The following is a 71,762-nucleotide window of genomic DNA, read 5'->3' on the forward strand; positions in this document are numbered from 1 at the left end:
TGTACAGGCAGGCCCCTACAGTATACATGAAGCTCCCAACCCCCTCTCAGAGGAATGCCTAAAAAAGTATACAAGCAGCTCCTAACACCCCCCCCCCCCCAAAAGAGGCAGTCCCCAAAGGTGTACAAGCAGGCCCTCAAATCCCTTAGGTATACAAGCAGGCCCTTCAAATCCCTTAGCCCCTGCGCCAGCTTTATTGGCGAGCAGCGAGGCTGGGGGGGGAGGGGGGCAAGACAGCCTTAAATAAAATACAAATATAAAAAGTGTTATAAATGGCTGTTATAAATCCAAATAGGATTACAATCAAAGTTTACAATTTATTAAACGAATAGAGGCAAGCAAGCAGCGCTGGGTGTGCCGGGAGTCTCTGCTCCCCCAGGACGCACACCTGTTACGTAAGGCGGCTGGTTTTGATGCTCCCAGGCTAATACATATTCATTACTACTTCGAGAAGAGGCAGGGTTATTAGAATTGGTTTCCGGAATCCGAAACCCCTCCCAGGGGCGCCTGCGTATCAGTCTCTGGTGGTCTCTCGGGGCTTGCTCGGGCTGAATGCTGGTTGTCTTCCTCCCAGGCTTTTGTCCTTCAATTGTCCTTCATCCCCCCCTTCCTCCTCGTTTGGGAGCCTCTGCGCCGGATTTCAGAAACTCTAGCAACATCCCCTGCAGTAGTCAGCACTTTTCCCTAAAAACCCCTTTGTTCTCTTATCACCTAGACCCGGGCCTCGATGTTAACCCTTCAAATCCCTTAGTGACACGAATTGCTGGACCATTCCTTACAAAAGGAAGGATAAAATATGTAGAGGAGCAATGGCACACGCGAAAGCCCAGCGCCGCGGGCAGAGGCAGTGAAGGTTGACGGCAGAACAGTGCTCGGTTTGAACACGGAGAGGGAAAGCGAGGGGAAGGTGGCCGAAGCCGGCCGCAGTCTCTGAGCTCTCCTCCTCCTGATTGTTTTCTCTCAAAGACATTTCTGTCTGTGTGCGGGCACCCGGAGCCGGCAGAAGTCCCCGTGAAGTCCTTCGGCAGGAAGTAGGGCTGCGTGGGCTCCAGTGAGAGAGGGAGTTAGGAGAATCTTATCAAGTAGAGATAGAGCGCTGACGGCATTAAACTAGGATGCTACTAATTGTCTTTGCTAACTATGGTGCATTGTGCCAATTAACTAAAGCAAGAAGCCTTGGGCCCCTTACCCAGGTCAGTCTCCTAATAAGAGAGCGAGCCTATCTTAAGAAACTGGGAGAAACTGGTCCTGCAGGTGGACAAGAGCCAAGGAGCAACTGAGTCTGTGCAAAGACAAGAGGTCAACTAGCGGTGACGAGGAAGAGTCATCAATCTTCATGCCCACGACCTCCCGTGCTGCCCAGCGCTGAATAAACATACCTACTTTACAATCTCACTGATTGTGGAGTCCCTTTTCCGCAAGTCACCAGCAGCGGTTTCTTCCGCAGAGGTTTTCCCAGAGCCGCTTCAAAGCTTCCCTCGCGGAGCTGGGGCGTCGCAGGGGGTCGTCAAAGCACGCACGCGCACACACACACACACACACACACACAGGCGTTGTTGTCCAAACAGAAAGTATTTACAACAAATTCGACAAGCGGTTTTCCTCTGCCAGCAGCAAATGCCTGAGGGCCCCTACAGCTTCACAAATCATAGCACAAAGAGCCTAAAGTTCCTCTAAAATTTAGGGAAATAATTCAAAATAGATCTGCTAGGGGAAAACGATCACTGGCGGCAGGGTACACAATACACGCGAGCCTCAGCTCTCCTCCGCAGAGTCAGTGCCCACGCCCAAGTGCGACGCTGATGGCACCCGAACATTTGCTGTAGCAGGCAGCAGAGCCAGCAGCTCAGGGGAGCAATTTTAAAAACCAGGAGGCACTTAAACCAACCCTTAATTGACCCAGTTACTGCAGGAGAGTCCCGACTACTCGCCCTGGAGTCCTACTGTCACCAGCAAAAAGCACCAACCAAAGCTTGGGGGAACTTTGGTACAGCACAAGAGAAGGGAGTGGGGGTAGCGTAGCCGTATCGCAGAGCTGCTGCTTTTCACACCATTTTATCATCCCTGATAATTGAAAGTAAGGCCGGGTGGGCTGACCCCACCACCACCACTCCTGGCAGCATGTTTGGTCCACAACGCTAGAATAATTATTCTGCTCCCTCCCGCCCCTACAGCTTCATCATCTGAAAAGATTACAGTCAAAACAATGGCATACACAAATAAAAGTCAAGAGTTGACATAGTAACTCCGGGATTTGGGTATCAACTGTCCGAGAAATCAGAACACCCAGGCTTCACAATGTGCCCAACATCGAGCTGTGCCAAGGGGGGGCGGAAGGAAGAAGCTTTCCGTTTAAGCCTTCAGAGCATCGCTCCATCACTACGTCAATTCACAGCCACCACAGCGTGCCGATGGACATCTTTCTGTGCCAAAAGAAACAAGTGCTTTGTCCTCTTGATATCAAAGGTAGCCACCTATAGTTACGGAACCATGCACAAGACCTTAACTCTGACCAGCAGGAAAACTTAGGACAACTGAGTGCAGATCCTGCCAATTTCTACCAGTTCCAACTGTGCTTTAAGTCTCATTGCAAAGCCTCAGTTAGAAAAAGGATCACCTCGGGGTATCCAACAAGAAGAAGAGTTGTTTTTTTTTTGTTTTTTTTGTTTTTTTTTAATATACCATAGGACTATGCAGTTCAATCATCAATCATCTTGGAAAGCTCAAGGAGGAGGTCATCCTCATCCTTCCCTGGGTCCAAGTCGAGCTCGGCTTCCAGTATGCCGTCTGAGAGTTCCCAAAGTAGCGTCTCTAAATCCTCGTCTACAGATACGGGCGCGTTGCCTGTGGAACTCAGCCGGCGTGTCCTTGCTTCTTCTAGCTGGGAAGAAGCTGAAGTCGAGCTTGAGAACTCCATTGGCTCCACAGATTCTGCCTGGCTTCCAAGATGTGCTTCAGGTCTTGGCAGAGCAAGGAAGAGAACAATCAGTATATGCCATTTCTTAACGGGAAATCCCTTTTCTGCAAACCGGCTCTTAAAACCGTAGCCAACCCCTCCTGCACTTCAATCTTACCCAGGGATTGTTATTCAATTAACCCAGGGCGACATTTAGAGCCCAATATATTAGCAGGTACATTTTTCAGTTTGGGGGTTTCTCTGTGAAGCCAGAGCACCTGGAGTCTAGCAAAGATGGTTCAATTGTTGTAGCAAGAGGCACTTTGCCACCTTGCTTAATTTTCCTGTAAAAATGTTAAGAAGTCTCCATCTGCAAATATCTGTTTGCTAAGTTAGTCATTTTTCCCACGGCACACTCAGCAGAGTTTGCTCCCCACTACAGGAAGCTGATCTGCAGCCATCACTTCCCTCTGCTCTCCCTGCACTCTTGTCACCTTGTATGTTTGTTCGGGTGGCATTCTTGAGGACCAAAAGGCAGAGGACACTACTCATCATTTATCACCTCACGAGGAAGTAGGAGAACTTCACCTCATCCTCATTTAGGTATTCAGACAGAGCAAGAAGTCACTGGAAAGCTGTACCGACTTGCAGCATTTAAAGAAAGTAAGTCTAATTAAGCATTCCTGCTAGCTGCTAGAAAGTCATTTCACGTGACTTATTCCTCTGATGGATTTGGGCTTTAATTATCTCAGAACCCTCCTTTTTTCCCCACGTGTGACAGAACTTATGTTTCACTGGGGATATACACCGATTGAGAAAAAGAACAAGTTGTGGTCATCACCTGTTTTGGGGATTTTCTTCAAGTCTGGTGGCTGGGACGTGCTCCAGCGTGGCTGGAACAGCCTAGAAAGCAGCAAAACAGCATTTAGGACTCATGGGTAAAAGATTCCTTACTAGCTTTTTCCTCCATGCTGCTTCTCCTCTGGCATTGCGGAGCCTTAGCCAAAATACAAAACCAAGGTGCTCCTGAAGAAAGTTAATATTCACTTGGAGGTTACTAATGATCTTGTGTCTTTTAAGAACACAGCATTAATGGACAAAATCCTCCACACCAGAGAAATCACAGAATCACAGAGGACTAAGTAAATAGTGCCATTAATCTAATAAATATGGAAGGGTACTACAAGAATTCTGTAGGCAGCTACTGGATTTAAAAGGAAACAGAAAGCCTGTAGAACTTTTGAGTTTTCCATCTTTTCTCCTAGAGGAGGGTGTAAATTTTACAAGGGATCCATTTCTGCATTAGCCCCTGTCCTTACCATAGCTGCTTTTTTGGCTGGAGGTCCCATTGTGTCAGCGTCAGAGGCAGTCCGTGGCTTCACAGCTGCTACAGCAGAGGGAAAACTGCCAGGTGCCTTACGTTTCAGTGCCTTCTTCTTGGGGGAAGCGACTTTCCCATCCCAAGGCTTCGCAAACATGTTAAAGTTGGCTAGAGTAAAAGGAAGAGAGAACTGATACAGTCTTGCTCTGCCTCATGAAAAATCCACGTTCTCTTCCTCATTTCCACGGCCCGTCTACACAGTTAACTGTATTTGGCCAGCAGAATTACACTGCCATTGCCTGGATTCTCAGCAATATCTTCCACATAGTAAACTCCGTCTACCAACAATCCATACAAAGGAACAAAGGAACTGAATAGCTACAGTAAATCATAATCCAGGACGAGGGAAACTCAGACACAGAGCGATCCCAAGTGCAAGCAATACTCTAAGACGTTGTATGAAGTCTAGTAAGATTCACAAATGTTGACAGCTTTTGTATTTAAAGTCTTGCTCCCTCTAGGAAAGGAAAAGCAGCAGGTATAGTAAGACAAGAGAGTGTATGCAACTGTTGTACCAGCTTCCTCTCCCCTGCAGTGATGTCCCACAAAATCTATTAAGTTGTTCTACAAAATCCAAATTTGTAGAGTCATATTCTAGTCTCCCATTCCTGACCTAACATCTGGCTGGCAGGAGAAGAAACGAAAGAAAGCTCGGTACTTGTTTTCTTTGTGTGTTTATTTCCTCGTGTCCCATGAGACAGAGAGAAAGGCTACAATGTGCAGTGCATGCAGCCTTTAAGCCCTCCTTATCTCCCTCACACAATCTCATTTTACAAAGTTGATATAATCTTAACAACGAGGCCTTTGATCCTCTGTCATTTTTGACAGAAACTGGCCCCCCACATTAAGACGCTGAAGCATGCTTTACAAACACATACACGTGTCAAGTTAAGCAACACATGCCAAAGAGGAAGGTGAACTTGAACTCAACGCAGGGAGGACTTCATACCATAAACAGATGGCAGAAAAAAACAGAATACCAAAATTAGACTAAAAAGCCCCTCAATGTGTTAATTTTCTAGTGGGAAATACAGAATACCATCACGTAATTAACGAAAACAGACATGGTTGCATGTTCTGGCCCTTCTTTGCCTTTGAACTTTGCAGCCTTAAACTCTTTTATCCTCTGCATTGAAGGAAAAAACAAAGCAGATCCTGAGCAAACGGAACTTGCTCAATATGGGAAGCACCTCACCGGGGCAGGTATTAAAGCATCTTATTACCTGATAGCTTTGTGTTCCATAACGATTTCTGCCCGGCTGGGGCAGGTCCAGGTTGTGCTGGGGGAGCTGGCACATTTTCTCCACTCTGCTGCATCCGCAGAGCTTTCTCGCGCTTTATTTCTTCCAGGGTTTTAACACGCACTTCTCCTTCTGGCTTGGCTTTACCTGCCGGCTCCTTTGACTGCACTTTGCTGGGCCCGGAAAGAGTGAGCACGCTCTGCTTCTTGGGCTCACCCTCAATTTTTGCCCCTGCGCTGGGATCTTTGGTTTTACCATGCCATTCAGCCTGGGCTTTGGCTTGACATTCTCGTCTCTGAAGAGCTCTCTCACGACGGATTTCCTCCAGTGTTTTCACATGGACCTCTCCCTTTGGCTTAGCAGCCTTCCCTGTCATCATCAAGAAATGAGAAGCGCCAACATTTAAAGAGAGTCCAACAATAGTTGAAGTCTCCAAAATTTGTCACAGTACTAAGGAAAACTAAGCCTGAGTGTTCCCAATAACGCATCTTAGGACAATAGCCTAACATTCTCCTCCTCCTCTGAGCCACTTGTTGTATTTTGAAGACCAGCCCTATCCAGAGAGAGTTGCTACACAGAAATGCTAGTTTACTTGATTACTTTTTCAGACTGCATTTCAAATTCCTGCTCCTGGCAGTGGCTCTATTCTAATTGTATATGATGGTTCACAGAAGCAGCTTAAAACCTTGGCAAGGCACAAGCGGAAAATAAACACACACCTAGAGCCAGATTTCTGATAGTGGCTGTCAGAAGAGCTTCAGCACTCGAGCAAGAGGAATCAGTTCTTTGTTTTCATTTGAATTCCTTTTTAGGGCTGTATGAAAACGGTCTAAGTTCACGGAAAGGAAGAAGGAGAAAGTATATTTAATAGCCAGTTGTTACCTTTCGCAGTACTAGTCCGTTGAGAAGGTAATCCTAGCCTCTCCTTCACAGACTTGGGAACTTGAACTGCAAAACAGAAAAAGACCAAATTAGGGAGGCTGCATAAACGTCAACTTTGTGTTCACATTCAAAAACAAGGCAGGAAAGGTAACTTTGAATCCCGGTGATTAAGACCTCAGCCAACATGCAAAAAGAAACATCGCAGGAAAAGGACAAACAGAAAGCCTAACTACAAAACCCGTGAATCACATCCAGATGCCTGTTTAGTAGCTGTACCTCTCTTTGGTGCTTTGTCAGCATTTCCCGGAACCTCCACCTTCTTCCCCAGCCTTTCAGCAAGGCTGCGCTTCACCGGAAGGGCGCTTACATCAGCTTCAGACAGAGAAAACAAGGAATATTTTAAGAACATTTCTTTGCAGGAAGATTTGAGAACAGTCAACCACAAGCTTCTATTTTTCAAGCATATTTTCATAAAATTGCCTTTCAGCTGCTAAATGGTTTTTTTGCCATTTCTGCAGTCAACACAGATCTCCACTGCAATGCATTTTCCTCTCATACGTCAAAAATACTCTTCAATGCAGTCATATAGAGAAGGCGGCACCTAAATAACAGCTCATAAAAAGTTCTTACCCACGGAGGCTTTCCGTTTTCCTTGTTTCTCAGCAAGATCTAGTCGAACCACAGGTTCCTCCCCTAAAACAAAAGTAAAATTTTTCTATTTCATAGAAACCAGTAGCCAATAGAAATAGTATACTGTTAGCCCATGTCCAAAAAAAAACCAGCAAGGTACTGTTTTGACAGCTAAACCACACAAACTCATATTTCAACTATAATTAACTTAGAAAAAGTATCCATAGTCTCAGTGTTTGCCTCAAATTCCAGCTGAATGTAGTCGAGAATGAATCTGAGTCTGCTTGACAGCTATACTTTGTGCAGAACAGAGCTGCATAAGCAAGCAGAATATTATTAGGTACAAATGCTGAGAAATATTCCTTTCTAAGGTGAATGTCTATGGGTAGAAGTACTTCTTCACTTCTTTCCCTTTCAAAGGAATTTGCACAACTCTAAACAATATAATTTATACACAGACTCCTATCGCACTACTGTCCACACGTGCCACTGTCAGCCTCTTTAAAGCTTCAGAAATTGCTTCTTACATAGCACTGTCCTCTAGAGCTCTTTCTTCTCGTTACTCTCCTGTTTTTCAGTTATCCCCCTATTTGCATACTGACACATTTTTTTCTTTCTCCTGCTACTGCACTTAACCTGAGCACCAAAGCTTTCCAGTACAACCAGGGACTTTCAGCATAAAAGCATGTTTTGAACAGAAGGCGGCAGCACCAGGAGGCTAACAGGGGTGAATTGCCTTCCTTCTTGCTTAACCTTCCAGTTTAGGAGTAATGAAATCAAAACAAAAGCATGAATTATTACCTTCCTCTGTAGACAGTGTCACAGTTCTCACCACTGTCCGGACATTTTCCTTTTCCGGAGCAGGAAAAATCATAGAATCGACGGGAGGAAGAGAAGATCTTGAAGGACCTTCTGCTCAGAGCAAGCAAAACATAAGGAAGTTTACCAAACAGAAAAAACTATCACGAAGAACAAAAAACTTTAATTATTCATTACTGTCAAACATACAGTGACCAGAGCATGCAAATAAGAGAGGTGACTAGTTTGCCTCTGGTTGCCCTTGGAATTCCCATCTAGAATACCAGCTGGCTGAGAATCAGGTTGCTCGATGCCCCCAGCTAAACATGGAAGTCTATCCCTCAAGCAGCTCCCAGCCACCATCACCTGCCATTCTGAAGCCAATCAAATTTCACTTCTTTGGCAAAATAGTTGGATTCACCAAAGCATAGCCAGCTACCCGGTATTACTGGAAGAGGTTTTTTTTGAAAGAAAAATCATCACACAGGATGAAGGTGAACCGGGTAAGGAAGCAGGGAATATTAACTCACCACCGTGCCTCTTAGTTTTTTCCTTCATTTTCTGCAATTTGATTTCTTCAAGTGTTTTTATTCCAAAATTCAGACCGTCCTCTGAAAACAGAAAACAGTTAATGAGACTAAGGCTTAGAGGCACTCACTGAGGACCACAGATCCTCAGGCTTCTTAGTGCTCAGGAACTTTCAGAAGTATTTAGAATAAAGCCTGTCAACACTCCTCACAAGTGAAACAACCATAGAATCAATGGCATTTTGCCCCTCCTTTCACCCTTCAGGGTAAAAACTGTAGTTTTAATTTTAATCCATTTACGTGATATTAGATCCCTCTATCGTTAGATATGGCATTCAACAGTGGTTGCCAGGCTGCACGTGCAGCCATTTAAACTCCATGCTGTGACCCTGTTTTGTTCTCCAAAAGGAAAGAAAAGCAGTTCAACTTTCTGACCCAATGGGCACATGATGGTATCAGGGAGAAATGAGATCATGGAAATAACCGAGTCCATTCAGCACCCCTACATTCTGTTGTGTTTTTACGCCACATTGCTTTTGAGTTAATTGTCAAGTTATCCTGCCGATTTATCCTACTACAGGTGCTGGAATACCTTGTTTAGCAGTAGTAGCACTGGCTTTCCGAGTGGAAATCATCTGTAATCCATTTTGGCCTTCCTCAGCTGGTTGCTGGACGGGAGTTTTAGTTTCTTCTCCTTCCGCAGAAAGCTGGTCTGAAGGGGAAAAATCTATTCAGTTATGCATAGGCCAGATTGTTCGTGATTATGTAGCTCATGCAATGACACTTCAGTCCATGGTTCCTATAAAAAAGTTGGTTTTTTTTTGTTTTTTTTTTTTTTTTAATACAGCTACACTGACCTGATGAACTCGTAAGTAGACTACCCTAGGACAAAACATCTAGGACTCTAGATTCTCTCTGCAGCTTTAACTACTACACGACATATTACTCTTCAGACAAAAAAAAAGGAATTTCCTTCCTAGTTTCACATAGAGCTTTACACAACAGACCAGCTAAAGCCAAGAGTGGTTCTAAGCTTTCCTCCAACATTTCAGGTTCTGTCCACTGACTGCCAGACAAAGCCACCAGTGACCTGAGCGGACTGCCTGCCCTATCGCTAGTCAGACCTCAGGTCATCTGTGATTTATACATTCATTTACAGCACAAATTCCTTCCAAGAACCAAAGACTTACACAATCATTTACAGCACAAATTCCTTCCAGGAACCAAACCATGCTCACCATCATCATCTTCATCATCATCTGCAGCATTGATTACAACTGGAGGGTGTGTAGGGCTTGGGACATTTTCCGAGTTTTCCACTTTCATCACCCGCCTTAGCTATGGAGAGGGATTGGACTGGACAGAAAGTTTGTTTTGCTGCAGTGACATCTGAGCCACTTTCAAATCATCGTCCGCGGACTCAGGCGGACTTGGCAGTGTAGCTAGAGGAAGAGGAGGATCATCAGTAATATGGCAGTTTAAAACTTTGACCACAATGCACGAAGATGGTAGCTAAGGCAGATAACCTGCACAGGCAATGAATGCAGCATCTCCTTTTGCCCATCCCGCCACTGTTTACACCGTGAACAATGACTTGCCTTCAAACAACAACACATCTCCCTGCCACCCAGCAGAAGACGAAACAACAGAAAGCAAACTGCAAGGCAAATATCACACAAAGCAGAGAGAAGCTGAGCATGAAAGCAGAAAACAAATACCAGCAGTACAGCAGCAGTACACTCGGTTTAGCTGACCACCTAGGACTGCAGACCTTTTCCTGCACTCACAAATGAACGGTTACCTGATGTCTCCTACACTATTGGCACCCACTAAGTAATATGCAAAATTAATTCTTCAATACTTAAAGAAAAAGGACCTAAACTCACTCTTGCTTGGTGGTAAGAAGACGCCATCGATGTAACGTCCCTTTGCGTGATGAAAAGCACAGTTGGCTTTCTGACAGCCTACTGGCTGCTTCTCCCAGTAGCAGGGAATCTCAGCGCGCTTTTTCTGAAGACAGAAAGAAAGACAAGCTCATGATAACATGCACCTAAGGTTTGCAAAGAGATGCACAGTTCCAGGTCACGACAGCGATAGGGCTGTCACAATACAGTGCTGAAACATCATTCCAAAGGTCAGTTTATCACGGAAGTATAGTATTTCCGGGCATATTCACAAAGTTTGCAGAAGCTGTAACCACTATGCACGTTTAGCCTTGTCATCATTCAGTTTGAGAAGACAGGCACTCTCAGACATCAGTTTAGGGTGGGTTAAACTAATACACCCAGGATTATACTAGGATTATTCAGAGGGAAAAAGAACATCTTAAATTGCCTACGTTAACTCTATCCAGAACTACTTCTCGGAGACATCGTTCTTCTGCACCTTTAACTTTCCCCACTGCTTCCTAGCCCAGGCAGCTAGAACAGCATTATCTGAAGGACTCCGGGACACAAGAGACCTGATAGATCATTATCAAGCCTGCTCTCAGGAGGCTAGTACAGCCTGTTTATTACCCCCCTGCTCCAGCAGGTTTTAGCAGTCTAGTTAGCGGTTATTCTGCATCTGTTGAGAAAATACTGTCGGCGTCTAATAAAAGAAAATCTTGCTAAGACATACCTAAGGCATTGATTTTATTTCCCTCTCCTTCCTCCCACCCCCTCCCCTGCTAACAGAAACCAGTGTAATTCCAAAGCAAAGGACTCTGTCCTGCAAAAGCACAATCAGCACACCTACAGCACTGAAAAATGCTTTTGTTGATTTATTTTGAGAACACATCTTTAGGCACTCACATCGATTTCCATGTGTCTGAATCGGCAGACATTCCTGAAACAACGACCCTCCTGCCACAGCGTGCAGACTGTCTCGTTCCCCAGAGCAGCTTCACAGTGGCGGAAGGAACAGTTGTCTCCCTGTAACCAAAAGGAAACCAACAAGGAAAATATAGTACAGCCTCAAAAACGTCCATGCTACTGCCTCAGGTTGCTACGATTGAATTCAGAATCTATCTGGTTATCACGTTAACCAAAGACCAGTGTGCCTCCTCCTCCTACTCTACCCCTTCCTGAAAAAAAAGAAAAAAAAAAAAAAAAAACAACAACAAAAAAACAAAGCAAAGCAAAGCAAAAGAAACCCAGCCATACCTTGGTACAGGTAGAATAGAAATAGAAGTAGCAATCGTCTCCTTGTTTAGACATGCCGACAAGTTCTGATAACAAGCTCGGGTTCTCTCCACAGGGACTTCCTCTGCTCTTGGAGAGAGCTGTCTTCACCCTTGCTTGGGCTGAAAGTCTTCCACTGGCTTGTGATCAGTGAAATCTTCTTTTTAAAAGTAACCCTAAACAAAGTACCAACAAGTGAAAAATAATGAGTAACAAGCATTTTTCCAGCTTTCTTCTGTTCATCAAATTAGTCTCTTGAGGAGAGCAATGCCTTGAAATCAGCTGTTACGGGAACTAACACAATATTAAACTAAAGTTCTGTAAAGCTGCCAGGAGCTTTGTCAGCAAGTGTTCTCTTCCACGTCCTCAATAATATGCCTTGGAGCACATCCGGAAGCCTGAAAAGGGAGTCACTTCTTCAAAAACCACCTGATCATACATGCAAGGCAATGATCAACTATGGCTACGAGTAACTTCTACAGAACGCAGTATGACGCATTAAATAGCACGTTCCAGTCACTGTGGGTCTTCGAGTTCACCTACCTGGACAACCTCAGCAAAGTTATCGATCTTCAAAGACTTCCAGTTAACTTCTCCTGGAGGCCGAACCAACACTGAATCCGTGAATTAATGATAAAGGGGTAGGAAGAATTTGCCTCCTCACTTTGCCAAGGGAGCCTCTCATCCACAATTCAAACATAGGATGTGCTTTTAAACAGCTTATAACTAATGGAGGAAGCAAGTCCATCTGAACACTCTCTCAGACTGGAGACAGCCAGGGTTAGTTAGCTCTTCAAAAAATAAAAACCAAAAAAAAAAACACCACAAAACAAAACAAAAACAAAAAAACCCAGTGCATTTAGAGATGAACTCGTGATTCAAAGTGGCTGCAAAAATGAGGCTCCATCTTCCACAGCCAGAAAATTTGACTTTTTTTTTTTTTTTTTTAATTCAAAATTCAGTATGTTCCAATCTCTGGTCTTCAAGATTTCTTCACCTATTAAGAAAACACTAAAACCTTTCCCCGTCTTTATTACCTGTACAGCAAAAAACACACCAGTGCACAGAAATACACAAATGTGCATACGCATACACACATATGTGTTTAGACACACACACGAGGAGTGAGTGATAGAAAGTTAGCGAGAGCGACAGTGGAAATCAGAAGTTTTGCCTTTTTGACACAGAGAGCGCGTAAAAACTCTCTCATTTTGAGGGAACTAGAAAAAAATGGAGGATCTACCAAATATTTTGATGAGTATGCCTTCGAGGCCAATGCTTTATACCATGAGTGATCTGGGGGCCAGCACACAAATATGCATACATATGTATCACACAGTATCACGGATTTCTAGGTTGGAAGAGACCTCAAGATCATCGAGTCCAACCTCCGACCTAACACTAAGTACTCCACTAAACCATATCGCTAAGCTCTACATCTAAACGTCTTTTAAAGACCTCCAGGGATGGTGACTCCACCACCTCCCTGGGCAGCCCGTTCCAATGCTTAATAACCCTTTCGGTAAAGAAGTACTTCCTAACATCCAACCTAAAACTCCCCTGTCGCAACTTTCGCCCATTCCCCCTCGTCCTGTCACCAGGCACGTAGGAGAACAGACCAACCCCCACCTCTTTACAGCCTCCTTTAAGGTAACTGTAGAGAGCGATAAGGTCGCCCCTGAGCCTCCTCTTCTCCAGGCTGAACAAGCCCAGCTCCCTCAGCCGCTCCTCGTAAGACTTGTTCTCCAGACCCCTCACCAGCTTGGTCGCCCTTCTCTGGACTCGCTCGAGCACGTCCATGTCCTTCCTGTAGCGAGGGGCCCAAAACTGAACACAGTACTCAAGGTGCGGCCTCACCAGAGCCGAGTACAGGGGGACAATCACTTCCCTAGACCTGCTGGCCACACTGCTTCTTATACAGGCCAGGATGCTGTTGGCCTTCTTGGCCACCTGGGCACACTGCTGGCTCATATTCAGCCGACTGTCAACCAACACTCCCAGGTCCTTCTCGGCCAGGCAGCTTTCCAGCCACTCATCTCCCAGCCTGTAGCTCTGCTTGGGGTTGTTGCGCCCCAGGTGCAGGACCCGGCACTTGGCCTTGTTGATCTTCATACAGTTGACCTCAGCCCATCGCTCCAGCCTATCCAGATCAAATATGTACATGCATACAGGATAAACATATCTATACACACAAGCGTGCACAGTATATGTCGTATGGTATCCATATCGAGAACAACTCGTAGCCCTGATCAGACACGTAGAGTTGCAATCAATTAACAGCAGGAAGACAGCAGATCAAGGATACAGCAAGCTTTGAGAGGCAGGGCAATGCTCACTTTGCCAGTGGCATGGCTGCATGATACCAAGAATTTTGAATTAGTTTGATTTTTTGGAAGCAATTTGTTTTCTTTCTGCGCTGTAGCAAATACCACAGGTTTGCCATCACGTGCTGTTCCCTAATCCATATATCCATCATCATCCATTGCTGCAAGATCATGAAAGGTTAGAAAAGATGACTTAGGTCCAATTTAACAGCCAATGATTTTTCAATGACCAGAGCTGCAACAGATTTTATTTAGCCACAAGCAGGTTTTTTTTTTCTGATGTGAAGTCAGATATTTTGATTTTTTTTTAAGACACTAAATGTCATAAAACCTGCAACCAGACCAGATAAAGTTCAAATTAGAGTGATTCTGAAGCCTTTCATTAAAATGCTGCACATTTCTGTGCAAATTATTTCTGACTCTTCTGGACAAAAGCGGATGAAATAGTTCTTACAAATTAATAATAAAAGGTTGGAACCTTTTACTCACACAAACACTAGTGAATTTTCCAGGAAGTATTATTTTGGCAGGGAATTTTCCCAAATCTAAAGTAAAGAGGGGAAAAGTTGGGTTCCCGTATTAGTTGTTGGTTTTGACTGCTTGACAAAGGGAATAAAAACAGTAGTTAAGTGCAAGGTTTCCTTCTCTTCTTTAGTATTGAGAGGAATCGTCACTTCTGACCTTTAGCACCTTCAGAAACACACTTAGTGCCATGCAGATTCCTCTGCATCTACTTCTAAAAATTACTGGTGCTCCTTAGCATGGAAGTTGGACTTGAAATCTTTCCCAGACTGAGCTCTTTTGAATGCCCAAGGAGCTCATCATTTTGCTTGTTGCCTTCCATTTTCCTGAACAGACCCAGAACGCTGTTCAGGATATGAATGGATCTGGTCTAAGGAATGGGAAGAAAGCAAAAACCAAGGATACCTCACAGCCCTAAATGCCATAAAAAGCAGTCTCATTTTAAAAAAGATCTCCAAAGCTTTTTTTTTTTTTTTTTCTCCTTGTTGTGACCCTGCTTTTTAATCACCCAGCATCAGCCTTGCTGCAAAACAGTCTCCGCTGATTTACCTGCTTGTTAAAGCACCCCACAGGCTGCAAGTGTTGTGTGCTAGGTGTCAAATTATATTTAACGGTGCATAGGTAAACCATTCATCTTCCCATGGTCAAAGCACAGAAGAGCCTCCTGCTAACACAGCTCATCCTTGCTGTAACTGCTTTTAAACCTATTTGTTGGTAAGAAAAGAGCTCAGTACACCACCTTCACAGGGCAAAAATTCACATGGAAGAGCAGAAAAACCCAGAAGTGCTTCCTGAACTTCACGTTACCAACAGCACCATCGGATTTAGATCCTTGCCTGGCATCCAGGATGCACGGCCTGCAAGCACTGCTGCGATGTGGAAGTGCCAAGGCAGGTTTTTGGCCTGCCCTAAAACACTTTTTTTTTTTTTTCTTTTACAAACAATACAAAGAGTGTGCCAGGTATGCTGTAATGCCCGTGTGCCAGGTCAATAGGGGATATCCAAACAACAGAGGCGCTTCTCCTAATTTCTGGCGTGAAAACACTTTCACAGCATTCTTTTCACGAAGAAACCCCTCTCTATCTTCTCCAATGCTCCAGGACCTGCTGCAGCTGCAGCGGCTGCGCTGGTACCAGCCGCATCTTTGACAAATCTTTTCAACGGTTCTGCTTTACCTCGGCACAGTTGAGGTCACTCCTCTTCCTCTTCCAGCTGAGGAAGCAGCTTGCGGGCTCTGCCACACGGTCGGTGCAGAAGCGAAAGCTGGGAACACAGCAGTCAAACTCTCACTGCTAACGAAGCCACCAGGGCAGAGGGCTGACACAGACCCGCCAGAGGCGAACCGTACCCGCTCTCCCTCCCGGCTGCGAGGCTCGCCACAGCAGCCCCGACCCGAAGCGCTCACAATGCTTTGCTTGGTGATGTCACCGATGAGTCAGAGTCCCCAGATGAGCATCTGCCTTGCCACTCTTTAATGTTGGTGTTGTTTTTTGGTTGGTTGCTTGCTTGCTTTTGAAACTTATGTAGGTTATGGTAAACCTTCAGGTAAACCACAGATCAATGGGGAAGAAGTCCCACACGAGGGAAGGCCGTGCATTTCTTCCAGGCAATGGCGCATTCTTTAACATGCTGCATTCGACAAAGAAGCTCTCTCCATTTTGCGCAGTGGCAACAGGCACGACTGCAACACACACACGTGTAGGCAGCACCTGCAGGTCCCAAACCGTTAACCAATTTTTAGATAGCACCAATTTTTTATGTAGTTGCTTTCCCTTCATCCATAACCCCTTTTTTCCTTTCTTTATATCGGGTGGCTCTCCTCCATTGTTCTGTCATTTTACTCCCCAGTGTCTGAGCAGGCACTGGGAATCGTTTCCAGAGGAAGGGTACTGCTGAAGCTACAACATTTACTCTCAGGGAAAAGAGAGTATGTGAAAGAATACATACTTCCTTTCTTTTTCCTGTTGTTTTTTTTTTTAAATCTCTGAAATCAACACTGCGGCCTGGCAGCAAATAACTATGGGAGTAATGATGATTCCTCATCCTCACTGTAACGTTGTAGTTAATGTCATAAAGAAGCAATTTCCCCAGGCAGTGGCCATTTGAGATGGGAAGGGGCAGTAAGAGGAAGTTTTCCTTAGACTAGCTCTTCCCCCAGAACACCTCGCCATCCAGCAACAAATTCAATTCACCTGCTCCGCCTGATCAGTCAAACGCGCGTCCGACTCCAGCACACGTCACAGCGGTGGTTCTGACGTGGTTTGAGAATCACCTATCCGCAGAATATCTCGGGTTTGTACACTCAAATAACGCAGTCTTTTCCAAATAAGGCCCAGAGCTCACACTCCGAGTGCAGCCTAACAGCACCAGAGGGCCGGTAGGCTAAACATTCCCATCCTGGCAACTGGACTGACCCGGGCAACAGTAAGCATCCCTTCTGCACTTTCGTCGTGAACATCAACATAAGGAAACAGAGACCTCCTCGATCCAAGTTTGAAGAAACAAACACAAAGGTCACCCAAGCGGGTTGTTTTCAGCAAACTAACGGAGAAATTAAGGTGACAACCGCGTGCATCCAGAGTTAGTCAGATCCCGAAGGCAGTTCCTTTGGGAAACGCAGGAGCAGCGCGCCAGATGACGGCTACCTTACAGCGCACCCCTCAGAGGCACTGCTACGAAAGGAAGGCAGAAGGTTGGAACTCAAAATAACTCGCAAGGCGCCCGTTAAGGGGGAAGCTTTAATTTCCTGAGCAGAACCTCCCCCCTGAAGGCAGCCCAGGGACTCTTTGCTTCCCTAGGGAGACGGCAGGGACGGGGCAGGGCGGTGGGATGGAGGGACACAGGGCCAGATGGACGGCCAGACGGCCGGATGGATGGACAGACGGACGGCCAGACGGCCCAAAAGGCCTGAGCAAGGGCTGAGGAGCGGGAGGGAAGGGCAGGGCGAGGGGAAGGGGAAGGGCGGCCCTGGGCCTGACAGGGCACCTTGGGCCTAACCCCGGGCAGCAGCTCCCCATCTCACAGGGCCCACGGGGGGCTGCCTGTAACAGGAGATGCGGGCAGGTAAATTTTACAAGCACTGCATCACAAATACCCTGCAACACCTGAACTATTCACTGGGACAGCCTCCTTCCTCACCTCCTGAAAGCTCCAGCTGGCAAACCAAGGACAAAATGAAAGGCAGATGTGGAGGACCTCGTAAGATACTGTTTTGTTCCCTACGTGCCCACTGCTGGTGACACGTAATGCCTCCTGTTCCCAAACGACATCGGCACGTTACATCTTTACTACATGCTGAAAGGAACTCAGCAACTTGAACACAACTTAGAATTACCCATCTCGGCAGCAGGCTGTCCAGCTGAAGCTGCTTTAGCCAATCAAGTGTGTCACGCTGCCCCTCAAAGGTTTCTTCCTGGGAACGTCTGCTGTGACACTCCTGACGTATTACTTCTCGGAATGGCAGAACTGCGCTGGGTAGGCCCCACAGCAAGACTCGTATTTCTGTCCTTCCCTTTCAGGAAAGGATCTCCCACCTTGAATTTATTAATTTTCATGATGATGATACACAAATTGAAGTTTTGAAAAACTGAATGCTGATTAACAGATTTCTAGCACAGCCTGTGCATCAAAATTCATTTCTCTCCATTTAGGTAATCTTAGTTTCTGAGTTACAGTTACAGTCAAAATTTTTCTTCTTCGATTTTTTTCTTTTTCTTTTTTTTTTTTTTTTTTTTTTGTGATCAGAAAAACGAGGGGACTGGCTGTCCCAAGTCAGCCGGGGAACTTCTCTTTGGTCGATGCATCAAGCAACTCAGCTCTCTTGGGGAAACTTAAATAGAAAAGACAGATCTCCAAACGGATAAAAAAAATAAATCAAATGATAAAAACCCAACCGACACATCTGATACCCCAGCTTATTGAACAGCACAAGGGTTTAATCTACAGGCTCTGTCCAAAGCAGCAAGAAGTGACAGATTTAATCCAAACCAGTTGCCCGCTCTCACTCTCTGATCTGGAGACGTTATTGGACAAGCATGCATAGCAGTAACACTTGTAAACACTGGGTTACTGCACCACAGCCCCAAATCCCTCACGGGCCCACTAAGATACTTTTACTGACTGATCCACAATAAACACTCCCAAAAAGATTCTCAACAAGCTAAACCCTGTTTAGAAAGAATCTGAGGAACCTGTCACTGCAGCAACAAAGGGCTGCAATTGTATGCAAAATCTCCAACACCCTCCTTAGCACCCTGCTAGCTCAAGGACTGTGTGGGGCTTCCGTGCCCTGAACGAGTCCACCCTGGCCACATAACGCAGATGTAATGGTCAAGAAAGCACATAGCGTTATCGAAACTTATCAGATCCACAGCAAAAAGAAAAGCCCACGCTTCTATATTTCTCCTCCTTCTCCATTCACAGAAGGAAGAGACTGAAAACAGGCAGATTTGTGGTTTACATTTACAGTTAATGTGAAAAATGGCTATTTGTGAAATACATCACGTATTGTTTCAAGCTACAAACAACTCGCTCCCACAAAGGAAAGACTTTTGACCTCAGCATGCAACCCCAGTTACAAATAACTTCCTATCTACCAGTGGGCCGCGTTCCCCTGGCACTCAGTCACTCCGCAGCACGGCAGCCACCTTTGTTCTAAGGATGGCAAATTCTACTTAGAAACGCTCTGTAGAAGAGTGATGTTGTCCCCTTTTAACACGATCCAGCCTGCAGCAAAGAGAAGGGAAAGAGGGGATTAGAGAGAGCCCAGAACCTGAGAATAATCTCGTGTTTTCAGAAAGTGTTTTGTGTGGTTGAGCAGGGTTTTGCCCATCATGCAGAGTGCAGGCCGCCTGGTATTACACGTTTCAAAGACCAGAACTGGTCTCAGGCAGGGACAGATTCTCCTTCATCCAGCAAAATCAGCAGCTCAAAAATCATCAGGGACAGAGATGTAGCCAGGAATTGCTCACTGAACTTCAACAGCAAGGCTCGTCACACGGTTGGTACGTCTCAGTGCTGCTACCTAGAAGGCTCACCCGGGCAGGTTTCAGACCGCGCGTCACTCGGGTTGCACAGACACACGACACACCCAGCTGTTTCCTTGATTTTGCCTTGGAGTGAATCTCCTCTGCGTCGTCCAGCGCCAAATTCACGTACTCGTCAAAGCCCTAGAAATCGGCAACAGTGGCAATTAGTTCAGCAACAACACGAACCATCGTCAGCTGTGCTGACCCAGGCTGGACAACGAAGACTAATTGTTAGAGAAGCACGATTTCTTTTTTCCCTTGGGCTAGTTTTTCTTGACAAGAAAAAATAGGATTGTGAATGAGGGAAAACAAACTAACGATGTAACGTGGGGTCGTGCTGACACTCACGATGATGCAGCCTTCTATCCGCACGTTCACTTGCTCAGCCACACCTGGATCCTCGAGCTCTGCAGAACGAAGAAGGAGAGTAAATTGGAACACAAACACCGCGAGCAGTTTTGTTCTCTCTCGTGTGTTCAGAAATACCCGCTAACCATAGCCGCTAGAGCTCCCAAAAACTCCAAGGAGCAACTCTCAGGGGCAGTTTCAATTAACAGTCTGACATTTTAGAGTCTTATATGACTGGGTGAATACTACACGTTTGCTGAAGGACACGTTTCCAGTCACAAGGGAACACTCCTGCACGCCCGGCTGCACGATCCCACTCCCGTTAACACGAGGGGGAAACGCCGGGCTGCGCAGCAGCTCCTTGTACCCACCAGCACGCCGCACAGCTCTCCATTCCCCACAAACCTGCCCCGAGCAACGGGTGGGAGCCGAAAACTCAGCGAGGGAGATCCCCGGACCCTCCCCGCTCCCCCCACCCCCTCCAAATCCCCATCCCCATCCCCTCCCCGTCCTCTCCCCGCGCTACTCACGCTCTGCAGGTAGCGGAAGATGAGGTTCTGGGGCACTGCGTGAAGGGCTCAGCACGGGGACAAGAGCTCCAGGCCCGGGACAAGGCCTCAAGACAAGGCCTCAAACCCTGCAACGAGGCCCCAGGGCCCCGGGACAAGGCCTCAAGGTCCGGGCCGAGACCCCTGAGGCCCGGGCCGCCCCCCACCCGCTCCCCCGTCGCTCCCCGGCCGCAGGAAGGCTACGATGGGCTGCACCATCACCGTCTGCACCTTCTGGTCCTGCCCGCGGTACGCCATGGCTGCCGCCGCCTCGCTGCTCCCGCCGCCCCTGCTGGGCCGCCTCCGGAAGCCCCTGAGGCCGGGCGGGAGCGCACAAGGGACGCTGGGATGCTGGAGGAGCGTGGGGGGCCGCTCTAGCAGGCCGGGAGGACCGCGTCTCTATGGTCGCAGGCAGGAGTCCCTGCGCCAGCTTTATTGGTGAGCAGCGAGGCTGGGGGGGGGAGGGGGGCAAGACAGCCTTAAATAAAATACAAATATAAAAAGTGTTATAAATGGCTGTTATAAATCCAAATAGGATTACAATCAAAGTTTACAATTTATTAAACGAATAGAGGCAAGCAAGCAGCGCTGGGTGCGCCGGGAGTCTCTGCTCCCCCAGGACGCACACCTGTTACGTAAGGCGTCTGGTTTTGATGCTCCCAGGCTAATACATATTCATTACTACTTCGAGAAGAGGCAGGGTTATTAGAATTGGTTTCCGGAATCCGAAACCCCTCCCAGGGGCGCCTGCGTATCAGTCTCTGGTGGTCTCTCGGGGCTTGCTCGGGCTGAATGCTGGTTGTCTTCCTCCCAGGCTTTTGTCCTTCAATTGTCCTTCATATCCCCCTTCCTCCTCGTTTGGGAGCCTCTGCGCCGGATTTCAGAAACTCTAGCAACATCCCCTGCAGTAGTCAGCACTTTTCCCTAAAAACCCCTTTGTTCTCTTATCACCTAGACCCGGGCCTCGATGTTAACCCTTCAAATCCCTTAGTGACACGAATTGCTGGACCATTCCTTACAAAAGGAAGGATAAAATATGTAGAGGAGCAATGGCACACGCGAAAGCCCAGCGCCGCGGGCAGAGGCAGCGAAGGTTGACGGCAGAACAGTGCTCGGTTTGAACACGGAGAGGGAAAGCGAGGGGAAGGTGGCCGAAGCCGGCCGCAGTCTCTGAGCTCTCCTCCTCCTGATTGTTTTCTCTCAAAGACATTTCTGTCTGTGTGCGGGCACCCGGAGCCGGCAGAAGTCCCCGTGAAGTCCTTCGGCAGGACGGAGGGCTGCGTGGGCTCCAGTGAGAGAGGGAGTTAGGAGAATCTTATCAAGTAGAGATAGAGCGCTGACGGCATTAAACTAGGATGCTACTTAGTGTCTTTGCTAACTATGGTGCATTGTGCCAATTAACTAAAGCAAGAAGCCTTGGGCCCCTTACCAAGGTCAGTCTCCTAATAAGAGAGCGAGCCTATCTTAAGAAACTGGGAGAAACTGGTCCTGCAGGTGGACAAGAGCCAAGGAGCAACTGAGTCTGTGCAAAGACAAGAGGTCAACTAGCGGTGACGAGGAAGAGTCATCAATCTTCATGCCCACGACCTCCCGTGCTGCCCAGCGCTGAATAAACATACCTACTTTACAATCTCACTGATTGTGGAGTCCGTTTTCCGCAAGTCGCCAGCAGCAGTTTCTTCCGCAGAGGTTTTCCCAGAGCCGCTTCAAAGCTTCCCTCGCGGAGCTGGGGCGTCGCAGGGGGTCATCAAAGCACGCACGTACACACACACACACACACACACACACACACACAGGCGTTGTTGTCCAAACAGAAAGTATTTACAACAAATTCGACAAGCGGTATTTCTCTGCCAGCAGCAAATGCCTGAGGGCCCCTACAGCTTCACAAATCATAGCACAAAGAGCCTAAAGTTCCTCTAAAATTTAGGGAAATAATTCAAAATAGATCTGCTAGGGGAAAACGATCACTGGCGGCAGGGTACACAATACACGCGAGCCTCAGCTCTCCTCCGCAGAGTCAGTGCCCACGCCCAAGTGCGACGCTGATGGCACCCGAACATTTGCTGTAGCAGGCAGCAGAGCCAGCAGCTCAGGGGAGCAATTTTAAAAACCAGGAGGCACTTAAACCAACCCTTAATTGACCCAGTTACTGCAGGAGAGTCCCGACTACTCGCCCTGGAGTCCTACTGTCACCAGCAAAAAGCACCAACCAAAGCTTGGGGGAACTTTGGTACAGCACAAGAGAAGGGAGTGGGGGTAGCGTAGCCGTATCGCAGAGCTGCTGCTTTTCACACCATTTTATCATCCCTGATAATTGAAAGTAAGGCCGGGTGGGCTGACCCCACCACCACCACTCCTGGCAGCATGTTTGGTCCACAACGCTAGAAAAATTATTCTGCTCCCTCCCGCCCCTACAGCTTCATCATCTGAAAAGATTACAGTCAAAACAATGGCATACACAAATAAAAGTCAAGAGTTGACATAGTAACTCCGGGATTTGGGTATCAACTGTCCGAGAAATCAGAACACCCAGGCTTCACAATGTGCCCAACATCGAGCTGTGCCAAGGGGGGGCGGAAGGAAGAAGCTTTCCGTTTAAGCCTTCAGAGCATCGCTCCATCACTACGTCAATTCACAGCCACCACAGCGTGCCGATGGACATCTTTCTGTGCCAAAAGAAACAAGTGCTTTGTCCTCTTGATATCAAAGGTAGCCACCTATAGTTACGGAACCATGCACAAGACCTTAACTCTGACCAGCAGGGAAACTTAGGACAACTGAGTGCAGATCCTGCCAATTTCTACCAGTTCCAACTGTGCTTTAAGTCTCATTGCAAAGCCTCAGTTAGAAAAAGGATCACCTCGGGGTATCCAACAAGAAGAAGAGTTGTTTTTTTTTTTGTTTTTTTTTGTTTTTTTAATATACCATAGGACTATGCAGTTCAATCATCAATCATCTTGGAAAGCTCAAGGAGGAGGTCATCCTCATCCTTCCCTGGGTCCAAGTCGAGCTCGGCTTCCAGTATGCCGTCTGAGAGTTCCCAAAGTAGCGTCTCTAAATCCTCGTCTACAGATACGGGCGCGTTGCCTGTGGAACTCAGCCGGCGTGTCCTTGCTTCTTCTAGCTGGGAAGAAGCTGAAGTCGAGCTTGAGAACTCCATTGGCTCCACAGATTCTGCCTGGCTTCCAAGATGTGCTTCAGGTCTTGGCAGAGCAAGGAAGAGAACAATCAGTATATGCCATTTCTTAACGGGAAATCCCTTTTCTGCAAACCGGCTCTTAAAACCGTAGCCAACCCCTCCTGCACTTCAATCTTACCCAGGGATTGTTATTCAATTAACCCAGGGCGACATTTAGAGCCCAATATATTAGCAGGTACATTTTTCAGTTTGGGGGTTTCTCTGTGAAGCCAGAGCACCTGGAGTCTAGCAAAGATGGTTCAATTGTTGTAGCAAGAGGCACTTTGCCACCTTGCTTAATTTTCCTGTAAAAATGTTAAGAAGTCTCCATCTGCAAATATCTGTTTGCTAAGTTAGTCATTTTTCCCACGGCACACTCAGCAGAGTTTGCTCCCCACTACAGGAAGCTGATCTGCAGCCATCACTTCCCTCTGCTCTCCCTGCACTCTTGTCACCTTGTATGTTTGTTCGGGTGGCATTCTTGAGGACCAAAAGGCAGAGGACACTACTCATCATTTATCACCTCACGAGGAAGTAGGAGAACTTCACCTCATCCTCATTTAGGTATTCAGACAGAGCAAGAAGTCACTGGAAAGCTGTACCGACTTGCAGCATTTAAAGAAAGTAAGTCTAATTAAGCATTCCTGCTAGCTGCTAGAAAGTCATTTCACGTGACTTATTCCTCTGATGGATTTGGGCTTTAATTATCTCAGAACCCTCCTTTTTTCCCCACATGTGACAGAACTTATGTTTCACTGGGGATATACACCGATTGAGAAAAAGAACAAGTTGTGGTCATCACCTGTTTTGGGGATTTTCTTCAAGTCTGGTGGCTGGGACGTGCTCCAGCGTGGCTGGAACAGCCTAGAAAGCAGCAAAACAGTATTTAGGACTCATGGGTAAAAGATTCCTTACTAGCTTTTTCCTCCATGCTGCTTCTCCTCTGGCATTGCGGAGCCTTAGCCAAAATACAAAACCAAGGTGCTCCTGAAGAAAGTTAATATTCACTTGGAGGTTACTAATGATCTTGTGTCTTTTAAGAACACAGCATTAATGGACAAAATCCTCCACACCAGAGAAATCACAGAATCACAGAGGACTAAGTAAATAGTGCCATTAATCTAATAAATATGGAAGGGTACTACAAGAATTCTGTAGGCAGCTACTGGATTTAAAAGGAAACAGAAAGCCTGTAGAACTTTTGAGTTTTCCATCTTTTCTCCTAGAGGAGGGTGTAAATTTTACAAGGGATCCATTTCTGCATTAGCCCCTGTCCTTACCATAGCTGCTTTTTTGGCTGGAGGTCCCATTGTGTCAGCGTCAGAGGCAGTCCGTGGCTTCACAGCTGCTACAGCAGAGGGAAAACTGCCAGGTGCCTTACGTTTCAGTGCCTTCTTCTTGGGGGAAGCGACTTTCCCATCCCAAGGCTTCGCAAACATGTTAAAGTTGGCTAGAGTAAAAGGAAGAGAGAACTGATACAGTCTTGCTCTGCCTCATGAAAAATCCACGTTCTCTTCCTCATTTCCACGGCCCGTCTACACAGTTAACTGTATTTGGCCAGCAGAATTACACTGCCATTGCCTGGATTCTCAGCAATATCTTCCACATAGTAAACTCCGTCTACCAACAATCCATACAAAGGAACAAAGGAACTGAATAGCTACAGTAAATCATAATCCAGGACGAGGGAAACTCAGACACAGAGCGATCCCAAGTGCAAGCAATACTCTAAGACGTTGTATGAAGTCTAGTAAGATTCACAAATGTTGACAGCTTTTGTATTTAAAGTCTTGCTCCCTCTAGGAAAGGAAAAGCAGCAGGTATAGTAAGACAAGAGAGTGTATGCAACTGTTGTACCAGCTTCCTCTCCCCTGCAGTGATGTCCCACAAAATCTATTAAGTTGTTCTACAAAATCCAAATTTGTAGAGTCATATTCTAGTCTCCCATTCCTGACCTAACATCTGGCTGGCAGGAGAAGAAACGAAAGAAAGCTCGGTACTTGTTTTCTTTGTGTGTTTATTTCCTCGTGTCCCATGAGACAGAGAGAAAGGCTACAATGTGCAGTGCATGCAGCCTTTAAGCCCTCCTTATCTCCCTCACACAATCTCATTTTACAAAGTTGATATAATCTTAACAACGAGGCCTTTGATCCTCTGTCATTTTTGACAGAAACTGGCCCCCCACATTAAGACGCTGAAGCATGCTTTACAAACACATACACGTGTCAAGTTAAGCAACACATGCCAAAGAGGAAGGTGAACTTGAACTCAACGCAGGGAGGACTTCATACCATAAACAGATGGCAGAAAAAAACAGAATACCAAAATTAGACTAAAAAGCCCCTCAATGTGTTAATTTTCTAGTGGGAAATACAGAATACCATCACGTAATTAACGAAAACAGACATGGTTGCATGTTCTGGCCCTTCTTTGCCTTTGAACTTTGCAGCCTTAAACTCTTTTATCCTCTGCATTGAAGGAAAAAGCAAAGCAGATCCTGAGCAAACGGAACTTGCTCAATATGGGAAGCACCTCACCGGGGCAGGTATTAAAGCATCTTATTACCTGATAGCTTTGTGTTCCATAACGATTTCTGCCCGGCTGGGGCAGGTCCAGGTTGTGCTGGGGGAGCTGGCACATTTTCTCCACTCTGCTGCATCCGCAGAGCTTTCTCGCGCTTTATTTCTTCCAGGGTTTTAACACGCACTTCTCCTTCTGGCTTGGCTTTACCTGCCGGCTCCTTCGACTGCACTTTGCTGGGCCCGGAAAGAGTGAGCACGCTCTGCTTCTTGGGCTCACCCTCAATTTTTGCCCCTGCGCTGGGATCTTTGGTTTTACCATGCCATTCAGCCTGGGCTTTGGCTTGACATTCTCGTCTCTGAAGAGCTCTCTCACGACGGATTTCCTCCAGTGTTTTCACATGGACCTCTCCCTTTGGCTTAGCAGCCTTCCCTGTCATCATCAAGAAATGAGAAGCGCCAACATTTAAAGAGAGTCCAACAATAGTTTAAGTCTCCAAAATTTGTCACAGTACTAAGGAAAACTAAGCCTGAGTGTTCCCAATAACGCATCTTAGGACAATAGCCTAACATTCTCCTCCTCCTCTGAGCCACTTGTTGTATTTTGAAGACCAGCCCTATCCAGAGAGAGTTGCTACACAGAAATGCTAGTTTACTTGATTACTTTTTCAGACTGCATTTCAAATTCCTGCTCCTGGCAGTGGCTCTATTCTAATTGTATATGATGGTTCACAGAAGCAGCTTAAAACCTTGACAAGGCACAAGCGGAAAATAAACACACACCTAGAGCCAGATTTCTGATAGTGGCTGTCAGAAGAGCTTCAGCACTCGAGCAAGAGGAATCAGTTCTTTGTTTTCATTTGAATTCCTTTTTAGGGCTGTATGAAAACGGTCTAAGTTCACGGAAAGGAAGAAGGAGAAAGTATATTTAATAGCCAGTTGTTACCTTTCGCAGTACTAGTCCGTTGAGAAGGTAATCCTAGCCTCTCCTTCACAGACTTGGGAACTTGAACTGCAAAACAGAAAAAGACCAAATTAGGGAGGCTGCATAAACGTCAACTTTGTGTTCACATTCAAAAACAAGGCAGGAAAGGTAACTTTGAATCCCGGTGATTAAGACCTCAGCCAACATGCAAAAAGAAACATCGCAGGAAAAGGACAAACAGAAAGCCTAACTACAAAACCCGTGAATCACATCCAGATGCCTGTTTAGTAGCTGTACCTCTCTTTGGTGCTTTGTCAGCATTTCCCGGAACCTCCACCTTCTTCCCCAGCCTTTCAGCAAGGCTGCGCTTCACCGGAAGGGCGCTTACATCAGCTTCAGACAGAGAAAACAAGGAATATTTTAAGAACATTTCTTTGCAGGAAGATTTGAGAACAGTCAACCACAAGCTTCTATTTTTCAAGCATATTTTCATAAAATTGCCTTTCAGCTGCTAAATGGTTTTTTTGCCATTTCTGCAGTCAACACAGATCTCCACTGCAATGCATTTTCCTCTCATACGTCAAAAATACTCTTCAATGCAGTCATATAGAGAAGGCGGCACCTAAATAACAGCTCATAAAAAGTTCTTACCCACGGAGGCTTTCCGTTTTCCTTGTTTCTCAGCAAGATCTAGTCGAACCACAGGTTCCTCCCCTAAAACAAAAGTAAAATTTTTCTATTTCATAGAAACCAGTAGCCAATAGAAATAGTATACTGTTAGCCCATGTCCAAAAAAAAACCAGCAAGGTACTGTTTTGACAGCTAAACCACACAAACTCATATTTCAACTATAATTAACTTAGAAAAAGTATCCATAGTCTCAGTGTTTGCCTCAAATTCCAGCTGAATGTAGTCGAGAATGAATCTGAGTCTGCTTGACAGCTATACTTTGTGCAGAACAGAGCTGCATAAGCAAGCAGAATATTATTAGGTACAAATGCTGAGAAATATTCCTTTCTAAGGTGAATGTCTATGAGTAGAAGTACTTCTTCACTTCTTTCCCTTTCAAAGGAATTTGCACAACTCTAAACAATATAATTTATACACAGACTCCTATCGCACTACTGTCCACACGTGCCACTGTCAGCCTCTTTAAAGCTTCAGAAATTGCTTCTTACATAGCACTGTCCTCTAGAGCTCTTTCTTCTCGTTACTCTCCTGTTTTTCAGTTATCCCCCTATTTGCATACTGACACATTTTTTTCTTTCTCCTGCTACTGCACTTAACCTGAGCACCAAAGCTTTCCAGTACAACCAGGGACTTTCAGCATAAAAGCATGTTTTGAACAGAAGGCGGCAGCACCAGGAGGCTAACAGGGGTGAATTGCCTTCCTTCTTGCTTAACCTTCCAGTTTAGGAGTAATGAAATCAAAACAAAAGCATGAATTATTACCTTCCTCTGTAGACAGTGTCACAGTTCTCACCACTGTCCGGACATTTTCCTTTTCCGGAGCAGGAAAAATCATAGAATCGACGGGAGGAAGAGAAGATCTTGAAGGACCTTCTGCTCAGAGCAAGCAAAACATAAGGAAGTTTACCAAACAGAAAAAACTATCACGAAGAACAAAAAACTTTAATTATTCATTACTGTCAAACATACAGTGACCAGAGCATGCAAATAAGAGAGGTGACTAGTTTGCCTCTGGTTGCCCTTGGAATTCCCATCTAGAATACCAGCTGGCTGAGAATCAGGTTGCTCGATGCCCCCAGCTAAACATGGAAGTCTATCCCTCAAGCAGCTCCCAGCCACCATCACCTGCCATTCTGAAGCCAATCAAATTTCACTTCTTTGGCAAAATAGTTGGATTCACCAAAGCATAGCCAGCTACCCGGTATTACTGGAAGAGGTTTTTTTTGAAAGAAAAATCATCACACAGGATGAAGGTGAACCGGGTAAGGAAGCAGGGAATATTAACTCACCACCGTGCCTCTTAGTTTTTTCCTTCATTTTCTGCAATTTGATTTCTTCAAGTGTTTTTATTCCAAAATTCAGACCGTCCTCTGAAAACAGAAAACAGTTAATGAGACTAAGGCTTAGAGGCACTCACTGAGGACCACAGATCCTCAGGCTTCTTAGTGCTCAGGAACTTTCAGAAGTATTTAGAATAAAGCCTGTCAACACTCCTCACAAGTGAAACAACCATAGAATCAATGGCATTTTGCCCCTCCTTTCACCCTTCAGGGTAAAAACTGTAGTTTTAATTTTAATCCATTTACGTGATATTAGATCCCTCTATCGTTAGATATGGCTTTCAACAGTGGTTGCCAGGCTGCACGTGCAGCCATTTAAACTCCATGCTGTGACCCTGTTTTGTTCTCCAAAAGGAAAGAAAAGCAGTTCAACTTTCTGACCCAATGGGCACATGATGGTATCAGGGAGAAATGAGATCATGGAAATAACCGAGTCCATTCAGCACCCCTACATTCTGTTGTGTTTTTACGCCACATTGCTTTTGAGTTAATTGTCAAGTTATCCTGCCGATTTATCCTACTACAGGTGCTGGAATACCTTGTTTAGCAGTAGTAGCACTGGCTTTCCGAGTGGAAATCATCCGTAATCCATTTTGGCCTTCCTCAGCTGGTTGCTGGACGGGAGTTTTAGTTTCTTCTCCTTCCGCAGAAAGCTGGTCTGAAGGGGAAAAATCTATTCAGTTATGCATAGGCCAGATTGTTCGTGATTATGTAGCTCATGCAATGACACTTCAGTCCATGGTTCCTATAAAAAAGTTGGTTTTTTTTTGTTTTTTTTTTTTTTTTTAATACAGCTACACTGACCTGATGAACTCGTAAGTAGACTACCCTAGGACAAAACATCTAGGACTCTAGATTCTCTCTGCAGCTTTAACTACTACACGACATATTACTCTTCAGACAAAAAAAAAGGAATTTCCTTCCTAGTTTCACATAGAGCTTTACACAACAGACCAGCTAAAGCCAAGAGTGGTTCTAAGCTTTCCTCCAACATTTCAGGTTCTGTCCACTGACTGCCAGACAAAGCCACCAGTGACCTGAGCGGACTGCCTGCCCTATCGCTAGTCAGACCTCAGGTCATCTGTGATTTATACATTCATTTACAGCACAAATTCCTTCCAAGAACCAAAGACTTACACAATCATTTACAGCACAAATTCCTTCCAGGAACCAAACCATGCTCACCATCATCATCTTCATCATCATCTGCAGCATTGATTACAACTGGAGGGTGTGTAGGGCTTGGGACATTTTCCGAGTTTTCCACTTTCATCACCCGCCTTAGCTATGGAGAGGGATTGGACTGGACAGAAAGTTTGTTTTGCTGCAGTGACATCTGAGCCACTTTCAAATCATCGTCCGCGGACTCAGGCGGACTTGGCAGTGTAGCTAGAGGAAGAGGAGGATCATCAGTAATATGGCAGTTTAAAACTTTGACCACAATGCACGAAGATGGTAGCTAAGGCAGATAACCTGCACAGGCAATGAATGCAGCATCTCCTTTTGCCCATCCCGCCACTGTTTACACCGTGAACAATGACTTGCCTTCAAACAACAACACATCTCCCTGCCACCCAGCAGAAGACGAAACAACAGAAAGCAAACTGCAAGGCAAATATCACACAAAGCAGAGAGAAGCTGAGCATGAAAGCAGAAAACAAATACCAGCAGTACAGCAGCAGTACACTCGGTTTAGCTGACCACCTAGGACTGCAGACCTTTTCCTGCACTCACAAATGAACGGTTACCTGATGTCTCCTACACTATTGGCACCCACTAAGTAATATGCAAAATTAATTCTTCAATACTTAAAGAAAAAGGACCTAAACTCACTCTTGCTTGGTGGTAAGAAGACGCCATCGATGTAACGTCCCTTTGCGTGATGAAAAGCACAGTTGGCTTTCTGACAGCCTACTGGCTGCTTCTCCCAGTAGCAGGGAATCTCAGCGCGCTTTTTCTGAAGACAGAAAGAAAGACAAGCTCATGATAACATGCACCTAAGGTTTGCAAAGAGATGCACAGTTCCAGGTCACGACAGCGATAGGGCTGTCACAATACAGTGCTGAAACATCATTCCAAAGGTCAGTTTATCACGGAAGTATAGTATTTCCGGGCATATTCACAAAGTTTGCAGAAGCTGTAACCACTATGCACGTTTAGCCTTGTCATCATTCAGTTTGAGAAGACAGGCACTCTCAGACATCAGTTTAGGGTGGGTTAAACTAATACACCCAGGATTATACTAGGATTATTCAGAGGGAAAAAGAACATCTTAAATTGCCTACGTTAACTCTATCCAGAACTACTTCTCGGAGACATCGTTCTTCTGCACCTTTAACTTTCCCCACTGCTTCCTAGCCCAGGCAGCTAGAACAGCATTATCTGAAGGACTCCGGGACACAAGAGACCTGATAGATCATTATCAAGCCTGCTCTCAGGAGGCTAGTACAGCCTGTTTATTACCCCCCTGCTCCAGCAGGTTTTAGCAGTCTAGTTAGCGGTTATTCTGCATCTGTTGAGAAAATACTGTCGGCGTCTAATAAAAGAAAATCTTGCTAAGACATACCTAAGGCATTGATTTTATTTCCCTCTCCTTCCTCCCACCCCCTCCCCTGCTAACAGAAACCAGTGTAATTCCAAAGCAAAGGACTCTGTCCTGCAAAAGCACAATCAGCACACCTACAGCACTGAAAAATGCTTTTGTTGATTTATTTTGAGAACACATCTTTAGGCACTCACATCGATTTCCATGTGTCTGAATCGGCAGACATTCCTGAAACAACGACCCTCCTGCCACAGCGTGCAGACTGTCTCGTTCCCCAGAGCAGCTTCACAGTGGCGGAAGGAACAGTTGTCTCCCTGTAACCAAAAGGAAACCAACAAGGAAAATATAGTACAGCCTCAAAAACGTCCATGCTACTGCCTCAGGTTGCTACGATTGAATTCAGAATCTATCTGGTTATCACGTTAACCAAAGACCAGTGTGCCTCCTCCTCCTACTCTACCCCTTCCTGAAAAAAAAGAAAAAAAAAAAAAAACAACAACAAAAAAACAAAGCAAAGCAAAGCAAAAGAAACCCAGCCATACCTTGGTACAGGTAGAATAGAAATAGAAGTAGCAATCGTCTCCTTGTTTAGACATGCCGACAAGTTCTGATAACAAGCTCGGGTTCTCTCCACAGGGACTTCCTCTGCTCTTGGAGAGAGCTGTCTTCACCCTTGCTTGGGCTGAAAGTCTTCCACTGGCTTGTGATCAGTGAAATCTTCTTTTTAAAAGTAACCCTAAACAAAGTACCAACAAGTGAAAAATAATGAGTAACAAGCATTTTTCCAGCTTTCTTCTGTTCATCAAATTAGTCTCTTGAGGAGAGCAATGCCTTGAAATCAGCTGTTACGGGAACTAACACAATATTAAACTAAAGTTCTGTAAAGCTGCCAGGAGCTTTGTCAGCAAGTGTTCTCTTCCACGTCCTCAATAATATGCCTTGGAGCACATCCGGAAGCCTGAAAAGGGAGTCACTTCTTCAAAAACCACCTGATCATACATGCAAGGCAATGATCAACTATGGCTACGAGTAACTTCTACAGAACGCAGTATGACGCATTAAATAGCACGTTCCAGTCACTGTGGGTCTTCGAGTTCACCTACCTGGACAACCTCAGCAAAGTTATCGATCTTCAAAGACTTCCAGTTAACTTCTCCTGGAGGCCGAACCAACACTGAATCCGTGAATTAATGATAAAGGGGTAGGAAGAATTTGCCTCCTCACTTTGCCAAGGGAGCCTCTCATCCACAATTCAAACATAGGATGTGCTTTTAAACAGCTTATAACTAATGGAGGAAGCAAGTCCATCTGAACACTCTCTCAGACTGGAGACAGCCAGGGTTAGTTAGCTCTTCAAAAAATAAAAACCAAAAAAAAAAACACCACAAAACAAAACAAAAACAAAAAAACCCAGTGCATTTAGAGATGAACTCGTGATTCAAAGTGGCTGCAAAAATGAGGCTCCATCTTCCACAGCCAGAAAATTTGACTTTTTTTTTTTTTTTAATTCAAAATTCAGTATGTTCCAATCTCTGGTCTTCAAGATTTCTTCACCTATTAAGAAAACACTAAAACCTTTCCCCGTCTTTATTACCTGTACAGCAAAAAACACACCAGTGCACAGAAATACACAAATGTGCATACGCATACACACATATGTGTTTAGACACACACACACGAGGAGTGAGTGATAGAAAGTTAGCGAGAGCGACAGTGGAAATCAGAAGTTTTGCCTTTTTGACACAGAGAGCGCGTAAAAACTCTCTCATTTTGAGGGAACTAGAAAAAAATGGAGGATCTACCAAATATTTTGATGAGTATGCCTTCGAGGCCAATGCTTTATACCATGAGTGATCTGGGGGCCAGCACACAAATATGCATACATATGTATCACACAGTATCACGGATTTCTAGGTTGGAAGAGACCTCAAGATCATCGAGTCCAACCTCCGACCTAACACTAAGTACTCCACTAAACCATATCGCTAAGCTCTACATCTAAACGTCTTTTAAAGACCTCCAGGGATGGTGACTCCACCACCTCCCTGGGCAGCCCGTTCCAATGCTTAATAACCCTTTCGGTAAAGAAGTACTTCCTAACATCCAACCTAAAACTCCCCTGTCGCAACTTTCGCCCATTCCCCCTCGTCCTGTCACCAGGCACGTAGGAGAACAGACCAACCCCCACCTCTTTACAGCCTCCTTTAAGGTAACTGTAGAGAGCGATAAGGTCGCCCCTGAGCCTCCTCTTCTCCAGGCTGAACAAGCCCAGCTCCCTCAGCCGCTCCTCGTAAGACTTGTTCTCCAGACCCCTCACCAGCTTGGTCGCCCTTCTCTGGACTCGCTCGAGCACGTCCATGTCCTTCCTGTAGCGAGGGGCCCAAAACTGAACACAGTACTCAAGGTGCGGCCTCACCAGAGCCGAGTACAGGGGGACAATCACTTCCCTAGACCTGCTGGCCACACTGCTTCTTATACAGGCCAGGATGCTGTTGGCCTTCTTGGCCACCTGGGCACACTGCTGGCTCATATTCAGCCGACTGTCAACCAACACTCCCAGGTCCTTCTCGGCCAGGCAGCTTTCCAGCCACTCATCTCCCAGCCTGTAGCTCTGCTTGGGGTTGTTGCGCCCCAGGTGCAGGACCCGGCACTTGGCCTTGTTGATCTTCATACAGTTGACCTCAGCCCATCGCTCCAGCCTATCCAGATCAAATATGTACATGCATACAGGATAAACATATCTATACACACAAGCGTGCACAGTATATGTCGTATGGTATCCATATCGAGAACAACTCGTAGCCCTGATCAGACACGTAGAGTTGCAATCAATTAACAGCAGGAAGACAGCAGATCAAGGATACAGCAAGCTTTGAGAGGCAGGGCAATGCTCACTTTGCCAGTGGCATGGCTGCATGATACCAAGAATTTTGAATTAGTTTGATTTTTTGGAAGCAATTTGTTTTCTTTCTGCGCTGTAGCAAATACCACAGGTTTGCCATCACGTGCTGTTCCCTAATCCATATATCCATCATCATCCATTGCTGCAAGATCATGAAAGGTTAGAAAAGATGACTTAGGTCCAATTTAACAGCCAATGATTTTTCAATGACCAGAGCTGCAACAGATTTTATTTAGCCACAAGCAGGTTTTTTTTTTCTGATGTGAAGTCAGATATTTTGATTTTTTTTTAAGACACTAAATGTCATAAAACCTGCAACCAGACCAGATAAAGTTCAAATTAGAGTGATTCTGAAGCCTTTCATTAAAATGCTGCACATTTCTGTGCAAATTATTTCTGACTCTTCTGGACAAAAGCGGATGAAATAGTTCTTACAAATTAATAATAAAAGGTTGGAACCTTTTACTCACACAAACACTAGTGAATTTTCCAGGAAGTATTATTTTGGCAGGGAATTTTCCCAAATCTAAAGTAAAGAGGGGAAAAGTTGGGTTCCCGTATTAGTTGTTGGTTTTGACTGCTTGACAAAGGGAATAAAAACAGTAGTTAAGTGCAAGGTTTCCTTCTCTTCTTTAGTATTGAGAGGAATCGTCACTTCTGACCTTTAGCACCTTCAGAAACACACTTAGTGCCATGCAGATTCCTCTGCATCTACTTCTAAAAATTACTGGTGCTCCTTAGCATGGAAGTTGGACTTGAAATCTTTCCCAGACTGAGCTCTTTTGAATGCCCAAGGAGCTCATCATTTTGCTTGTTGCCTTCCATTTTCCTGAACAGACCCAGAACGCTGTTCAGGATATGAATGGATCTGGTCTAAGGAATGGGAAGAAAGCAAAAACCAAGGATACCTCACAGCCCTAAATGCCATAAAAAGCAGTCTCATTTTAAAAAAGATCTCCAAAGCTTTTTTTTTTTTTTTTTCTCCTTGTTGTGACCCTGCTTTTTAATCACCCAGCATCAGCCTTGCTGCAAAACAGTCTCCGCTGATTTACCTGCTTGTTAAAGCACCCCACAGGCTGCAAGTGTTGTGTGCTAGGTGTCAAATTATATTTAACGGTGCATAGGTAAACCATTCATCTTCCCATGGTCAAAGCACAGAAGAGCCTCCTGCTAACACAGCTCATCCTTGCTGTAACTGCTTTTAAACCTATTTGTTGGTAAGAAAAGAGCTCAGTACACCACCTTCACAGGGCAAAAATTCACATGGAAGAGCAGAAAAACCCAGAAGTGCTTCCTGAACTTCACGTTACCAACAGCACCATCGGATTTAGATCCTTGCCTGGCATCCAGGATGCACGGCCTGCAAGCACTGCTGCGATGTGGAAGTGCCAAGGCAGGTTTTTGGCCTGCCCTAAAACACTTTTTTTTTTTTTTCTTTTACAAACAATACAAAGAGTGTGCCAGGTATGCTGTAATGCCCGTGTGCCAGGTCAATAGAGGATATCCAAACAACAGAGGCGCTTCTCCTAATTTCTGGCGTGAAAACACTTTCACAGCATTCTTTTCACGAAGAAACCCCTCTCTATCTTCTCCAATGCTCCAGGACCTGCTGCAGCTGCAGCGGCTGCGCTGGTACCAGCCGCATCTTTGACAAATCTTTTCAACGGTTCTGCTTTACCTCGGCACAGTTGAGGTCACTCCTCTTCCTCTTCCAGCTGAGGAAGCAGCTTGCGGGCTCTGCCACACGGTCGGTGCAGAAGCGAAAGCTGGGAACACAGCAGTCAAACTCTCACTGCTAACGAAGCCACCAGGGCAGAGGGCTGACACAGACCCGCCAGAGGCGAACCGTACCCGCTCTCCCTCCCGGCTGCGAGGCTCGCCACAGCAGCCCCGACCCGAAGCGCTCACAATGCTTTGCTTGGTGATGTCACCGATGAGTCAGAGTCCCCAGATGAGCATCTGCCTTGCCACTCTTTAATGTTGGTGTTGTTTTTTGGTTGGTTGCTTGCTTGCTTTTGAAACTTATGTAGGTTATGGTAAACCTTCAGGTAAACCACAGATCAATGGGGAAGAAGTCCCACACGAGGGAAGGCCGTGCATTTCTTCCAGGCAATGGCGCATTCTTTAACATGCTGCATTCGACAAAGAAGCTCTCTCCATTTTGCGCAGTGGCAACAGGCACGACTGCAACACACGCACGTGTAGGCAGCACCTGCAGGTCCCAAACCGTTAACCAATTTTTAGATAGCACCAATTTTTTATGTAGTTGCTTTCCCTTCATCCATAACCCCTTTTTTCCTTTCTTTATATCGGGTGGCTCTCCTCCATTGTTCTGTCATTTTACTCCCCAGTGTCTGAGCAGGCACTGGGAATCGTTTCCAGAGGAAGGGTACTGCTGAAGCTACAACATTTACTCTCAGGGAAAAGAGAGTATGTGAAAGAATACATACTTCCTTTCTTTTTCCTGTTGTTTTTTTTTTTAAATCTCTGAAATCAACACTGCGGCCTGGCAGCAAATAACTATGGGAGTAATGATGATTCCTCATCCTCACTGTAACGTTGTAGTTAATGTCATAAAGAAGCAATTTCCCCAGGCAGTGGCCATTTGAGATGGGAAGGGGCAGTAAGAGGAAGTTTTCCTTAGACTAGCTCTTCCCCCAGAACACCTCGCCATCCAGCAACAAATTCAATTCACCTGCTCCGCCTGATCAGTCAAACGCGCGTCCGACTCCAGCACACGTCACAGCGGTGGTTCTGACGTGGTTTGAGAATCACCTATCCGCAGAATATCTCGGGTTTGTACACTCAAATAACGCAGTCTTTTCCAAATAAGGCCCAGAGCTCACACTCCGAGTGCAGCCTAACAGCACCAGAGGGCCGGTAGGCTAAACATTCCCATCCTGGCAACTGGACTGACCCGGGCAACAGTAAGCATCCCTTCTGCACTTTCGTCGTGAACATCAACATAAGGAAACAGAGACCTCCTCGATCCAAGTTTGAAGAAACAAACACAAAGGTCACCCAAGCGGGTTGTTTTCAGCAAACTAACGGAGAAATTAAGGTGACAACCGCGTGCATCCAGAGTTAGTCAGATCCCGAAGGCAGTTCCTTTGGGAAACGCAGGAGCAGCGCGCCAGATGACGGCTACCTTACAGCGCACCCCTCAGAGGCACTGCTACGAAAGGAAGGCAGAAGGTTGGAACTCAAAATAACTCGCAAGGCGCCCGTTAAGGGGGAAGCTTTAATTTCCTGAGCAGAACCTCCCCCCTGAAGGCAGCCCAGGGACTCTTTGCTTCCCTAGGGAGACGGCAGGGACGGGGCAGGGCGGTGGGATGGAGGGACACAGGGCCAGATGGACGGCCAGACGGCCGGATGGATGGACAGACGGACGGCCAGACGGCCCAAAAGGCCTGAGCAAGGGCTGAGGAGCGGGAGGGAAGGGCAGGGCGAGGGGAAGGGGAAGGGCGGCCCTGGGCCTGACAGGGCACCTTGGGCCTAACCCCGGGCAGCAGCTCCCCATCTCACAGGGCCCACGGGGGGCTGCCTGTAACAGGAGATGCGGGCAGGTAAATTTTACAAGCACTGCATCACAAATACCCTGCAACACCTGAACTATTCACTGGGACAGCCTCCTTCCTCACCTCCTGAAAGCTCCAGCTGGCAAACCAAGGACAAAATGAAAGGCAGATGTGGAGGACCTCGTAAGATACTGTTTTGTTCCCTACGTGCCCACTGCTGGTGACACGTAATGCCTCCTGTTCCCAAACGACATCGGCACGTTACATCTTTACTACATGCTGAAAGGAACTCAGCAACTTGAACACAACTTAGAATTACCCATCCCGGCAGCAGGCTGTCCAGCTGAAGCTGCTTTAGCCAATCAAGTGTGTCACGCTGCCCCTCAAAGGTTTCTTCCTGGGAACGTCTGCTGTGACACTCCTGACGTATTACTTCTCGGAATGGCAGAACTGCGCTGGGTAGGCCCCACAGCAAGACTCGTATTTCTGTCCTTCCCTTTCAGGAAAGGATCTCCCACCTTGAATTTATTAATTTTCATGATGATGATACACAAATTGAAGTTTTGAAAAACTGAATGCTGATTAACAGATTTCTAGCACAGCCTGTGCATCAAAATTCATTTCTCTCCATTTAGGTAATCTTAGTTTCTGAGTTACAGTTACAGTCAAAATTTTTCTTCTTCGATTTTTTTCTTTTTCTTTTTTTTTTTTTTTTTTTTTGTGATCAGAAAAACGAGGGGACTGGCTGTCCCAAGTCAGCCGGGGAACTTCTCTTTGGTCGATGCATCAAGCAACTCAGCTCTCTTGGGGAAACTTAAATAGAAAAGACAGATCTCCAAACGGATAAAAAAAATAAATCAAATGATAAAAACCCAACCGACACATCTGATACCCCAGCTTATTGAACAGCACAAGGGTTTAATCTACAGGCTCTGTCCAAAGCAGCAAGAAGTGACAGATTTAATCCAAACCAGTTGCCCGCTCTCACTCTCTGATCTGGAGACGTTATTGGACAAGCATGCATAGCAGTAACACTTGTAAACACTGGGTTACTGCACCACAGCCCCAAATCCCTCACGGGCCCACTAAGATACTTTTACTGACTGATCCACAATAAACACTCCCAAAAAGATTCTCAACAAGCTAAACCCTGTTTAGAAAGAATCTGAGGAACCTGTCACTGCAGCAACAAAGGGCTGCAATTGTATGCAAAATCTCCAACACCCTCCTTAGCACCCTGCTAGCTCAAGGACTGTGTGGGGCTTCCGTGCCCTGAACGAGTCCACCCTGGCCACATAACGCAGATGTAATGGTCAAGAAAGCACATAGCGTTATCGAAACTTATCAGATCCACAGCAAAAAGAAAAGCCCACGCTTCTATATTTCTCCTCCTTCTCCATTCACAGAAGGAAGAGACTGAAAACAGGCAGATTTGTGGTTTACATTTACAGTTAATGTGAAAAATGGCTATTTGTGAAATACATCACGTATTGTTTCAAGCTACAAACAACTCGCTCCCACAAAGGAAAGACTTTTGACCTCAGCATGCAACCCCAGTTACAAATAACTTCCTATCTACCAGTGGGCCGCGTTCCCCTGGCACTCAGTCACTCCGCAGCACGGCAGCCACCTTTGTTCTAAGGATGGCAAATTCTACTTAGAAACGCTCTGTAGAAGAGTGATGTTGTCCCCTTTTAACACGATCCAGCCTGCAGCAAAGAGAAGGGAAAGAGGGGATTAGAGAGAGCCCAGAACCTGAGAATAATCTCGTGTTTTCAGAAAGTGTTTTGTGTGGTTGAGCAGGGTTTTGCCCATCATGCAGAGTGCAGGCCGCCTGGTATTACACGTTTCAAAGACCAGAACTGGTCTCAGGCAGGGACAGATTCTCCTTCATCCAGCAAAATCAGCAGCTCAAAAATCATCAGGGACAGAGATGTAGCCAGGAATTGCTCACTGAACTTCAACAGCAAGGCTCGTCACACGGTTGGTACGTCTCAGTGCTGCTACCTAGAAGGCTCACCCGGGCAGGTTTCAGACCGCGCGTCACTCGGGTTGCACAGACACACGACACACCCAGCTGTTTCCTTGATTTTGCCTTGGAGTGAATCTCCTCTGCGTCGTCCAGTGCCAAATTCACGTACTCGTCAAAGCCCTAGAAATCGGCAACAGTGGCAATTAGTTCAGCAACAACACGAACCATCGTCAGCTGTGCTGACCCAGGCTGGACAACGAAGACTAATTGTTAGAGAAGCACGATTTCTTTTTTCCCTTGGGCTAGTTTTTCTTGACAAGAAAAAATAGGATTGTGAATGAGGGAAAACAAACTAACGATGTAACGTGGGGTCGTGCTGACACTCACGATGATGCAGCCTTCTATCCGCACGTTCACTTGCTCAGCCACACCTGGATCCTCGAGCTCTGCAGAACGAAGGAGGAGAGTAAATTGGAACACAAACACCGCGAGCAGTTTTGTTCTCTCTCGTGTGTTCAGAAATACCCGCTAACCATAGCCGCTAGAGCTCCCAAAAACTCCAAGGAGCAACTCTCAGGGGCAGTTTCAATTAACAGTCTGACATTTTAGAGTCTTATATGACTGGGTGAATACTACACGTTTGCTGAAGGACACGTTTCCAGTCACAAGGGAACACTCCTGCACGCCCGGCTGCACGATCCCACTCCCGTTAACACGAGGGGGAAACGCCGGGCTGCGCAGCAGCTCCTTGTACCCACCAGCACGCCGCACAGCTCTCCATTCCCCACAAACCTGCCCCGAGCAACGGGTGGGAGCCGAAAACTCAGCGAGGGAGATCCCCGGACCCTCCCCGCTCCCCCCACCCCCTCCAAATCCCCATCCCCATCCCCTCCCCGTCCTCTCCCCGCGCTACTCACGCTCTGCAGGTAGCGGAAGATGAGGTTCTGGGGCACTGCGTGAAGGGCTCAGCACGGGGACAAGAGCTCCAGGCCCGGGACAAGGCCTCAAGACAAGGCCTCAAACCCTGCAACGAGGCCCCAGGGCCCCGGGACAAGGCCTCAAGGTCCGGGCCGAGACCCCTGAGGCCCGGGCCGCCCCCCACCCGCTCCCCCGTCGCTCCCCGGCCGCAGGAAGGCTACGATGGGCTGCACCATCACCGTCTGCACCTTCTGGTCCTGCCCGCGGTACGCCATGGCTGCCGCCGCCTCGCTGCTCCCGCCGCCCCTGCTGGGCCGCCTCCGGAAGCCCCTGAGGCCGGGCGGGAGCGCACAAGGGACGCTGGGATGCTGGAGGAGCGTGGGGGGCCGCTCTAGCAGGCCGGGAGGACCGCGTCTCTATGGTCGCAGGCAGGAGTCCCTGCGCCAGCTTTATTGGTGAGCAGCGAGGCTGGGGGGGGGAGGGGGGCAAGACAGCCTTAAATAAAATACAAATATAAAAAGTGTTATAAATGGCTGTTATAAATCCAAATAGGATTACAATCAAAGTTTACAATTTATTAAACGAATAGAGGCAAGCAAGCAGCGCTGGGTGCGCCGGGAGTCTCTGCTCCCCCAGGACGCACACCTGTTACGTAAGGCGGCTGGTTTTGATGCTCCCAGGCTAATACATATTCATTACTACTTCGAGAAGAGGCAGGGTTATTAGAATTGGTTTCCGGAATCCGAAACCCCTCCCAGGGGCGCCTGCGTATCAGTCTCTGGTGGTCTCTCGGGGCTTGCTCGGGCTGAATGCTGGTTGTCTTCCTCCCAGGCTTTTGTCCTTCAATTGTCCTTCATCCCCCCCTTCCTCCTCGTTTGGGAGCCTCTGCGCCGGATTTCAGAAACTCTAGCAACATCCCCTGCAGTAGTCAGCACTTTTCCCTAAAAACCCCTTTGTTCTCTTATCACCTAGACCCGGGCCTCGATGTTAACCCTTCAAATCCCTTAGTGACACGAATTGCTGGACCATTCCTTACAAAAGGAAGGATAAAATATGTAGAGGAGCAATGGCACACGCGAAAGCCCAGCGCCGCGGGCAGAGGCAGCGAAGGTTGACGGCAGAACAGTGCTCGGTTTGAACACGGAGAGGGAAAGCGAGGGGAAGGTGGCCGAAGCCGGCCGCAGTCTCTGAGCTCTCCTCCTCCTGATTGTTTTCTCTCAAAGACATTTCTGTCTGTGTGCGGGCACCCGGAGCCGGCAGAAGTCCCCGTGAAGTCCTTCGGCAGGACGGAGGGCTGCGTGGGCTCCAGTGAGAGAGGGAGTTAGGAGAATCTTATCAAGTAGAGATAGAGCGCTGACGGCATTAAACTAGGATGCTACTTAGTGTCTTTGCTAACTATGGTGCATTGTGCCAATTAACTAAAGCAAGAAGCCTTGGGCCCCTTACCAAGGTCAGTCTCCTAATAAGAGAGCGAGCCTATCTTAAGAAACTGGGAGAAACTGGTCCTGCAGGTGGACAAGAGCCAAGGAGCAACTGAGTCTGTGCAAAGACAAGAGGTCAACTAGCGGTGACGAGGAAGAGTCATCAATCTTCATGCCCACGACCTCCCGTGCTGCCCAGCGCTGAATAAACATACCTACTTTACAATCTCACTGATTGTGGAGTCCGTTTTCCGCAAGTCGCCAGCAGCAGTTTCTTCCGCAGAGGTTTTCCCAGAGCCGCTTCAAAGCTTCCCTCGCGGAGCTGGGGCGTCGCAGGGGGTCATCAAAGCACGCACGTACACACACACACACACACACACACACACACAGGCGTTGTTGTCCAAACAGAAAGTATTTACAACAAATTCGACAAGCGGTTTTTCTCTGCCAGCAGCAAATGCCTGAGGGCCCCTACAGCTTCACAAATCATAGCACAAAGAGCCTAAAGTTCCTCTAAAATTTAGGGAAATAATTCAAAATAGATCTGCTAGGGGAAAACGATCACTGGCGGCAGGGTACACAATACACCCGAGCCTCAGCTCTCCTCCGCAGAGTCAGTGCCCACGCCCAAGTGCGACGCTGATGGCACCCGAACATTTGCTGTAGCAGGCAGCAGAGCCAGCAGCTCAGGGGAGCAATTTTAAAAACCAGGAGGCACTTAAACCAACCCTTAATTGACCCAGTTACTGCAGGAGAGTCCCGACTACTCACCCTGGAGTCCTACTGTCACCAGCAAAAAGCACCAACCAAAGCTTGGGGGAACTTTGGTACAGCACAAGAGAAGGGAGTGGGGGTAGCGTAGCCGTATCGCAGAGCTGCTGCTTTTCACACCATTTTATCATCCCTGATAATTGAAAGTAAGGCCGGGTGGGCTGACCCCACCACCACCACTCCTGGCAGCATGTTTGGTCCACAACGCTAGAATAATTATTCTGCTCCCTCCCGCCCCTACAGCTTCATCATCTGAAAAGATTACAGTCAAAACAATGGCATACACAAATAAAAGTCAAGAGTTGACATAGTAACTCCGGGATTTGGGTATCAACTGTCCGAGAAATCAGAACACCCAGGCTTCACAATGTGCCCAACATCGAGCTGTGCCAAGGGGGGGCGGAAGGAAGAAGCTTTCCGTTTAAGCCTTCAGAGCATCGCTCCATCACTACGTCAATTCACAGCCACCACAGCGTGCCGATGGACATCTTTCTGTGCCAAAAGAAACAAGTGCTTTGTCCTCTTGATATCAAAGGTAGCCACCTATAGTTACGGAACCATGCACAAGACCTTAACTCTGACCAGCAGGGAAACTTAGGACAACTGAGTGCAGATCCTGCCAATTTCTACCAGTTCCAACTGTGCTTTAAGTCTCATTGCAAAGCCTCAGTTAGAAAAAGGATCACCTCGGGGTATCCAACAAGAAGAAGAGTTGTTTTTTTTTTGTTTTTTTTGTTTTTTTTTAATATACCATAGGACTATGCAGTTCAATCATCAATCATCTTGGAAAGCTCAAGGAGGAGGTCATCCTCATCCTTCCCTGGGTCCAAGTCGAGCTCGGCTTCCAGTATGCCGTCTGAGAGTTCCCAAAGTAGCGTCTCTAAATCCTCGTCTACAGATACGGGCGCGTTGCCTGTGGAACTCAGCCGGCGTGTCCTTGCTTCTTCTAGCTGGGAAGAAGCTGAAGTCGAGCTTGAGAACTCCATTGGCTCCACAGATTCTGCCTGGCTTCCAAGATGTGCTTCAGGTCTTGGCAGAGCAAGGAAGAGAACAATCAGTATATGCCATTTCTTAACGGGAAATCCCTTTTCTGCAAACCGGCTCTTAAAACCGTAGCCAACCCCTCCTGCACTTCAATCTTACCCAGGGATTGTTATTCAATTAACCCAGGGCGACATTTAGAGCCCAATATATTAGCAGGTACATTTTTCAGTTTGGGGGTTTCTCTGTGAAGCCAGAGCACCTGGAGTCTAGCAAAGATGGTTCAATTGTTGTAGCAAGAGGCACTTTGCCACCTTGCTTAATTTTCCTGTAAAAATGTTAAGAAGTCTCCATCTGCAAATATCTGTTTGCTAAGTTAGTCATTTTTCCCACGGCACACTCAGCAGAGTTTGCTCCCCACTACAGGAAGCTGATCTGCAGCCATCACTTCCCTCTGCTCTCCCTGCACTCTTGTCACCTTGTATGTTTGTTCGGGTGGCATTCTTGAGGACCAAAAGGCAGAGGACACTACTCATCATTTATCACCTCACGAGGAAGTAGGAGAACTTCACCTCATCCTCATTTAGGTATTCAGACAGAGCAAGAAGTCACTGGAAAGCTGTACCGACTTGCAGCATTTAAAGAAAGTAAGTCTAATTAAGCATTCCTGCTAGCTGCTAGAAAGTCATTTCACGTGACTTATTCCTCTGATGGATTTGGGCTTTAATTATCTCAGAACCCTCCTTTTTTCCCCACGTGTGACAGAACTTATGTTTCACTGGGGATATACACCGATTGAGAAAAAGAACAAGTTGTGGTCATCACCTGTTTTGGGGATTTTCTTCAAGTCTGGTGGCTGGGACGTGCTCCAGCGTGGCTGGAACAGCCTAGAAAGCAGCAAAACAGCATTTAGGACTCATGGGTAAAAGATTCCTTACTAGCTTTTTCCTCCATGCTGCTTCTCCTCTGGCATTGCGGAGCCTTAGCCAAAATACAAAACCAAGGTGCTCCTGAAGAAAGTTAATATTCACTTGGAGGTTACTAATGATCTTGTGTCTTTTAAGAACACAGCATTAATGGACAAAATCCTCCACACCAGAGAAATCACAGAATCACAGAGGACTAAGTAAATAGTGCCATTAATCTAATAAATATGGAAGGGTACTACAAGAATTCTGTAGGCAGCTACTGGATTTAAAAGGAAACAGAAAGCCTGTAGAACTTTTGAGTTTTCCATCTTTTCTCCTAGAGGAGGGTGTAAATTTTACAAGGGATCCATTTCTGCATTAGCCCCTGTCCTTACCATAGCTGCTTTTTTGGCTGGAGGTCCCATTGTGTCAGCGTCAGAGGCAGTCCGTGGCTTCACAGCTGCTACAGCAGAGGGAAAACTGCCAGGTGCCTTACGTTTCAGTGCCTTCTTCTTGGGGGAAGCGACTTTCCCATCCCAAGGCTTCGCAAACATGTTAAAGTTGGCTAGAGTAAAAGGAAGAGAGAACTGATACAGTCTTGCTCTGCCTCATGAAAAATCCACGTTCTCTTCCTCATTTCCACGGCCCGTCTACACAGTTAACTGTATTTGGCCAGCAGAATTACACTGCCATTGCCTGGATTCTCAGCAATATCTTCCACATAGTAAACTCCGTCTACCAACAATCCATACAAAGGAACAAAGGAACTGAATAGCTACAGTAAATCATAATCCAGGACGAGGGAAACTCAGACACAGAGCGATCCCAAGTGCAAGCAATACTCTAAGACGTTGTATGAAGTCTAGTAAGATTCACAAATGTTGACAGCTTTTGTATTTAAAGTCTTGCTCCCTCTAGGAAAGGAAAAGCAGCAGGTATAGTAAGACAAGAGAGTGTATGCAACTGTTGTACCAGCTTCCTCTCCCCTGCAGTGATGTCCCACAAAATCTATTAAGTTGTTCTACAAAATCCAAATTTGTAGAGTCATATTCTAGTCTCCCATTCCTGACCTAACATCTGGCTGGCAGGAGAAGAAACGAAAGAAAGCTGGGTACTTGTTTTCTTTGTGTGTTTATTTCCTCGTGTCCCATGAGACAGAGAGAAAGGCTACAATGTGCAGTGCATGCAGCCTTTAAGCCCTCCTTATCTCCCTCACACAATCTCATTTTACAAAGTTGATATAATCTTAACAACGAGGCCTTTGATCCTCTGTCATTTTTGACAGAAACTGGCCCCCCACATTAAGACGCTGAAGCATGCTTTACAAACACATACACGTGTCAAGTTAAGCAACACATGCCAAAGAGGAAGGTGAACTTGAACTCAACGCAGGGAGGACTTCATACCATAAACAGATGGCAGAAAAAAACAGAATACCAAAATTAGACTAAAAAGCCCCTCAATGTGTTAATTTTCTAGTGGGAAATACAGAATACCATCACGTAATTAACGAAAACAGACATGGTTGCATGTTCTGGCCCTTCTTTGCCTTTGAACTTTGCAGCCTTAAACTCTTTTATCCTCTGCATTGAAGGAAAAAGCAAAGCAGATCCTGAGCAAACGGAACTTGCTCAATATGGGAAGCACCTCACCGGGGCAGGTATTAAAGCATCTTATTACCTGATAGCTTTGTGTTCCATAACGATTTCTGCCCGGCTGGGGCAGGTCCAGGTTGTGCTGGGGGAGCTGGCACATTTTCTCCACTCTGCTGCATCCGCAGAGCTTTCTCGCGCTTTATTTCTTCCAGGGTTTTAACACGCACTTCTCCTTCTGGCTTGGCTTTACCTGCCGGCTCCTTCGACTGCACTTTGCTGGGCCCGGAAAGAGTGAGCACGCTCTGCTTCTTGGGCTCACCCTCAATTTTTGCCCCTGCGCTGGGATCTTTGGTTTTACCATGCCATTCAGCCTGGGTTTTGGCTTGACATTCTCGTCTCTGAAGAGCTCTCTCACGACGGATTTCCTCCAGTGTTTTCACATGGACCTCTCCCTTTGGCTTAGCAGCCTTCCCTGTCATCATCAAGAAATGAGAAGCGCCAACATTTAAAGAGAGTCCAACAATAGTTTAAGTCTCCAAAATTTGTCACAGTACTAAGGAAAACTAAGCCTGAGTGTTCCCAATAACGCATCTTAGGACAATAGCCTAACATTCTCCTCCTCCTCTGAGCCACTTGTTGTATTTTGAAGACCAGCCCTATCCAGAGAGAGTTGCTACACAGAAATGCTAGTTTACTTGATTACTTTTTCAGACTGCATTTCAAATTCCTGCTCCTGGCAGTGGCTCTATTCTAATTGTATATGATGGTTCACAGAAGCAGCTTAAAACCTTGGCAAGGCACAAGCGGAAAATAAACACACACCTAGAGCCAGATTTCTGATAGTGGCTGTCAGAAGAGCTTCAGCACTCGAGCAAGAGGAATCAGTTCTTTGTTTTCATTTGAATTCCTTTTTAGGGCTGTATGAAAACGGTCTAAGTTCACGGAAAGGAAGAAGGAGAAAGTATATTTAATAGCCAGTTGTTACCTTTCGCAGTACTAGTCCGTTGAGAAGGTAATCCTAGCCTCTCCTTCACAGACTTGGGAACTTGAACTGCAAAACAGAAAAAGACCAAATTAGGGAGGCTGCATAAACGTCAACTTTGTGTTCACATTCAAAAACAAGGCAGGAAAGGTAACTTTGAATCCCGGTGATTAAGACCTCAGCCAACATGCAAAAAGAAACATCGCAGGAAAAGGACAAACAGAAAGCCTAACTACAAAACCCGTGAATCACATCCAGATGCCTGTTTAGTAGCTGTACCTCTCTTTGGTGCTTTGTCAGCATTTCCCGGAACCTCCACCTTCTTCCCCAGCCTTTCAGCAAGGCTGCGCTTCACCGGAAGGGCGCTTACATCAGCTTCAGACAGAGAAAACAAGGAATATTTTAAGAACATTTCTTTGCAGGAAGATTTGAGAACAGTCAACCACAAGCTTCTATTTTTCAAGCATATTTTCATAAAATTGCCTTTCAGCTGCTAAATGGTTTTTTTGCCATTTCTGCAGTCAACACAGATCTCCACTGCAATGCATTTTCCTCTCATACGTCAAAAATACTCTTCAATGCAGTCATATAGAGAAGGCGGCACCTAAATAACAGCTCATAAAAAGTTCTTACCCACGGAGGCTTTCCGTTTTCCTTGTTTCTCAGCAAGATCTAGTCGAACCACAGGTTCCTCCCCTAAAACAAAAGTAAAATTTTTCTATTTCATAGAAACCAGTAGCCAATAGAAATAGTATACTGTTAGCCCATGTCCAAAAAAAAACCAGCAAGGTACTGTTTTGACAGCTAAACCACACAAACTCATATTTCAACTATAATTAACTTAGAAAAAGTATCCATAGTCTCAGTGTTTGCCTCAAATTCCAGCTGAATGTAGTCGAGAATGAATCTGAGTCTGCTTGACAGCTATACTTTGTGCAGAACAGAGCTGCATAAGCAAGCAGAATATTATTAGGTACAAATGCTGAGAAATATTCCTTTCTAAGGTGAATGTCTATGAGTAGAAGTACTTCTTCACTTCTTTCCCTTTCAAAGGAATTTGCACAACTCTAAACAATATAATTTATACACAGACTCCTATCGCACTACTGTCCACACGTGCCACTGTCAGCCTCTTTAAAGCTTCAGAAATTGCTTCTTACATAGCACTGTCCTCTAGAGCTCTTTCTTCTCGTTACTCTCCTGTTTTTCAGTTATCCCCCTATTTGCATACTGACACATTTTTTTCTTTCTCCTGCTACTGCACTTAACCTGAGCACCAAAGCTTTCCAGTACAACCAGGGACTTTCAGCATAAAAGCATGTTTTGAACAGAAGGCGGCAGCACCAGGAGGCTAACAGGGGTGAATTGCCTTCCTTCTTGCTTAACCTTCCAGTTTAGGAGTAATGAAATCAAAACAAAAGCATGAATTATTACCTTCCTCTGTAGACAGTGTCACAGTTCTCACCACTGTCCGGACATTTTCCTTTTCCGGAGCAGGAAAAATCATAGAATCGACGGGAGGAAGAGAAGATCTTGAAGGACCTTCTGCTCAGAGCAAGCAAAACATAAGGAAGTTTACCAAACAGAAAAAACTATCACGAAGAACAAAAAACTTTAATTATTCATTACTGTCAAACATACAGTGACCAGAGCATGCAAATAAGAGAGGTGACTAGTTTGCCTCTGGTTGCCCTTGGAATTCCCATCTAGAATACCAGCTGGCTGAGAATCAGGTTGCTCGATGCCCCCAGCTAAACATGGAAGTCTATCCCTCAAGCAGCTCCCAGCCACCATCACCTGCCATTCTGAAGCCAATCAAATTTCACTTCTTTGGCAAAATAGTTGGATTCACCAAAGCATAGCCAGCTACCCGGTATTACTGGAAGAGGTTTTTTTTGAAAGAAAAATCATCACACAGGATGAAGGTGAACCGGGTAAGGAAGCAGGGAATATTAACTCACCACCGTGCCTCTTAGTTTTTTCCTTCATTTTCTGCAATTTGATTTCTTCAAGTGTTTTTATTCCAAAATTCAGACCGTCCTCTGAAAACAGAAAACAGTTAATGAGACTAAGGCTTAGAGGCACTCACTGAGGACCACAGATCCTCAGGCTTCTTAGTGCTCAGGAACTTTCAGAAGTATTTAGAATAAAGCCTGTCAACACTCCTCACAAGTGAAACAACCATAGAATCAATGGCATTTTGCCCCTCCTTTCACCCTTCAGGGTAAAAACTGTAGTTTTAATTTTAATCCATTTACGTGATATTAGATCCCTCTATCGTTAGATATGGCTTTCAACAGTGGTTGCCAGGCTGCACGTGCAGCCATTTAAACTCCATGCTGTGACCCTGTTTTGTTCTCCAAAAGGAAAGAAAAGCAGTTCAACTTTCTGACCCAATGGGCACATGATGGTATCAGGGAGAAATGAGATCATGGAAATAACCGAGTCCATTCAGCACCCCTACATTCTGTTGTGTTTTTACGCCACATTGCTTTTGAGTTAATTGTCAAGTTATCCTGCCGATTTATCCTACTACAGGTGCTGGAATACCTTGTTTAGCAGTAGTAGCACTGGCTTTCCGAGTGGAAATCATCCGTAATCCATTTTGGCCTTCCTCAGCTGGTTGCTGGACGGGAGTTTTAGTTTCTTCTCCTTCCGCAGAAAGCTGGTCTGAAGGGGAAAAATCTATTCAGTTATGCATAGGCCAGATTGTTCGTGATTATGTAGCTCATGCAATGACACTTCAGTCCATGGTTCCTATAAAAAAGTTGGTTTTTTTTTGTTTTTTTTTTTTTTTTAATACAGCTACACTGACCTGATGAACTCGTAAGTAGACTACCCTAGGACAAAACATCTAGGACTCTAGATTCTCTCTGCAGCTTTAACTACTACACGACATATTACTCTTCAGACAAAAAAAAAGGAATTTCCTTCCTAGTTTCACATAGAGCTTTACACAACAGACCAGCTAAAGCCAAGAGTGGTTCTAAGCTTTCCTCCAACATTTCAGGTTCTGTCCACTGACTGCCAGACAAAGCCACCAGTGACCTGAGCGGACTGCCTGCCCTATCGCTAGTCAGACCTCAGGTCATCTGTGATTTATACATTCATTTACAGCACAAATTCCTTCCAAGAACCAAAGACTTACACAATCATTTACAGCACAAATTCCTTCCAGGAACCAAACCATGCTCACCATCATCATCTTCATCATCATCTGCAGCATTGATTACAACTGGAGGGTGTGTAGGGCTTGGGACATTTTCCGAGTTTTCCACTTTCATCACCCGCCTTAGCTATGGAGAGGGATTGGACTGGACAGAAAGTTTGTTTTGCTGCAGTGACATCTGAGCCACTTTCAAATCATCGTCCGCGGACTCAGGCGGACTTGGCAGTGTAGCTAGAGGAAGAGGAGGATCATCAGTAATATGGCAGTTTAAAACTTTGACCACAATGCACGAAGATGGTAGCTAAGGCAGATAACCTGCACAGGCAATGAATGCAGCATCTCCTTTTGCCCATCCCGCCACTGTTTACACCGTGAACAATGACTTGCCTTCAAACAACAACACATCTCCCTGCCACCCAGCAGAAGACGAAACAACAGAAAGCAAACTGCAAGGCAAATATCACACAAAGCAGAGAGAAGCTGAGCATGAAAGCAGAAAACAAATACCAGCAGTACAGCAGCAGTACACTCGGTTTAGCTGACCACCTAGGACTGCAGACCTTTTCCTGCACTCACAAATGAACGGTTACCTGATGTCTCCTACACTATTGGCACCCACTAAGTAATATGCAAAATTAATTCTTCAATACTTAAAGAAAAAGGACCTAAACTCACTCTTGCTTGGTGGTAAGAAGACGCCATCGATGTAACGTCCCTTTGCGTGATGAAAAGCACAGTTGGCTTTCTGACAGCCTACTGGCTGCTTCTCCCAGTAGCAGGGAATCTCAGCGCGCTTTTTCTGAAGACAGAAAGAAAGACAAGCTCGTGATAACATGCACCTAAGGTTTGCAAAGAGATGCACAGTTCCAGGTCACGACAGCGATAGGGCTGTCACAATACAGTGCTGAAACATCATTCCAAAGGTCAGTTTATCACGGAAGTATAGTATTTCCGGGCATATTCACAAAGTTTGCAGAAGCTGTAACCACTATGCACGTTTAGCCTTGTCATCATTCAGTTTGAGAAGACAGGCACTCTCAGACATCAGTTTAGGGTGGGTTAAACTAATACACCCAGGATTATACTAGGATTATTCAGAGGGAAAAAGAACATCTTAAATTGCCTACGTTAACTCTATCCAGAACTACTTCTCGGAGACATCGTTCTTCTGCACCTTTAACTTTCCCCACTGCTTCCTAGCCCAGGCAGCTAGAACAGCATTATCTGAAGGACTCCGGGACACAAGAGACCTGATAGATCATTATCAAGCCTGCTCTCAGGAGGCTAGTACAGCCTGTTTATTACCCCCCTGCTCCAGCAGGTTTTAGCAGTCTAGTTAGCGGTTATTCTGCATCTGTTGAGAAAATACTGTCGGCGTCTAATAAAAGAAAATCTTGCTAAGACATACCTAAGGCATTGATTTTATTTCCCTCTCCTTCCTCCCACCCCCTCCCCTGCTAACAGAAACCAGTGTAATTCCAAAGCAAAGGACTCTGTCCTGCAAAAGCACAATCAGCACACCTACAGCACTGAAAAATGCTTTTGTTGATTTATTTTGAGAACACATCTTTAGGCACTCACATCGATTTCCATGTGTCTGAATCGGCAGACATTCCTGAAACAACGACCCTCCTGCCACAGCGTGCAGACTGTCTCGTTCCCCAGAGCAGCTTCACAGTGGCGGAAGGAACAGTTGTCTCCCTGTAACCAAAAGGAAACCAACAAGGAAAATATAGTACAGCCTCAAAAACGTCCATGCTACTGCCTCAGGTTGCTACGATTGAATTCAGAATCTATCTGGTTATCACGTTAACCAAAGACCAGTGTGCCTCCTCCTCCTACTCTACCCCTTCCTGAAAAAAAAGAAAAAAAAAAAAAAAAAACAACAACAAAAAAACAAAGCAAAGCAAAGCAAAAGAAACCCAGCCATACCTTGGTACAGGTAGAATAGAAATAGAAGTAGCAATCGTCTCCTTGTTTAGACATGCCGACAAGTTCTGATAACAAGCTCGGGTTCTCTCCACAGGGACTTCCTCTGCTCTTGGAGAGAGCTGTCTTCACCCTTGCTTGGGCTGAAAGTCTTCCACTGGCTTGTGATCAGTGAAATCTTCTTTTTAAAAGTAACCCTAAACAAAGTACCAACAAGTGAAAAATAATGAGTAACAAGCATTTTTCCAGCTTTCTTCTGTTCATCAAATTAGTCTCTTGAGGAGAGCAATGCCTTGAAATCAGCTGTTACGGGAACTAACACAATATTAAACTAAAGTTCTGTAAAGCTGCCAGGAGCTTTGTCAGCAAGTGTTCTCTTCCACGTCCTCAATAATATGCCTTGGAGCACATCCGGAAGCCTGAAAAGGGAGTCACTTCTTCAAAAACCACCTGATCATACATGCAAGGCAATGATCAACTATGGCTACGAGTAACTTCTACAGAACGCAGTATGACGCATTAAATAGCACGTTCCAGTCACTGTGGGTCTTCGAGTTCACCTACCTGGACAACCTCAGCAAAGTTATCGATCTTCAAAGACTTCCAGTTAACTTCTCCTGGAGGCCGAACCAACACTGAATCCGTGAATTAATGATAAAGGGGTAGGAAGAATTTGCCTCCTCACTTTGCCAAGGGAGCCTCTCATCCACAATTCAAACATAGGATGTGCTTTTAAACAGCTTATAACTAATGGAGGAAGCAAGTCCATCTGAACACTCTCTCAGACTGGAGACAGCCAGGGTTAGTTAGCTCTTCAAAAAATAAAAACCAAAAAAAAAAACACCACAAAACAAAACAAAAACAAAAAAACCCAGTGCATTTAGAGATGAACTCGTGATTCAAAGTGGCTGCAAAAATGAGGCTCCATCTTCCACAGCCAGAAAATTTGACTTTTTTTTTTTTTTTTTTTAATTCAAAATTCAGTATGTTCCAATCTCTGGTCTTCAAGATTTCTTCACCTATTAAGAAAACACTAAAACCTTTCCCCGTCTTTATTACCTGTACAGCAAAAAACACACCAGTGCACAGAAATACACAAATGTGCATACGCATACACACATATGTGTTTAGACACACACACGAGGAGTGAGTGATAGAAAGTTAGCGAGAGCGACAGTGGAAATCAGAAGTTTTGCCTTTTTGACACAGAGAGCGCGTAAAAACTCTCTCATTTTGAGGGAACTAGAAAAAAATGGAGGATCTACCAAATATTTTGATGAGTATGCCTTCGAGGCCAATGCTTTATACCATGAGTGATCTGGGGGCCAGCACACAAATATGCATACATATGTATCACACAGTATCACGGATTTCTAGGTTGGAAGAGACCTCAAGATCATCGAGTCCAACCTCCGACCTAACACTAAGTACTCCACTAAACCATATCGCTAAGCTCTACATCTAAACGTCTTTTAAAGACCTCCAGGGATGGTGACTCCACCACCTCCCTGGGCAGCCCGTTCCAATGCTTAATAACCCTTTCGGTAAAGAAGTACTTCCTAACATCCAACCTAAAACTCCCCTGTCGCAACTTTCGCCCATTCCCCCTCGTCCTGTCACCAGGCACGTAGGAGAACAGACCAACCCCCACCTCTTTACAGCCTCCTTTAAGGTAACTGTAGAGAGCGATAAGGTCGCCCCTGAGCCTCCTCTTCTCCAGGCTGAACAAGCCCAGCTCCCTCAGCCGCTCCTCGTAAGACTTGTTCTCCAGACCCCTCACCAGCTTGGTCGCCCTTCTCTGGACTCGCTCGAGCACGTCCATGTCCTTCCTGTAGCGAGGGGCCCAAAACTGAACACAGTACTCAAGGTGCGGCCTCACCAGAGCCGAGTACAGGGGGACAATCACTTCCCTAGACCTGCTGGCCACACTGCTTCTTATACAGGCCAGGATGCTGTTGGCCTTCTTGGCCACCTGGGCACACTGCTGGCTCATATTCAGCCGACTGTCAACCAACACTCCCAGGTCCTTCTCGGCCAGGCAGCTTTCCAGCCACTCATCTCCCAGCCTGTAGCTCTGCTTGGGGTTGTTGCGCCCCAGGTGCAGGACCCGGCACTTGGCCTTGTTGATCTTCATACAGTTGACCTCAGCCCATCGCTCCAGCCTATCCAGATCAAATATGTACATGCATACAGGATAAACATATCTATACACACAAGCGTGCACAGTATATGTCGTATGGTATCCATATCGAGAACAACTCGTAGCCCTGATCAGACACGTAGAGTTGCAATCAATTAACAGCAGGAAGACAGCAGATCAAGGATACAGCAAGCTTTGAGAGGCAGGGCAATGCTCACTTTGCCAGTGGCATGGCTGCATGATACCAAGAATTTTGAATTAGTTTGATTTTTTGGAAGCAATTTGTTTTCTTTCTGCGCTGTAGCAAATACCACAGGTTTGCCATCACGTGCTGTTCCCTAATCCATATATCCATCATCATCCATTGCTGCAAGATCATGAAAGGTTAGAAAAGATGACTTAGGTCCAATTTAACAGCCAATGATTTTTCAATGACCAGAGCTGCAACAGATTTTATTTAGCCACAAGCAGGTTTTTTTTTTCTGATGTGAAGTCAGATATTTTGATTTTTTTTTAAGACACTAAATGTCATAAAACCTGCAACCAGACCAGATAAAGTTCAAATTAGAGTGATTCTGAAGCCTTTCATTAAAATGCTGCACATTTCTGTGCAAATTATTTCTGACTCTTCTGGACAAAAGCGGATGAAATAGTTCTTACAAATTAATAATAAAAGGTTGGAACCTTTTACTCACACAAACACTAGTGAATTTTCCAGGAAGTATTATTTTGGCAGGGAATTTTCCCAAATCTAAAGTAAAGAGGGGAAAAGTTGGGTTCCCGTATTAGTTGTTGGTTTTGACTGCTTGACAAAGGGAATAAAAACAGTAGTTAAGTGCAAGGTTTCCTTCTCTTCTTTAGTATTGAGAGGAATCGTCACTTCTGACCTTTAGCACCTTCAGAAACACACTTAGTGCCATGCAGATTCCTCTGCATCTACTTCTAAAAATTACTGGTGCTCCTTAGCATGGAAGTTGGACTTGAAATCTTTCCCAGACTGAGCTCTTTTGAATGCCCAAGGAGCTCATCATTTTGCTTGTTGCCTTCCATTTTCCTGAACAGACCCAGAACGCTGTTCAGGATATGAATGGATCTGGTCTAAGGAATGGGAAGAAAGCAAAAACCAAGGATACCTCACAGCCCTAAATGCCATAAAAAGCAGTCTCATTTTAAAAAAGATCTCCAAAGCTTTTTTTTTTTTTTTTTCTCCTTGTTGTGACCCTGCTTTTTAATCACCCAGCATCAGCCTTGCTGCAAAACAGTCTCCGCTGATTTACCTGCTTGTTAAAGCACCCCACAGGCTGCAAGTGTTGTGTGCTAGGTGTCAAATTATATTTAACGGTGCATAGGTAAACCATTCATCTTCCCATGGTCAAAGCACAGAAGAGCCTCCTGCTAACACAGCTCATCCTTGCTGTAACTGCTTTTAAACCTATTTGTTGGTAAGAAAAGAGCTCAGTACACCACCTTCACAGGGCAAAAATTCACATGGAAGAGCAGAAAAACCCAGAAGTGCTTCCTGAACTTCACGTTACCAACAGCACCATCGGATTTAGATCCTTGCCTGGCATCCAGGATGCACGGCCTGCAAGCACTGCTGCGATGTGGAAGTGCCAAGGCAGGTTTTTGGCCTGCCCTAAAACACTTTTTTTTTTTTTTCTTTTACAAACAATACAAAGAGTGTGCCAGGTATGCTGTAATGCCCGTGTGCCAGGTCAATAGAGGATATCCAAACAACAGAGGCGCTTCTCCTAATTTCTGGCGTGAAAACACTTTCACAGCATTCTTTTCACGAAGAAACCCCTCTCTATCTTCTCCAATGCTCCAGGACCTGCTGCAGCTGCAGCGGCTGCGCTGGTACCAGCCGCATCTTTGACAAATCTTTTCAACGGTTCTGCTTTACCTCGGCACAGTTGAGGTCACTCCTCTTCCTCTTCCAGCTGAGGAAGCAGCTTGCGGGCTCTGCCACACGGTCGGTGCAGAAGCGAAAGCTGGGAACACAGCAGTCAAACTCTCACTGCTAACGAAGCCACCAGGGCAGAGGGCTGACACAGACCCGCCAGAGGCGAACCGTACCCGCTCTCCCTCCCGGCTGCGAGGCTCGCCACAGCAGCCCCGACCCGAAGCGCTCACAATGCTTTGCTTGGTGATGTCACCGATGAGTCAGAGTCCCCAGATGAGCATCTGCCTTGCCACTCTTTAATGTTGGTGTTGTTTTTTGGTTGGTTGCTTGCTTGCTTTTGAAACTTATGTAGGTTATGGTAAACCTTCAGGTAAACCACAGATCAATGGGGAAGAAGTCCCACACGAGGGAAGGCCGTGCATTTCTTCCAGGCAATGGCGCATTCTTTAACATGCTGCATTCGACAAAGAAGCTCTCTCCATTTTGCGCAGTGGCAACAGGCACGACTGCAACACACGCACGTGTAGGCAGCACCTGCAGGTCCCAAACCGTTAACCAATTTTTAGATAGCACCAATTTTTTATGTAGTTGCTTTCCCTTCATCCATAACCCCTTTTTTCCTTTCTTTATATCGGGTGGCTCTCCTCCATTGTTCTGTCATTTTACTCCCCAGTGTCTGAGCAGGCACTGGGAATCGTTTCCAGAGGAAGGGTACTGCTGAAGCTACAACATTTACTCTCAGGGAAAAGAGAGTATGTGAAAGAATACATACTTCCTTTCTTTTTCCTGTTGTTTTTTTTTTTAAATCTCTGAAATCAACACTGCGGCCTGGCAGCAAATAACTATGGGAGTAATGATGATTCCTCATCCTCACTGTAACGTTGTAGTTAATGTCATAAAGAAGCAATTTCCCCAGGCAGTGGCCATTTGAGATGGGAAGGGGCAGTAAGAGGAAGTTTTCCTTAGACTAGCTCTTCCCCCAGAACACCTCGCCATCCAGCAACAAATTCAATTCACCTGCTCCGCCTGATCAGTCAAACGCGCGTCCGACTCCAGCACACGTCACAGCGGTGGTTCTGACGTGGTTTGAGAATCACCTATCCGCAGAATATCTCGGGTTTGTACACTCAAATAACGCAGTCTTTTCCAAATAAGGCCCAGAGCTCACACTCCGAGTGCAGCCTAACAGCACCAGAGGGCCGGTAGGCTAAACATTCCCATCCTGGCAACTGGACTGACCCGGGCAACAGTAAGCATCCCTTCTGCACTTTCGTCGTGAACATCAACATAAGGAAACAGAGACCTCCTCGATCCAAGTTTGAAGAAACAAACACAAAGGTCACCCAAGCGGGTTGTTTTCAGCAAACTAACGGAGAAATTAAGGTGACAACCGCGTGCATCCAGAGTTAGTCAGATCCCGAAGGCAGTTCCTTTGGGAAACGCAGGAGCAGCGCGCCAGATGACGGCTACCTTACAGCGCACCCCTCAGAGGCACTGCTACGAAAGGAAGGCAGAAGGTTGGAACTCAAAATAACTCGCAAGGCGCCCGTTAAGGGGGAAGCTTTAATTTCCTGAGCAGAACCTCCCCCCTGAAGGCAGCCCAGGGACTCTTTGCTTCCCTAGGGAGACGGCAGGGACGGGGCAGGGCGGTGGGATGGAGGGACACAGGGCCAGATGGACGGCCAGACGGCCGGATGGATGGACAGACGGACGGCCAGACGGCCCAAAAGGCCTGAGCAAGGGCTGAGGAGCGGGAGGGAAGGGCAGGGCGAGGGGAAGGGGAAGGGCGGCCCTGGGCCTGACAGGGCACCTTGGGCCTAACCCCGGGCAGCAGCTCCCCATCTCACAGGGCCCACGGGGGGCTGCCTGTAACAGGAGATGCGGGCAGGTAAATTTTACAAGCACTGCATCACAAATACCCTGCAACACCTGAACTATTCACTGGGACAGCCTCCTTCCTCACCTCCTGAAAGCTCCAGCTGGCAAACCAAGGACAAAATGAAAGGCAGATGTGGAGGACCTCGTAAGATACTGTTTTGTTCCCTACGTGCCCACTGCTGGTGACACGTAATGCCTCCTGTTCCCAAACGACATCGGCACGTTACATCTTTACTACATGCTGAAAGGAACTCAGCAACTTGAACACAACTTAGAATTACCCATCCCGGCAGCAGGCTGTCCAGCTGAAGCTGCTTTAGCCAATCAAGTGTGTCACGCTGCCCCTCAAAGGTTTCTTCCTGGGAACGTCTGCTGTGACACTCCTGACGTATTACTTCTCGGAATGGCAGAACTGCGCTGGGTAGGCCCCACAGCAAGACTCGTATTTCTGTCCTTCCCTTTCAGGAAAGGATCTCCCACCTTGAATTTATTAATTTTCATGATGATGATACACAAATTGAAGTTTTGAAAAACTGAATGCTGATTAACAGATTTCTAGCACAGCCTGTGCATCAAAATTCATTTCTCTCCATTTAGGTAATCTTAGTTTCTGAGTTACAGTTACAGTCAAAATTTTTCTTCTTCGATTTTTTTCTTTTTCTTTTTTTTTTTTTTTTTTTTTGTGATCAGAAAAACGAGGGGACTGGCTGTCCCAAGTCAGCCGGGGAACTTCTCTTTGGTCGATGCATCAAGCAACTCAGCTCTCTTGGGGAAACTTAAATAGAAAAGACAGATCTCCAAACGGATAAAAAAAATAAATCAAATGATAAAAACCCAACCGACACATCTGATACCCCAGCTTATTGAACAGCACAAGGGTTTAATCTACAGGCTCTGTCCAAAGCAGCAAGAAGTGACAGATTTAATCCAAACCAGTTGCCCGCTCTCACTCTCTGATCTGGAGACGTTATTGGACAAGCATGCATAGCAGTAACACTTGTAAACACTGGGTTACTGCACCACAGCCCCAAATCCCTCACGGGCCCACTAAGATACTTTTACTGACTGATCCACAATAAACACTCCCAAAAAGATTCTCAACAAGCTAAACCCTGTTTAGAAAGAATCTGAGGAACCTGTCACTGCAGCAACAAAGGGCTGCAATTGTATGCAAAATCTCCAACACCCTCCTTAGCACCCTGCTAGCTCAAGGACTGTGTGGGGCTTCCGTGCCCTGAACGAGTCCACCCTGGCCACATAACGCAGATGTAATGGTCAAGAAAGCACATAGCGTTATCGAAACTTATCAGATCCACAGCAAAAAGAAAAGCCCACGCTTCTATATTTCTCCTCCTTCTCCATTCACAGAAGGAAGAGACTGAAAACAGGCAGATTTGTGGTTTACATTTACAGTTAATGTGAAAAATGGCTATTTGTGAAATACATCACGTATTGTTTCAAGCTACAAACAACTCGCTCCCACAAAGGAAAGACTTTTGACCTCAGCATGCAACCCCAGTTACAAATAACTTCCTATCTACCAGTGGGCCGCGTTCCCCTGGCACTCAGTCACTCCGCAGCACGGCAGCCACCTTTGTTCTAAGGATGGCAAATTCTACTTAGAAACGCTCTGTAGAAGAGTGATGTTGTCCCCTTTTAACACGATCCAGCCTGCAGCAAAGAGAAGGGAAAGAGGGGATTAGAGAGAGCCCAGAACCTGAGAATAATCTCGTGTTTTCAGAAAGTGTTTTGTGTGGTTGAGCAGGGTTTTGCCCATCATGCAGAGTGCAGGCCGCCTGGTATTACACGTTTCAAAGACCAGAACTGGTCTCAGGCAGGGACAGATTCTCCTTCATCCAGCAAAATCAGCAGCTCAAAAATCATCAGGGACAGAGATGTAGCCAGGAATTGCTCACTGAACTTCAACAGCAAGGCTCGTCACACGGTTGGTACGTCTCAGTGCTGCTACCTAGAAGGCTCACCCGGGCAGGTTTCAGACCGCGCGTCACTCGGGTTGCACAGACACACGACACACCCAGCTGTTTCCTTGATTTTGCCTTGGAGTGAATCTCCTCTGCGTCGTCCAGTGCCAAATTCACGTACTCGTCAAAGCCCTAGAAATCGGCAACAGTGGCAATTAGTTCAGCAACAACACGAACCATCGTCAGCTGTGCTGACCCAGGCTGGACAACGAAGACTAATTGTTAGAGAAGCACGATTTCTTTTTTCCCTTGGGCTAGTTTTTCTTGACAAGAAAAAATAGGATTGTGAATGAGGGAAAACAAACTAACGATGTAACGTGGGGTCGTGCTGACACTCACGATGATGCAGCCTTCTATCCGCACGTTCACTTGCTCAGCCACACCTGGATCCTCGAGCTCTGCAGAACGAAGGAGGAGAGTAAATTGGAACACAAACACCGCGAGCAGTTTTGTTCTCTCTCGTGTGTTCAGAAATACCCGCTAACCATAGCCGCTAGAGCTCCCAAAAACTCCAAGGAGCAACTCTCAGGGGCAGTTTCAATTAACAGTCTGACATTTTAGAGTCTTATATGACTGGGTGAATACTACACGTTTGCTGAAGGACACGTTTCCAGTCACAAGGGAACACTCCTGCACGCCCGGCTGCACGATCCCACTCCCGTTAACACGAGGGGGAAACGCCGGGCTGCGCAGCAGCTCCTTGTACCCACCAGCACGCCGCACAGCTCTCCATTCCCCACAAACCTGCCCCGAGCAACGGGTGGGAGCCGAAAACTCAGCGAGGGAGATCCCCGGACCCTCCCCGCTCCCCCCACCCCCTCCAAATCCCCATCCCCATCCCCTCCCCGTCCTCTCCCCGCGCTACTCACGCTCTGCAGGTAGCGGAAGATGAGGTTCTGGGGCACTGCGTGAAGGGCTCAGCACGGGGACAAGAGCTCCAGGCCCGGGACAAGGCCTCAAGACAAGGCCTCAAACCCTGCAACGAGGCCCCAGGGCCCCGGGACAAGGCCTCAAGGTCCGGGCCGAGACCCCTGAGGCCCGGGCCGCCCCCCACCCGCTCCCCCGTCGCTCCCCGGCCGCAGGAAGGCTACGATGGGCTGCACCATCACCGTCTGCACCTTCTGGTCCTGCCCGCGGTACGCCATGGCTGCCGCCGCCTCGCTGCTCCCGCCGCCCCTGCTGGGCCGCCTCCGGAAGCCCCTGAGGCCGGGCGGGAGCGCACAAGGGACGCTGGGATGCTGGAGGAGCGTGGGGGGCCGCTCTAGCAGGCCGGGAGGACCGCGTCTCTATGGTCGCAGGCAGGAGTCCCTGCGCCAGCTTTATTGGTGAGCAGCGAGGCTGGGGGGGGGAGGGGGGCAAGACAGCCTTAAATAAAATACAAATATAAAAAGTGTTATAAATGGCTGTTATAAATCCAAATAGGATTACAATCAAAGTTTACAATTTATTAAACGAATAGAGGCAAGCAAGCAGCGCTGGGTGCGCCGGGAGTCTCTGCTCCCCCAGGACGCACACCTGTTACGTAAGGCGGCTGGTTTTGATGCTCCCAGGCTAATACATATTCATTACTACTTCGAGAAGAGGCAGGGTTATTAGAATTGGTTTCCGGAATCCGAAACCCCTCCCAGGGGCGCCTGCGTATCAGTCTCTGGTGGTCTCTCGGGGCTTGCTCGGGCTGAATGCTGGTTGTCTTCCTCCCAGGCTTTTGTCCTTCAATTGTCCTTCATCCCCCCCTTCCTCCTCGTTTGGGAGCCTCTGCGCCGGATTTCAGAAACTCTAGCAACATCCCCTGCAGTAGTCAGCACTTTTCCCTAAAAACCCCTTTGTTCTCTTATCACCTAGACCCGGGCCTCGATGTTAACCCTTCAAATCCCTTAGTGACACGAATTGCTGGACCATTCCTTACAAAAGGAAGGATAAAATATGTAGAGGAGCAATGGCACACGCGAAAGCCCAGCGCCGCGGGCAGAGGCAGCGAAGGTTGACGGCAGAACAGTGCTCGGTTTGAACACGGAGAGGGAAAGCGAGGGGAAGGTGGCCGAAGCCGGCCGCAGTCTCTGAGCTCTCCTCCTCCTGATTGTTTTCTCTCAAAGACATTTCTGTCTGTGTGCGGGCACCCGGAGCCGGCAGAAGTCCCCGTGAAGTCCTTCGGCAGGACGGAGGGCTGCGTGGGCTCCAGTGAGAGAGGGAGTTAGGAGAATCTTATCAAGTAGAGATAGAGCGCTGACGGCATTAAACTAGGATGCTACTTAGTGTCTTTGCTAACTATGGTGCATTGTGCCAATTAACTAAAGCAAGAAGCCTTGGGCCCCTTACCAAGGTCAGTCTCCTAATAAGAGAGCGAGCCTATCTTAAGAAACTGGGAGAAACTGGTCCTGCAGGTGGACAAGAGCCAAGGAGCAACTGAGTCTGTGCAAAGACAAGAGGTCAACTAGCGGTGACGAGGAAGAGTCATCAATCTTCATGCCCACGACCTCCCGTGCTGCCCAGCGCTGAATAAACATACCTACTTTACAATCTCACTGATTGTGGAGTCCGTTTTCCGCAAGTCGCCAGCAGCAGTTTCTTCCGCAGAGGTTTTCCCAGAGCCGCTTCAAAGCTTCCCTCGCGGAGCTGGGGCGTCGCAGGGGGTCATCAAAGCACGCACGTACACACACACACACACACACACACACACACAGGCGTTGTTGTCCAAACAGAAAGTATTTACAACAAATTCGACAAGCGGTTTTTCTCTGCCAGCAGCAAATGCCTGAGGGCCCCTACAGCTTCACAAATCATAGCACAAAGAGCCTAAAGTTCCTCTAAAATTTAGGGAAATAATTCAAAATAGATCTGCTAGGGGAAAACGATCACTGGCGGCAGGGTACACAATACACCCGAGCCTCAGCTCTCCTCCGCAGAGTCAGTGCCCACGCCCAAGTGCGACGCTGATGGCACCCGAACATTTGCTGTAGCAGGCAGCAGAGCCAGCAGCTCAGGGGAGCAATTTTAAAAACCAGGAGGCACTTAAACCAACCCTTAATTGACCCAGTTACTGCAGGAGAGTCCCGACTACTCACCCTGGAGTCCTACTGTCACCAGCAAAAAGCACCAACCAAAGCTTGGGGGAACTTTGGTACAGCACAAGAGAAGGGAGTGGGGGTAGCGTAGCCGTATCGCAGAGCTGCTGCTTTTCACACCATTTTATCATCCCTGATAATTGAAAGTAAGGCCGGGTGGGCTGACCCCACCACCACCACTCCTGGCAGCATGTTTGGTCCACAACGCTAGAATAATTATTCTGCTCCCTCCCGCCCCTACAGCTTCATCATCTGAAAAGATTACAGTCAAAACAATGGCATACACAAATAAAAGTCAAGAGTTGACATAGTAACTCCGGGATTTGGGTATCAACTGTCCGAGAAATCAGAACACCCAGGCTTCACAATGTGCCCAACATCGAGCTGTGCCAAGGGGGGGCGGAAGGAAGAAGCTTTCCGTTTAAGCCTTCAGAGCATCGCTCCATCACTACGTCAATTCACAGCCACCACAGCGTGCCGATGGACATCTTTCTGTGCCAAAAGAAACAAGTGCTTTGTCCTCTTGATATCAAAGGTAGCCACCTATAGTTACGGAACCATGCACAAGACCTTAACTCTGACCAGCAGGGAAACTTAGGACAACTGAGTGCAGATCCTGCCAATTTCTACCAGTTCCAACTGTGCTTTAAGTCTCATTGCAAAGCCTCAGTTAGAAAAAGGATCACCTCGGGGTATCCAACAAGAAGAAGAGTTGTTTTTTTTTTGTTTTTTTTGTTTTTTTTTAATATACCATAGGACTATGCAGTTCAATCATCAATCATCTTGGAAAGCTCAAGGAGGAGGTCATCCTCATCCTTCCCTGGGTCCAAGTCGAGCTCGGCTTCCAGTATGCCGTCTGAGAGTTCCCAAAGTAGCGTCTCTAAATCCTCGTCTACAGATACGGGCGCGTTGCCTGTGGAACTCAGCCGGCGTGTCCTTGCTTCTTCTAGCTGGGAAGAAGCTGAAGTCGAGCTTGAGAACTCCATTGGCTCCACAGATTCTGCCTGGCTTCCAAGATGTGCTTCAGGTCTTGGCAGAGCAAGGAAGAGAACAATCAGTATATGCCATTTCTTAACGGGAAATCCCTTTTCTGCAAACCGGCTCTTAAAACCGTAGCCAACCCCTCCTGCACTTCAATCTTACCCAGGGATTGTTATTCAATTAACCCAGGGCGACATTTAGAGCCCAATATATTAGCAGGTACATTTTTCAGTTTGGGGGTTTCTCTGTGAAGCCAGAGCACCTGGAGTCTAGCAAAGATGGTTCAATTGTTGTAGCAAGAGGCACTTTGCCACCTTGCTTAATTTTCCTGTAAAAATGTTAAGAAGTCTCCATCTGCAAATATCTGTTTGCTAAGTTAGTCATTTTTCCCACGGCACACTCAGCAGAGTTTGCTCCCCACTACAGGAAGCTGATCTGCAGCCATCACTTCCCTCTGCTCTCCCTGCACTCTTGTCACCTTGTATGTTTGTTCGGGTGGCATTCTTGAGGACCAAAAGGCAGAGGACACTACTCATCATTTATCACCTCACGAGGAAGTAGGAGAACTTCACCTCATCCTCATTTAGGTATTCAGACAGAGCAAGAAGTCACTGGAAAGCTGTACCGACTTGCAGCATTTAAAGAAAGTAAGTCTAATTAAGCATTCCTGCTAGCTGCTAGAAAGTCATTTCACGTGACTTATTCCTCTGATGGATTTGGGCTTTAATTATCTCAGAACCCTCCTTTTTTCCCCACGTGTGACAGAACTTATGTTTCACTGGGGATATACACCGATTGAGAAAAAGAACAAGTTGTGGTCATCACCTGTTTTGGGGATTTTCTTCAAGTCTGGTGGCTGGGACGTGCTCCAGCGTGGCTGGAACAGCCTAGAAAGCAGCAAAACAGCATTTAGGACTCATGGGTAAAAGATTCCTTACTAGCTTTTTCCTCCATGCTGCTTCTCCTCTGGCATTGCGGAGCCTTAGCCAAAATACAAAACCAAGGTGCTCCTGAAGAAAGTTAATATTCACTTGGAGGTTACTAATGATCTTGTGTCTTTTAAGAACACAGCATTAATGGACAAAATCCTCCACACCAGAGAAATCACAGAATCACAGAGGACTAAGTAAATAGTGCCATTAATCTAATAAATATGGAAGGGTACTACAAGAATTCTGTAGGCAGCTACTGGATTTAAAAGGAAACAGAAAGCCTGTAGAACTTTTGAGTTTTCCATCTTTTCTCCTAGAGGAGGGTGTAAATTTTACAAGGGATCCATTTCTGCATTAGCCCCTGTCCTTACCATAGCTGCTTTTTTGGCTGGAGGTCCCATTGTGTCAGCGTCAGAGGCAGTCCGTGGCTTCACAGCTGCTACAGCAGAGGGAAAACTGCCAGGTGCCTTACGTTTCAGTGCCTTCTTCTTGGGGGAAGCGACTTTCCCATCCCAAGGCTTCGCAAACATGTTAAAGTTGGCTAGAGTAAAAGGAAGAGAGAACTGATACAGTCTTGCTCTGCCTCATGAAAAATCCACGTTCTCTTCCTCATTTCCACGGCCCGTCTACACAGTTAACTGTATTTGGCCAGCAGAATTACACTGCCATTGCCTGGATTCTCAGCAATATCTTCCACATAGTAAACTCCGTCTACCAACAATCCATACAAAGGAACAAAGGAACTGAATAGCTACAGTAAATCATAATCCAGGACGAGGGAAACTCAGACACAGAGCGATCCCAAGTGCAAGCAATACTCTAAGACGTTGTATGAAGTCTAGTAAGATTCACAAATGTTGACAGCTTTTGTATTTAAAGTCTTGCTCCCTCTAGGAAAGGAAAAGCAGCAGGTATAGTAAGACAAGAGAGTGTATGCAACTGTTGTACCAGCTTCCTCTCCCCTGCAGTGATGTCCCACAAAATCTATTAAGTTGTTCTACAAAATCCAAATTTGTAGAGTCATATTCTAGTCTCCCATTCCTGACCTAACATCTGGCTGGCAGGAGAAGAAACGAAAGAAAGCTCGGTACTTGTTTTCTTTGTGTGTTTATTTCCTCGTGTCCCATGAGACAGAGAGAAAGGCTACAATGTGCAGTGCATGCAGCCTTTAAGCCCTCCTTATCTCCCTCACACAATCTCATTTTACAAAGTTGATATAATCTTAACAACGAGGCCTTTGATCCTCTGTCATTTTTGACAGAAACTGGCCCCCCACATTAAGACGCTGAAGCATGCTTTACAAACACATACACGTGTCAAGTTAAGCAACACATGCCAAAGAGGAAGGTGAACTTGAACTCAACGCAGGGAGGACTTCATACCATAAACAGATGGCAGAAAAAAACAGAATACCAAAATTAGACTAAAAAGCCCCTCAATGTGTTAATTTTCTAGTGGGAAATACAGAATACCATCACGTAATTAACGAAAACAGACATGGTTGCATGTTCTGGCCCTTCTTTGCCTTTGAACTTTGCAGCCTTAAACTCTTTTATCCTCTGCATTGAAGGAAAAAGCAAAGCAGATCCTGAGCAAACGGAACTTGCTCAATATGGGAAGCACCTCACCGGGGCAGGTATTAAAGCATCTTATTACCTGATAGCTTTGTGTTCCATAACGATTTCTGCCCGGCTGGGGCAGGTCCAGGTTGTGCTGGGGGAGCTGGCACATTTTCTCCACTCTGCTGCATCCGCAGAGCTTTCTCGCGCTTTATTTCTTCCAGGGTTTTAACACGCACTTCTCCTTCTGGCTTGGCTTTACCTGCCGGCTCCTTCGACTGCACTTTGCTGGGCCCGGAAAGAGTGAGCACGCTCTGCTTCTTGGGCTCACCCTCAATTTTTGCCCCTGCGCTGGGATCTTTGGTTTTACCATGCCATTCAGCCTGGGTTTTGGCTTGACATTCTCGTCTCTGAAGAGCTCTCTCACGACGGATTTCCTCCAGTGTTTTCACATGGACCTCTCCCTTTGGCTTAGCAGCCTTCCCTGTCATCATCAAGAAATGAGAAGCGCCAACATTTAAAGAGAGTCCAACAATAGTTTAAGTCTCCAAAATTTGTCACAGTACTAAGGAAAACTAAGCCTGAGTGTTCCCAATAACGCATCTTAGGACAATAGCCTAACATTCTCCTCCTCCTCTGAGCCACTTGTTGTATTTTGAAGACCAGCCCTATCCAGAGAGAGTTGCTACACAGAAATGCTAGTTTACTTGATTACTTTTTCAGACTGCATTTCAAATTCCTGCTCCTGGCAGTGGCTCTATTCTAATTGTATATGATGGTTCACAGAAGCAGCTTAAAACCTTGGCAAGGCACAAGCGGAAAATAAACACACACCTAGAGCCAGATTTCTGATAGTGGCTGTCAGAAGAGCTTCAGCACTCGAGCAAGAGGAATCAGTTCTTTGTTTTCATTTGAATTCCTTTTTAGGGCTGTATGAAAACGGTCTAAGTTCACGGAAAGGAAGAAGGAGAAAGTATATTTAATAGCCAGTTGTTACCTTTCGCAGTACTAGTCCGTTGAGAAGGTAATCCTAGCCTCTCCTTCACAGACTTGGGAACTTGAACTGCAAAACAGAAAAAGACCAAATTAGGGAGGCTGCATAAACGTCAACTTTGTGTTCACATTCAAAAACAAGGCAGGAAAGGTAACTTTGAATCCCGGTGATTAAGACCTCAGCCAACATGCAAAAAGAAACATCGCAGGAAAAGGACAAACAGAAAGCCTAACTACAAAACCCGTGAATCACATCCAGATGCCTGTTTAGTAGCTGTACCTCTCTTTGGTGCTTTGTCAGCATTTCCCGGAACCTCCACCTTCTTCCCCAGCCTTTCAGCAAGGCTGCGCTTCACCGGAAGGGCGCTTACATCAGCTTCAGACAGAGAAAACAAGGAATATTTTAAGAACATTTCTTTGCAGGAAGATTTGAGAACAGTCAACCACAAGCTTCTATTTTTCAAGCATATTTTCATAAAATTGCCTTTCAGCTGCTAAATGGTTTTTTTGCCATTTCTGCAGTCAACACAGATCTCCACTGCAATGCATTTTCCTCTCATACGTCAAAAATACTCTTCAATGCAGTCATATAGAGAAGGCGGCACCTAAATAACAGCTCATAAAAAGTTCTTACCCACGGAGGCTTTCCGTTTTCCTTGTTTCTCAGCAAGATCTAGTCGAACCACAGGTTCCTCCCCTAAAACAAAAGTAAAATTTTTCTATTTCATAGAAACCAGTAGCCAATAGAAATAGTATACTGTTAGCCCATGTCCAAAAAAAAACCAGCAAGGTACTGTTTTGACAGCTAAACCACACAAACTCATATTTCAACTATAATTAACTTAGAAAAAGTATCCATAGTCTCAGTGTTTGCCTCAAATTCCAGCTGAATGTAGTCGAGAATGAATCTGAGTCTGCTTGACAGCTATACTTTGTGCAGAACAGAGCTGCATAAGCAAGCAGAATATTATTAGGTACAAATGCTGAGAAATATTCCTTTCTAAGGTGAATGTCTATGAGTAGAAGTACTTCTTCACTTCTTTCCCTTTCAAAGGAATTTGCACAACTCTAAACAATATAATTTATACACAGACTCCTATCGCACTACTGTCCACACGTGCCACTGTCAGCCTCTTTAAAGCTTCAGAAATTGCTTCTTACATAGCACTGTCCTCTAGAGCTCTTTCTTCTCGTTACTCTCCTGTTTTTCAGTTATCCCCCTATTTGCATACTGACACATTTTTTTCTTTCTCCTGCTACTGCACTTAACCTGAGCACCAAAGCTTTCCAGTACAACCAGGGACTTTCAGCATAAAAGCATGTTTTGAACAGAAGGCGGCAGCACCAGGAGGCTAACAGGGGTGAATTGCCTTCCTTCTTGCTTAACCTTCCAGTTTAGGAGTAATGAAATCAAAACAAAAGCATGAATTATTACCTTCCTCTGTAGACAGTGTCACAGTTCTCACCACTGTCCGGACATTTTCCTTTTCCGGAGCAGGAAAAATCATAGAATCGACGGGAGGAAGAGAAGATCTTGAAGGACCTTCTGCTCAGAGCAAGCAAAACATAAGGAAGTTTACCAAACAGAAAAAACTATCACGAAGAACAAAAAACTTTAATTATTCATTACTGTCAAACATACAGTGACCAGAGCATGCAAATAAGAGAGGTGACTAGTTTGCCTCTGGTTGCCCTTGGAATTCCCATCTAGAATACCAGCTGGCTGAGAATCAGGTTGCTCGATGCCCCCAGCTAAACATGGAAGTCTATCCCTCAAGCAGCTCCCAGCCACCATCACCTGCCATTCTGAAGCCAATCAAATTTCACTTCTTTGGCAAAATAGTTGGATTCACCAAAGCATAGCCAGCTACCCGGTATTACTGGAAGAGGTTTTTTTTGAAAGAAAAATCATCACACAGGATGAAGGTGAACCGGGTAAGGAAGCAGGGAATATTAACTCACCACCGTGCCTCTTAGTTTTTTCCTTCATTTTCTGCAATTTGATTTCTTCAAGTGTTTTTATTCCAAAATTCAGACCGTCCTCTGAAAACAGAAAACAGTTAATGAGACTAAGGCTTAGAGGCACTCACTGAGGACCACAGATCCTCAGGCTTCTTAGTGCTCAGGAACTTTCAGAAGTATTTAGAATAAAGCCTGTCAACACTCCTCACAAGTGAAACAACCATAGAATCAATGGCATTTTGCCCCTCCTTTCACCCTTCAGGGTAAAAACTGTAGTTTTAATTTTAATCCATTTACGTGATATTAGATCCCTCTATCGTTAGATATGGCTTTCAACAGTGGTTGCCAGGCTGCACGTGCAGCCATTTAAACTCCATGCTGTGACCCTGTTTTGTTCTCCAAAAGGAAAGAAAAGCAGTTCAACTTTCTGACCCAATGGGCACATGATGGTATCAGGGAGAAATGAGATCATGGAAATAACCGAGTCCATTCAGCACCCCTACATTCTGTTGTGTTTTTACGCCACATTGCTTTTGAGTTAATTGTCAAGTTATCCTGCCGATTTATCCTACTACAGGTGCTGGAATACCTTGTTTAGCAGTAGTAGCACTGGCTTTCCGAGTGGAAATCATCCGTAATCCATTTTGGCCTTCCTCAGCTGGTTGCTGGACGGGAGTTTTAGTTTCTTCTCCTTCCGCAGAAAGCTGGTCTGAAGGGGAAAAATCTATTCAGTTATGCATAGGCCAGATTGTTCGTGATTATGTAGCTCATGCAATGACACTTCAGTCCATGGTTCCTATAAAAAAGTTGGTTTTTTTTTGTTTTTTTTTTTTTTTTAATACAGCTACACTGACCTGATGAACTCGTAAGTAGACTACCCTAGGACAAAACATCTAGGACTCTAGATTCTCTCTGCAGCTTTAACTACTACACGACATATTACTCTTCAGACAAAAAAAAAGGAATTTCCTTCCTAGTTTCACATAGAGCTTTACACAACAGACCAGCTAAAGCCAAGAGTGGTTCTAAGCTTTCCTCCAACATTTCAGGTTCTGTCCACTGACTGCCAGACAAAGCCACCAGTGACCTGAGCGGACTGCCTGCCCTATCGCTAGTCAGACCTCAGGTCATCTGTGATTTATACATTCATTTACAGCACAAATTCCTTCCAAGAACCAAAGACTTACACAATCATTTACAGCACAAATTCCTTCCAGGAACCAAACCATGCTCACCATCATCATCTTCATCATCATCTGCAGCATTGATTACAACTGGAGGGTGTGTAGGGCTTGGGACATTTTCCGAGTTTTCCACTTTCATCACCCGCCTTAGCTATGGAGAGGGATTGGACTGGACAGAAAGTTTGTTTTGCTGCAGTGACATCTGAGCCACTTTCAAATCATCGTCCGCGGACTCAGGCGGACTTGGCAGTGTAGCTAGAGGAAGAGGAGGATCATCAGTAATATGGCAGTTTAAAACTTTGACCACAATGCACGAAGATGGTAGCTAAGGCAGATAACCTGCACAGGCAATGAATGCAGCATCTCCTTTTGCCCATCCCGCCACTGTTTACACCGTGAACAATGACTTGCCTTCAAACAACAACACATCTCCCTGCCACCCAGCAGAAGACGAAACAACAGAAAGCAAACTGCAAGGCAAATATCACACAAAGCAGAGAGAAGCTGAGCATGAAAGCAGAAAACAAATACCAGCAGTACAGCAGCAGTACACTCGGTTTAGCTGACCACCTAGGACTGCAGACCTTTTCCTGCACTCACAAATGAACGGTTACCTGATGTCTCCTACACTATTG

The 71,762-nt window shown here is 46.1% G+C and overlaps 3 long non-coding RNA genes and 1 pseudogene across 4 annotated transcripts; all 4 read right to left on the reverse strand.

Annotated features, from left to right (window-relative positions):
* Positions 1-2,643: 2,643 nt before the first annotated feature.
* LOC308186839 lies at positions 2,644-5,401 on the reverse strand. The gene is made up of 2 exons (XR_013944328.1): positions 3,075-5,401; positions 2,644-2,960 (listed from the first exon to the last, which is right to left on the reverse strand). It is a non-coding gene; the product is annotated as an uncharacterized lncRNA (long non-coding RNA).
* A 2,989-nt stretch (positions 5,402-8,390) lies between these two features.
* Positions 8,391-30,906, reverse strand: LOC308186837. Its single transcript, XR_013944326.1, has 3 exons — positions 29,479-30,906; positions 23,214-28,970; positions 8,391-9,202 (listed from the first exon to the last, which is right to left on the reverse strand). It is a non-coding gene; the product is annotated as an uncharacterized lncRNA (long non-coding RNA).
* A 12,793-nt stretch (positions 30,907-43,699) lies between these two features.
* LOC308186840 (zinc finger CCCH domain-containing protein 11A-like) lies at positions 43,700-54,363 on the reverse strand (annotated as a pseudogene). Its single transcript has 8 exons — positions 52,555-54,363; positions 52,204-52,323; positions 51,298-51,421; positions 50,650-50,853; positions 50,004-50,123; positions 49,425-49,495; positions 46,555-46,842; positions 43,700-44,108 (listed from the first exon to the last, which is right to left on the reverse strand). The product of its transcript is annotated as a zinc finger CCCH domain-containing protein 11A-like (transcript).
* Positions 54,364-64,228: 9,865 nt separating this feature from the next.
* Positions 64,229-67,370, reverse strand: LOC308186838. The gene is made up of 2 exons (XR_013944327.1): positions 64,660-67,370; positions 64,229-64,545 (listed from the first exon to the last, which is right to left on the reverse strand). It is a non-coding gene; the product is annotated as an uncharacterized lncRNA (long non-coding RNA).
* Between the last annotated feature and the right edge of the window lie 4,392 nt (positions 67,371-71,762).

This window comes from Anser brachyrhynchus (assembly GCF_964034855.1).
Source record: "Anser brachyrhynchus genome assembly, contig: SCAFFOLD_221, whole genome shotgun sequence".
NCBI classification, from domain to species: domain Eukaryota; kingdom Metazoa; phylum Chordata; class Aves; order Anseriformes; family Anatidae; genus Anser; species Anser brachyrhynchus.